The sequence below is a fragment of the Dermacentor silvarum genome, chromosome 9 (assembly GCF_013339745.2).
Source record: "Dermacentor silvarum isolate Dsil-2018 chromosome 9, BIME_Dsil_1.4, whole genome shotgun sequence".
Lineage (NCBI taxonomy): Eukaryota > Metazoa > Arthropoda > Arachnida > Ixodida > Ixodidae > Dermacentor > Dermacentor silvarum.
In genome coordinates, this window is record NC_051162.1 from 153,980,367 (window position 1) to 154,041,392 (window position 61,026).

A 61,026-nucleotide genomic window follows, 5' to 3' on the forward strand; every position below is an offset into this window, starting at 1 on the left:
AGACCTTTTATTCTTTTGTGTCAACTTCGGTTGCAAGCTATCTGTTCACTCAAAACAGTTTACTGCTACTTAGTTACAATGATCGTTTGCATACTGAGTTCTAGTTTGGAGGCTTTGTTGTGTTTTATGAAACCTGCAAAAACGTTAACATTATCTGGTAGCGGCCGATAGGGGATCAATTTTGTGCATTCGCTATATAGGTGCACTAAACTACGTTCATTATAAATGGCGTGTTTCTCCTGACCCAATGATATTGAGACGTTATTTCGAGTCGTATTTAGTATTTCAGTTACTTGATACATTACGGCGAGGTTTCGTGGCTTCTGTCTTTCTGTGAAGATGAGCAGCACCCTTGTGTTTTAATGGGTCAGCACAGGAAGCTAATTCGAACGGAAACCCGGTGGTGACAGCGACTTCCTCGTGGCATGGCAAACGTTGCAAGAGAGGGGAGGAGGAACGAAGTGTGGCACGTCCTAAGTGCAGAGGAAGAACGAAAGAAGGAGAGGATGTTTGAGAGGGTATGTGAATGATGGAGAGGGAGGTGTGGCGTCACACCTTAGGAGCCAATAGGAATACAGGCGCACTTAATTGACGTCGTGCTTCGGCGCTCATAGCGGGAAGAGCACCGGGGGAGAGGAGGGAATCGCGCTGAGCGCGCTTCGGCGGACTTGGCAGATTGCCTATGACATTTGACAGGTACGGACATGGTGTGAGAAGGTACGTGGTTTTAACTACAGCGCGAAGTGACATTCGTTAGGTTAGGTGATCTATGTGGTTAGTTGCTTTAGGTGACATGCGTTAGACCTTTCTGACACATAGCTTGCATTAACTTTTTTACAGTTTAATAACCAATCTAATAAATATCAGTTCAAAATTTCATAACTGGCTTCTCTATTTCAATGATAATACGTAGCATGTTAAAACAAATTTTCTTCCACAGCTTGAGATACTACTTAACACTGTGCATTTATTGTTGCAGACGGAGCTGCTGCAGGACAACTCACAGTCCCCCTTTCAGCAACAAGCTTTGTCTGTTCATCAGCTGAAGTTCTCGTGTCCATTACTCATATTCAAATAAGGCGATAAGTCAGTAATGACATCCGTCGAATTCTGTGAATTATTTCACAAACGCTTCAAAATTGAAACTTACAGAAGACAGTATTCTTTACTAGGGATCCAAATTTACTTATCCTTGAAAGTAAAATTATTGCAGTTAAATTGACATTTCGATACCTGCGGTATGGCTCTGGGAAGGTAATTATGGCTTACAAAATGAGTAAATATAGTGCCAAAGCTTATAGAGCGTAATTCGCAGGAGTGATTTTTGCTGCCGCACTTTGTAATTAATTATGCTACCAGGCAAGATATTCAGACCGACAATTGACATTATATTGACCAGTCGTTAACGTGGCTGCATCCACGTAAAACTGGTGGCGGATTTGAACATGAGAGCAAACTTAACCACTACTCGGACACTCATTGCCAGGTGTTCCCTGCTCGATCCCTCACGCCACCGCTGCCAGAAAGAATCCGCTTCTACAACTGTGCGTCAGCTCGTTCTCTTTATTAATGTTGCAAAGCTTTCAGGATGCAGCGTTCAAGCACTAGGCCTGTTAACTTGATTGTTGTCAGCACAAATACTTCTGTCATATACTTTCGTCGCTTTGCCTCCACATTGCGTTATCATGATGAATTCGCAGTAAGTTGAAGGCACCTCTTCGTCCTGAGACCCACATAAAGCAAGTGCGTAGTATGTTGCCTGCAAAAAAAAGCTAAGGAAAAAAAGCGGTGTTGCGATGAAATTTACACTTACACGTAATTTACAGGGCAGCTCTTCGAAGGAATGCATATAATTGGCAGGAAGTTTGGTGGCTTCTCGGCAGGACAACAACATTAAGGTCAACAACAACATAGATGCAGACTCAGGCATTGAGCTAAAAAAGCCTCTAACATTGCAGCTTTTCCAGATTGCAAATGGTTTTTGCTAATTTGCAGATGGTTTGTATTGAGCACAGTTTATTTTTGAGATGACTTTAGGAGACATATATTGAAAGCTACTGAAAATATAAAATATGAAGATTTCTTATGTGATTTTTCTCGTGAGGGAAGATGTTTCAAAATATATATAGGCCCAGAGCTGCAAACGTTTGTGGTTGTTCTATATGCACTGCGCTTTGCTTTGAAGCAAAATAATAACTGTGGCTATTAGCCTCGTTGAGTGAAAAAAAGGAGACTGAATTGTTATGACTGATTTGAAATTGTTTTTAATAAAAACAGTCTCAGTAGCTTCACATGTTACTTCGTTCATATGTACAGAAGCATTCAAGGACAATTCACAATAAAAGGTACTTCGAAGGTTCAGCGGTTGCAAAGATGTCACTGCATCCGTTGGAAAGTAACTGGAACTATAATGAATTTCTTAGGACACTTTCAAAATTATTATCTAGAATATGGCATAGTCCTGAGAATTCGTTCTAAGTTTATGTGCTTTGCATACTCACTCCCTACTATTCGTAGATTGAAATATGTGCCGCAAAGCAAATATTTAGTATCCTAATTATTGTGCCTATGTTACCTATTAAATTAAGCATTTTGATTTTTCTAAAGTAATGGCGGCCTAGTCAAATATTTTAGATCAAATGATTTGTGCAATCTGCCGCAGGCATTTTTTTTGGCCCAGCTATATAGAACATTCTGTATCAGATGCTCGATTGCGAGCAATAAATAGTTGACAGTTTGCGCAATTCGTATTTGTCCTTGCTCTATTTTGTACGAGAACTCCCGCATTCAAGCAAATAATGTGCAAGAAACTACCCCCTTTTGAATCGATACGCGTATCAATAACCAGTTAGTGAAACAAACACATAATGGGGCATAATCTCTCGCGACATCATGTTCCATGAGCTTTCCACTTACCAGTTGTACTTGGGGGATTCTGTCGGCTGTCTTTTCAAACAGTGCCTAAATATGCGGGTAGATATTTGGACAGTTAGGTATTCTTTTGTCTTCACTTATTGATTTATCCTAATTACATGTGCTTTTTAAATGAGCCTTTTAACGCTATATTAGTTGTCAACATGTTAACATGGTATAAAACGTGTCATACAGTTTGTGCCACAACCGTTGTTTTTAATACTATCCTAGCTAAACCTCTCCATTCCTTTGGAGAGGTTAAGCGAAATACAAATTGTGACGGCTTTGGAAGTTGCCTGGACGAAGCACATGTCCTCATTCACATACGCCACCGGAGATGGTACTGAAAAAAAAACGAGCTTACATGACATTTTCCAGCTTGTGTATCAGTCGCGGTAAAAAGACACACGAATAGAGCACTGCAGGGGCCGATTTTTACGTTGGGCTGCCCACCCGAGTCCGATCAAAACTTTTATGGCGAGACCCGGGCCCGGAAATAATCTGCGTTACCCGCCCGGCCCGGCCCGCCACCCCTTTACCTTAGGCCCTAGCCCGGCCCGAGCCCAACTCGAAACCGGCCCGAACCCGGCCCGAGACCGAAAAATAATGTTTTTCAGAGTTGAGGTGCCCGAAAATAACTCGCTGCACGTTACATGCACACCACCAGAAAGCCCGAGCCCGGCCCGGGCCCACGTCAAAAAACACGAGCCCGGCCCGGAACCGGGTCAAAAAGCACACGCCGTGCCCGAGCCCGGCCCGAGCCCGTGAAAAAACTGTTCTACCCGGCCCGGCCCGGCCCACGGGCTGGGCCGGGCCCGGGCTTTCGGGTAAGCCCGAGCCCGTGCAGTGCTCTACAGCAGAACCCACTTTACAATGACTGTCGGCGGTAATGCAATTAGCATTCAAGCAGTGTAGCGGCAACCTGTATTGCCGTCGCATGACAACGGATGCACGACAACTGCCGTCTGATGACGACGACGGCATAACAACGGAGGCATATTTACGATTGAACGACGCTAGCTTGGTTACGCTAGAATGACGGAGAAAGAATAACGTCAGTGAAACCAAAAAGGCACTGTCACGGCGATGACATGACGACGTCTGGAAATTGCTTCTGAAGCAATCGCGATGTCAGGAGGACAGCGTGACAACAATGGCATGAATACAATGGTCCGACGACGACTGTGCGACGGCGACAGCACGGCTACGACGGTGGCACGAGATTGGGATAACGAAGTTACAACGGCCACGATGGAACGACCACGATAGCATCCGGACGACGGTATGACAACGACGCAATGACGATGGTTACACGACAGCAGTAAGAGAAAAATTGGATGAAGACTGGTGCATGGCAACCATAGCATGACGGCGATGGTGTGTCGATGGCGGCATGCTGACAGTCCAATGTCGAAGCCATAGTGCGGTGATTAAACGACCAACACGGCATCACGACGGTGGTATGGCACGACAGCGACATTCTGACGACGACGCAATGACGACGATGACAGGACAAGGACGGCATATTCACTCTTCAATGACGACATCATAATTACGCTAGAGTAATGGAGAAGAAATAACTACGACCAAACAACGGAGGAATTATGACGACTGCGTCACGACGACTGCGTGGAGACAATGGCGTAACGACGACGGCTTAAGGAGAGTAGGATGACGAAATCCCAATAATGTTGATGGGACGGCCACGACACCATAACGACGACGGTACGTCACGAATGTATAGTGATGATTGTATGACGATCATTCAAGCATAAGTCTGTTCTGCGGAATCCTCCAAGGTGGAGGAAGTATCATGGCCGGGAGAAATGGTCTCCCACCCAAATGTAGCAAGAAGCCACAAAGGAGACCGATACGGGTTTGTCAAAAAGAACGCTTCTTCGCTGAGGAAACCCTCTTCCTAACCAATGTGTTGGGGCGGCGAAAATATAATCACAAGAAACAGATGAGGCATTACCTAGTAATATATTGCTGGGATGAAGCACTTAAATCATTATTCCTGGGTGTTAAGCCCCATAAATTTGGAGGACGCTTAAGCTTCGCCTTTAAGAGTGGAACGCGAAAGCGTTATCGGGCGCCGTTGACGCCGACACCGGATTTTCGGCGACACGGGGCCCGATAGAAAACAATGGAGGGCCGATCCCGGCGGCAGTGAAGCGCAGAACAATGGCTCATACCCCGTAAGCCAAAGGCTACAAGCAGTGACTCATCAATGGTTCATATCCCAGTAAGCAAGAAAAAAGGGGTCTGTGTTTGAGTTTTCACGTAACAGAATTAGGTTTTCTCGTATATTCGTATTATTTGCTCGTACATTCAAAGTACAATCTGACGCTATCGTGCCTGTAGGTTGTGTGTAAGTCGGACATAACGAATTTTCTGACGCATTTTACTTTGGGAACTTCAATTCGTTCACTAACACCTCTGCGGCACGCAGAGGGCTTGAGTGATGTGTTCCCGCCTGCTGCTGCCTTGGTCCTCGCATCGGTTGGTCCTCGCAAACCCCAAACTGCCTGGGTATACAACAGCAGTCTAGCAAATGTGACCAAATTCGTGAGCATATTACAGCGGCGCCAGTTTACCAACCTTACTGACTCGAACTTACCCACAAGACATGGAGACACCACCCCAGACCTCACGCTCAATAACGGAGCAAAGACAATGGCACAACACTCAAGAAACTCTTTTGAGTGGTCATACTCTGCTCCATGTGGAAATTCACGCACGCCGATTCGAATGACGCATGAGAGAACACATTCACACTAACTGGCACGCCTTTAGGAAAGCAGCCCCGATTGACCCTCTAGAATCACCGGACTATTGTAACTGGGCCGAAAGTGTTCGCGGCGGCACATGTCAGCACACGCAGGCACTCACACAGCCTCATCCGTATATGGAATCTGAACAATTAGAACGGCAAACTGACGATATGCATAGCTCGAATAAATGCGGATATCCCTACCTGCTCAAGGTCTCGCACGAGGGATAACTGGCATGCGGTTTGTGATGAGCTCAATAACACACTTGACTTCAGCTCCGCTTGGCGCCTGTGGCAAGCACTCATCAAGTGGGCACAATCAAAGAGCGGAACTTCACTAATTACCTATTTTTGGGCAGATACAGGGCATTACACTTTTCGCGTGACGGAGCTGGGGTACTCATCTGTTAATGAATACACAGTGCAAACTGCAATGCTGTGCATCAGACAGCGCAACCAGTGCGCTACAGTGCAGAAACATGGCAGTAGTAGTAGTAGTAGTAGTAGAAAACTTTATTTTATGTTTTAAAACGAAGTCCCAAAGGGTGGAGCCCTCAGTCCAGGGCCCCATTTGCTGCTGCTATCCGGCTGGCCCGGTCGATCAGGCATCGCTGGTCGTCGAAGGCTGTGCTGGAAAGAGCGGCTTCCCACTGGGATGGGGAGGGGTTGGGTATTCTAGGTAAGCCGGGTGGTTTGCAGCATTCCCACGTAGAATGGCAGAAACATGGCAGACACCTTGAGACAAACAGTATACCACACGTCAACGCATTGCCTTGATAAAGCGTGCCGACCCTGCCCACAGTATTCAGCTGGGGCTGACATGTACAGCTGAGAAAGCGAATGAGATCGCTATGGCGATGCGCTGTACTGTTCCCGACGGGAGCACACCGCACACTCTGACGAACAGACACGAGATGTCACCTTATGACGACCTTATATATGGGTTGAAACCGCGGTCGAACCGGTTACTTCGGAGAGATCCTGTATGAGTGAGGTTGCCAGATGGCAGCAAAAATAACGGTTCAAAGGGCAGTATTATTAAAGTCCCTAGATTTTCAGGAAAGAAATACCTAGGCACTAGAGGCAGTACGTTTTAACTAAGGAGCCTATACATGCACGCTTGCATGCAGGCTTCCTAGTCGGAACTGTTATTGGAGCCAAATGAGTAATTGCAATGCCCGCTAAAACCCATCCTCCTAAACCTCCAAAGCTGCTCTAGTCCTTGCACAGGGTTTCGCAAATGTGTTCCCGTTAACAAAATAGCAGTAAACCAAATCAACGGCCATAGCAACGCACCTCTTTCAGAGCATACAACTTTAAAATAATATATCTAACCTAGACGAATGAAAGATGGAAGTAGACATTTCGTGCTCAGTATGTCAATTTGGCGAACGTTGTAGGAGAGGCTTCCAATTGGCAGAGATGAATGAGACTGCGGATACCTGAGCTGATGCCAACGTATTTTCGCGTTACGTTCGAATGGGACAGTCAAAGTAGTTTATTGATTTGAAAATGTAGAGAGGTCGGCCGGAATAGGGAGCATCTGGCCTGCTACTCTACGTAAGGGAAGAGGAAGAGGAGAAGGAGGAGGGTCACAATGGGGAATGATAATGCGACGAACTAGGTGAAAGGACACATTGCATAATGGGATAGACAAACAAAACGGTCCCTGAGATGCCAAGAAGTGCCCGAGATCTTGAACATAACCTACCGCTTATTACTTATCACTTGAGTCGCAAATGGTGACCAACCGCCAAACGCGGTATATTCTCTCTATTAAAAAAGAGTTACGTATGTTTAAAGTGTACTAACGTAACACATAGCACATGTGTTCTTAAGCACTGGGTACCGGGCATACTCCCCACTATTTTTGCGCAGTTTGTCGTGATAGGCGTTCATGCTGTCACCGTTGGCGACGTTGGGCTGTCTTAGTATGGATACGCATGTGAGGTCCGTGTGTGGGGAATTTGGTCTCCAGAGACGCGCAGTGCGTCTGTCTGCAAAAGCAACGATTCGAAGCAACAATTCCACGCAATCAGTTGTGCCGGAGCCAGGGCCGCGTTCTGGCTTCCGCTGTGGGTATCAGCGTTGTGCGCGCACGCATTAGTTTCACACTGAGCATCTGTGTATGTCACACTGAGCATCTGTACCCGACAACAACTTTCTGTCGCAGCACAGCGAGAGCTACGCGCACGCGCTAGCGGTGCTCCTGCTCTTTTGTTACTACGCCAAGTAGTGCCGACATTTTGCAGGTCGTTTACGAGGATTACACCATGGAGGAAGGGAAAAAATTAAGCCAGTTGCACGCTTGTGAAATCGGATAAAACAGCGGAGCTCTGCAAGCGTGTGTTTATAGCGTACACACTAAACATTTTCACACCCTTAAGGGTGTTAAAATGGGTGTTTTCCGCATTTACACCCTCGTGCACACCCTTTTAGCACCCATTTTGTTAAAAACACCCTACCATTTGGGTGTATACGGCACATAAGGTGTGAAGTTGCTCGAAGAAGGGTGTTAAATTGACGTCTGAAGGGTGTTGAACACAAGGATGCATGCATAAATCTGGCCATAAGAACGCGCATACGTCCGCGCAATGAGCCATGTGTCTATGTATGTCATTTTTTTCTAAGATACTGATGTTACTGGCATGACGGGCACTCCAAAACGTATTATCTTGAAAAGTAGACACATTCACTTGCAATTTCATGAAATATCATTAGATTTAGTTCTCACTGTGATACTACAGTGCAATTAGACACTTTTAATACAAACTGCAGTAATTGAATGAAAACGCGCAAGCAACTCGCAAAATTTTGCAGGAATTTAGCAGTGCCCTTAACAGCCCAACAAAAAGTTGCGAACCCCGGTGAGATGTCTTTTTAAGCGATTCAAGGTAGTAATTAGACACGCAGGCATAAAAATTAGGCTAATTCACTTGTCAACCAACCAAGTCAGACGATCCTGCTTACTTAATTGAAGTCCATCATCGATATAGTTCATAAATGGTTCTTTGAATGCCAAGAACTGATGCCGCTAATTGCTTCAGTGTAATGAATTCCGGACTATGGAAATATGGAAAACCGAAACACGTACTGCGGAAGAGCACAACTGTCACTCCTTTGGCAGACGCCACGAGTGATGTGAATGCTTGCGCCTCACACGTGGCACGACCAATGATGTAGCGCTCTTATCGAGCCACGATCTCGCTGAAACTTTATGCTGTGACCTGGCATGGTCTCCTTGATCGGACGCAGCTGGTATTTTGATCGTACCTGTAGAAGCGCGCTGATCGGCTCACTCACGGTCAAGATTTCTGCGATGCACTCAAAGTTATGCAGCCCAGACATCGTAAAAAAAGAAAAAAAAAACACCTTAACGCTCGACACGAAACGTATTCGCCACTCCCAGCTCACCGGTACAGCTAGAGACCACAACGAAGTGGCAGCAAGCACGCGGCCACGCCAACAAGCAAAGCTGTGAGAATAAAGGGGCAACGGCAGATAATTGTTATAGTTCGACTGAGTTCGGCGCAGCGCGATTTTACGCGGCTGCGCCCTCCCGACTGAAGAGCGACCGGAACTGACGCTACGACGCTTTACCGTTGCCTAGACAACCCGGCGCGCGGCAGGGTGGGACGGCGGAAGCTGCTACGTCACCTCATTGACTCTTGCTTCAAAAGATGCGTTGTCTTTGTCCGCGTCTCGCGCTCTGGGAAATAATTTTAAACGTGTGATTGGTTTTATGTGCGGTCTAATCAGAGACGTGGTCCGTGCGTTGTGTATTAATCGTGCCCCACCTCAACTCAAAGCCTTGGCACGCGTTGGAAGATGGATCCACGGAAGCAGATACGAGCAGTTGCAACGTGCCCGGTGTCGGCGGTCGGTATACTACTGTCAGTATGGAAAGTTTCAGGCAAGTGTCCGTTCATTTGGTGTTTCTTTATTTGATTACGTGTTATTGTTGGCTGTAGAAGGATGTCATTGTGATCCGATAGCATATTTCACTAATGTAAGCGCAAAAGCAGTTGCACGCAGTACAACGGCAAGATGGCTACCTCGATTGCCCCCGTGTGACTAGCAAGATGGCTACCTCAATTGCCCCCGTGTGACTAACGTTTCTGTGGCCACGTCGGGCGTGGTGCGCCTGCATAATCCCGCTTTGTTTCTGAGCGCTTGAACTATCGGAAATGTGGTGTTCTTGCGAGTTCAGCGCGGCTTATAACACGGTCGTTCGTTTTGTGTCGAGTAGAAAAAGAAGTGACGACTGGCTTCACCTTTCGAGAGTACCGGCGCAATATTGGCTCTCCCTCGCGCGCCCGCGTACTGCTGATGCTGCTGCTTGCCGGACGCCTTCTTCAGCGTGTTTTGGGCTCTTTCTCTCTCCGTTTGTGTGTGTGTGTGTGTGGTGTGTGTTAGCGCGCGCGTACGTGTGCGTGCGTGCGTCCGTGCGTTTTTTCTGAGCGCTGCGTACGTGCGTTCGTGCATGTTTTTTGAGTGTTTTGTATGTGTGCGTGCGCGCGCGCGCGTGCTTGTATGCGGGTCTCTATGTGCTTGCGCGTGCGTGCGTCCGTGCGTTTTTTCTGAGCGCTGCGTACGTGCGTTCGTGCATGTTTTTTGAGTGTTTTGTATGTGTGCGTGCGCGCGCGCGCGTGCTTGTATGCGGGTCTCTATGTGCTTGCGCGTGCGTGCGTTCGTGCGTGTTTTGTGAGCGCTTTGTATGTGCGCGCGTGCCTGTTGTGTGATTGCTTTGCATGTTGGAGAGCGCGCGCGCGCGCGTTGCTGCTTTGCGGGCGTTTTGCTTGTGCGTGCGTGCTTGTATGTGGGTCTCTATGTGCTTGCGCGTGCGTGCGTTCGTGCGTGTTTTGTGAGTACTTTGCGTGTGTGCGTGCGCGCGCGCGCGCACGTGTTTTGTGAGCGCTTTGCGAGTGCGCGTGCTTGTATGCGGGTCTCTATGTTCTTGCGCGTGCGTTCGTGCGTGCGTGTTTTGTGAGTGCTATGTATGTGCGCGCGCGCGCGCGCGTACGTGTTTTGTGAATTTTTTGCGGGGGCGCGCGTGCTTGTGTGTGTGTGTGTATTGAATAAAGTCGGTAGTTTTACACGCAATAAACCTCTTCAAAATTGGTGCAGCGGCTGTCCCCGCCCTGAAAACCGAGTTTGGTGTAGAGCCACTCTGGAATATATGGAGGCGCCGGAGGACCAGTGGAAGGTGTAAGTTTCCTCCTTTTCCCCTCCTCTACCCGGATGAATCCACTTCCTTGATTGTTATTGTGAAATAAACGTTTCATCAACAGCATAAATACATGAATCAGAAATCCGGAAAGTGTGTTTCACGATTACACTAATTTCGATCGTGAAACGTCTACCTTGGGTTAGCCCACATTTCCTTGAAGTAGGCAACTGCTTATGAGGCGGCGGCGGGCGAAATGCTGCCGCCCTTTTCGCCCGCACAAAAAATCTTTTGCCTACAAATGCAAAAACGCCCGTGTCTCGTGCATTGGGGGCACGTTGAAAAACCCCTAGGGGTCAGGATCAATCCAGAGTCACCCGCTATCCCGTGCCCCTTAATCAAATTGTCGTTTTGACACGTAACACTCCCGAATTCAAGGAGACAACTGCTTAAATTGTGAATTGGTTATTTGCGATATTCCGCATATAGCAATTGGTTTAAGCAGCTTTTACTGATGATATGAAGTGCTCAGATTTAGGTCTCTCTGGGGTGGTTCTCATGCCCTTCGAATATTGTCCTCTATAGCCCAATTATAATTCGTAAAAATGGAATTTATAAGGCATGCCCTCGGACTCGAGAATGTGTTTGATTGAGCTGTAGGTTTAATTGAGAAGGTTGCAGTGAGTCCAATAAATTTTTAATGCTTTCTGAGTAGAAGTGTCAAAGTGTAAAAAAAAAGCATATGTTTGTGTGTAAATTGTTGAAAGCAAGTCATGTGGTGCAGGTGTGCATGTGTGTGTGTAAGACTTCGCTCCTCGAAAGGGCAGGACTTGTGTAAAGTGACTTGTTGAACAACACTTTGCAAATGTGGTGAACATGGTTTAAATAATGGATTTGAGACCTGCAAGGAGTTGCGACATTCTAACGCATTCCTCTTGCATTTATCACGGATTTGCCACTGAATTGTACAACTCTCTGGTGCTGTTTGGCCAGAAAAGGCAAGGAAACAATAATTAATCAAATTTGTTTCATTCACCCTATTTATAGCCAACATAGTAGCCCAAGTCACTAGTGTGATCGAGTATATATTTGCAATGTGGCCCTAAGATTACTCATTACATTCAACTTAGCCGCTTTCATAGCTGGTAATAAACTTAGTGAGCACTAAAAGAAATATTAAACAATAGAAATACCGCTGGCACAGCACTGGCAACAGTGTATGAGCAGGCAAACGTATATGTGTGTGGAAATTTCAATGCAATGAACTTTCACTGCAACATCTGTGGTATGAGGCTTTTTTTTTCTAAGTAAGCTGTACCGAGTCCATACTTTGATTTTTCTCTTGCCAACCAAAATCACCTTTATTGCCAGTGATCTTGTCTCTCGTTCTGGTAGCATTTGTTTATGTGGAACTAAAAATGTCATTTCTTGCAGGTCATTCAGATGACAGCCTCACAATTCGCAGCCTTTGTGCTCTCCATCAGAAACCCATCAGGGGAAAGCCACTTATGTTTGCCTTCAGACAAGACAACATTGTAAGTAGATATAGGCGTGTAGTCGAGTATTCTGAAACAAGTTTCCATTTAATACTGTGAGGCTCCCTTGATAGCCTTAGGTTCATATTTTGTGCAGTTGTGTGTATGCAGTTTTTAGATATTGCCGATGGCACAGTGCACATTGCAGATATGACGACTATGAAGTATATACTTGCAATTTCATCATTGCTTTCATAATGAAGTTTTTCTTTTGTGCAAGGATATTCAGAGATTGGGGCATTTCAGCATCATATTCTGTATTGTGCATTCAGTGCTCATTTCAAGTTACCCTCCTCCTACCAATTTATTTGTGGGAAAAGAGTATTTGTTTACCCTCTGCAATGCGATTCTTATTTGCTCATTGCGTCAAACTCCTCTAACTTTAATTATCACATAATTATCACAACCTCAAAATTTCGGCTGTTATTGTTTTGAAAACAGTATCAAAATCAAAATGTGCTAGATTGCTATCAAGACTGCAAGGGAATTGAAGAAATTGCAAGAAACCGTGGCTTCTTATGGTAGTTGAAAACCTCTTTTCAGCAAACCATGTGCCTATTTCGTTTACTGAGCTGCTCATGAAATTCGCAAGCATGTTTGATTTAACACAGTCGTTACAGGAGAAGAGAAAAAGGAGATTAACAGGAGCACTTTTCATGAGGATGCAATGCTTTTGGATATTCTCCAGGTGGCAAAGTGTACATTTAGGAGAGAGAGTGACCTGGAATCGGAGAGGGTAGGGCAGGGAGCCAATTTGCAGCCATTGTGACTCATGCATGTAGTGGCAACACAGGATGAAAAATAGTTGTGGCACTGCGGTCTAGTAAATAGGTCAGCACTTACATAAACTCCCCCACAGTGAGGGGGAAACGTAGGATATGTTGTCCAATAAAGATGGTGCTTTTAGGAGACAGCAGGTAATTTTAGGCTCTAGTTGAGCAGCTACAATATGAAGGACCACATAAATTCTAGGAAGCCAACATAAACTGAGAAGGACATACGTCACTGTTCAGAGCACAAAGTAGAAATTCGGAGCATCAGGAAGGATTGTAAGTATAAATAAGGGAATAGTACTTGTCAGCCTATTGCCTAGCTAACAAGGGCAAAAAATAGTTGGCAGGATATCTATATTTTCCAGGGAAATGTGCTGAAACACTGATTCTTACTCAGTCAGTAAAGAAATATACAATAAATAAAAATAACTACGTATACAGAAAAGGCCTTATAGACTGCAGTGGAGAGTTGGACATTGTTGAGCTAGATGCAAGTACTGCTTTGCTACTGTAATGCAGGGCAGGTGAGAATGCAGTTGGGGGTTTCGTCATTTTCGTCTGTTGTGCACTCTCTCTGTACAATAGTGCTCTTCGTCTCGGAGTGTATAAATATTGCGTGAAAAACAATTATTTTCTCATGCCTTGAGCACAGCAGTCTTATTGTGTCTTCTCCCATGAAGTCTCCTGCTGCAGTGCTTCTGAAGTGTAATGCACAACTACATTGCAGATTTTATATTGTGAGTTTTATATTGCGGTCACATCCATGCTCCTGGAGAAATGCCCATTGCTAAGAGATGTCGTTGGTAGAGTCTACATTTTATGCTCTTATTTTCCATAGTGAAAAGGCTACTGTATATTCATTTTTGCTTCTATGCCATTTTGTATTCACGATCACTTAGTGATCGCGGTTTCTAAATTTGAAAACTGGAACTTTTGCCCAATTGAGCTGTGCCTTGTGTTCGGTCACAATAATTAGGGGTGTTGTTTTCAGAAGCTTGTTGCCTTATCAAATTCCCCGCACTGTATAGAATCGTAATGAAATCTAGAGTCAACTCTCATGATTCTGTTAGTTTGCTAATGCAGGAAGCAAGATTCCAGCACAGCCATCTCCTGCACTTATGGTCAAGATGCTCAGACAATGGAGTCCCTGTTCCTTGTGGTTAACCGTGAACAGTATTCTCGCTTTTATGAAAGCTAAAGGTGATTTCCTGCATAAATTAGAATTTTGCAGCTCAAATGTATACACTTTATTCTAATTTGAATCAACTAATATATGCTGTTTAATACTTTTATACTGTTTGGTAGAATCATTTCTTGTTGGAAAATATTAAGCATGATGTTTAACATTTATTTATGCATTACTGGCTGATGCATGATGGCCTGTGTTTAAAAAATGTGAACTCACTCATTTGAAGCTTCATTCAGTAACCAGAGTATGGCTGATTTAATAAACATTATTTGCTCATTTATGTACAAGTCCTAATCTTCCATTATCACACCAAGTACAAATAATTTAGAAATTGGCAATGTATTATCCGCATGTGGCCAGTAGAGTACCTTAATGAACAGTGGTTTGTTTTTATAAGGCCGCCATTGATACGGCACTTCGCACCTAAACAGTAATAAATCTGGCATATTTAGGCTGTCTTGCAGTAGAAAAAAAAACATTTTCAAGCAACATATTTTCTAACAGACCATGCCTTGCCTTCGCATTACAAAATTTAAGGAAACGTGAATTGTAATCGGAAAATCTGCTACACAGCATTTTAACTCAGAGAACTCTATTTACATTTTAAAAAAATGATTTAGGTGGGAAAAAAATTTTCTTGCTCAAGGAATCTTGTTGAGGAGCGAAAATTCATCTTGATGCTCCTAGATCAAACCTTATTTAAAGCAAGTTCATGTGTGAAACGTACGGTGTTTCAGTATATCAAAAATGTGCGCCAGTCAAGCTTTATATCGACTTTCCAAATCAGCTTTTCACAATGATTTGCCATGACATTGGTGTACAAAATAACAGGGTGTGTTTCTTGTGTGCTTGCTCTGCATTTCATGTACTTCCCTAATTGACCTTTGCAATATATATATTTTTTTCAAGGCCACCAAAACTAGAATTTTTGTACATGAAATTTAATATTGAAAATTTATTCCTTTAAGTGGCACCAAACAGGCTGTTTTTGGGTTACCATATATACAGGTTGTTTCAGTTAACTTAAGCTAAACATTAAATAAATGCAAATGCTACGTAGCTGGACAGGACCAAGGTAATGTTGTACACCGTCGCTTGGAGATACTCAGACTATTTTTCGTACTCGGCCTAATTCGATAATTAGACCTACTTATTTATTCAACTTCGCAATTATTATAATTAGATGAAAAGTGTCAATGAGTAAATTGTAGAGCAACATGAGAAACTCCCAATACAGCTTTCTGTTGCTCAATACGTGCAACATAGAATGGTTTTTCCGAGCGTGAAAGAAGCCCGTGAATATACGCAAAATTTTTGTCCGACTGGCCGCTCGAGGCACTTTATGTGTATTCGCGGGCATCTTTCACGCTCGGAAAAACACTTTTGTGTTGCACGTATTGAGCAGCAGAAAGCTGTATCGGGAGTTTCTCATGTTGCTCTATACAGTCTTCTAATTGACACTTGTCATCTAATTATAATAGTTGAGAAGTTGAATAAATAATTAAGTCTAATTAGGCAGAGTAAAAAAATTGTCTGAGTATCCCCAAGCGACGGCAAACCATATTACTTTGGTTCTGTCCACCTACGGAGCATTTGCATATGTTTAAAGTTCGTCCCAAGTTAACTGAAACACCCTGTATATAGGACAGATTTGATCAGTTATATTAAAAAAAACATTTTTGTAGGAAATGTAAATTTTCATGTACTTACATATGTATTTGGTGATTGCACATTTTAGGTTGTTATGTATGTATTATGTAGTTATGTATTCAAGCATGGAATAAATATATTTACTTTCCTTGAAAATGCAGTATCGCATATGTCTTGCTGGTTCGTATTACATTTTATATGGATATGTAAAGCGTAATAACCATTGATGTAGATATACACGCTCAGAAGTTATAGTTTGCTATGTTGCATTTGTGCAGTGAAGGCAGGTTTTGCCCTGAATTACTAATATTTATTGTCATCCACACGTATAAGTGTTGTGTATGCCTATCGAAACTTCAAGCTTGGCTTTCGGACGCCGTGCTTGGTAGCTGAACTTGAACCTTTTGGCACACATGAGTTATGCCTGGATCGCTCTATATAGTCATAATTCAAGGTATGTACAGCTGAGCCTGCCTTCCCTATACTGTAGAAATAAAGGGTGTACACCCTTTCAACACCTATGAAAATGGGTGTTAATGAGGACTAACACCCTAACACCCTTCATAATTTTTGCTGGACACCCTTCCTCTAGGGTGCTATATTAGCACCCCAACGGTAGGGTGTAGGAAACAGCACCCTTAGGGTGTCCGTCTGGCGACAAACTGATTTACACCCTTAAGGGTGTTAAAATGTTTAGTGTGTAGTGGGTATGACGCTCGCCTTCGGACCATGAGTACCCGGGTTAAAAGCCCGCCTCGCAAAGAAAATTTATATATTTTTTCTCTCTTTCTATATCTTTTTTTTCTTCGTCTTTCTGTGGCTCTCTCTTTCTCTCTCTTCCTTTCTCTCTCTCTCACTCTCATTTTTCTCTTTCTCTCTTCAATAGCAAGTTGTGTTACAATCGTCGGTACAGTGCAACATTCCCATACATGCATGGTTATGGCGGACCATTAGACCGATGGACCATTAGAGTTACAGAATGGATACCAAGAGAAGGGAAGCGCAGTCGAGGACGGCAGGAAACGAGGTGGGGTGATCAAGTTAGGAAATTTGTAGGCGCAAGTTGGAATCAGCAAGCGCAAGCAGGTGTAATTGGAGATCACAGGGAGATGGCTTCGTCCTGCAGTGGACATAAATATAGGTTGTTGATTATGATGATGATGATGCTGTTGAAATGCATGTTGTGCAAGCGTGGGTGTAGAGCGCAGTGGTTTGACGCTCGTCTGTTGACCGTGGATACCCGGGCTCGAATCCCGCCTCGCCAAGAAAGTTCATTTTGTTTTAGTTATTTCTTTATTTCTCTCGCTCTCTGTCTGTCTCTCTTTCCTTCTCTGTACCTCCTTTCCTCCTATGATCTGCTTGCACTCTCTCCCAGCTCGGCGATGCTGCGTACGAACGAGGCTTTATCACCTGCGCTGTAAAAAAACTAGGCAGGGCCGTCACGTGATTCTGCTAACCTCGGCAAGCCAACCTCCTCTGAAGCCGCCCCCCCCCCCCCGCTCTCAGGTGCCTTGAGCGCGGTGCCTTTTGGGTAGGAATGGGACCACTCAGCGGCGTTCAATTGGACAATAATTCTTTCGCATTCAAGTCATAAGTGGTTAGGTGTCCACACTTTTCTCGTTTTCGTGCTAAGGCGTCAAATGCCTCATTGAGCGAAAACGCCTGCCTCTGTAGTCTGCAGTAGCAAAACGACACCTAAAGTTCTATTGGCTGTGACGCACGTCACGAGTGCGCCCGACAGAGCACAGCCGGCGAAAGAAAGCATCTGCTGGGCCGTTAGCACGCCATGTGTTCCGTGAGGGGAGAGGGCACCATCGGGACACCTCGTCAACCTCCGTCTTACTCTCGGAAGCCGGCGCACCGTCCGTACCTCTCTCTCTCACCCCCACTGTGATTAGTTGCTGCGCGCGTCTGCTGGCCTTGGGGGCCGCTGCTGCTTCCTTGGTCTCTCGTCGCGCAAGATGTCGGTGGGAAGCGGCGTTGGCACAGCAAGTTGCTGCTGCTTGCTGCTCGGGCAGCACGTATCACCATGGCACATTACTCGTTGTGCGAAACTCGACGGACCGCTCAGCGGCGTTCACTTGGACATTAATGTTTTCGCATTTAAAACTCGTAAAAGTGTTTAGGTGTCCTTCGTTTCTATTTGCGTTTCCCCGCACGGCCGGCACCGCCGTTGCCGCGGATGCACGGAGGCCGGCGTCATATGGTGGGGCTGAAAGGAACCCAGCGCGCGCGGCGCGCATCCTCCACTGTGAGTGGTTGGCCTATTCGGCAAGGGAACAGCCACGCCACAGGCACGCTCACAAAACCCTGCTATGTTCGCAAAGAAAAGGTTTTGTTTTAAAATGTGTGCTTCAGCTCCGTACCTTTTGCTGCACTGCCACAAAATAGTCGTCGCCGGGTACAGTGAAAGAAATGGCTGTTCCGCCCGAGGGGTGAAGCTCTGGCTGGTGGAGCAAGGGTTAAGCGTTGCGCTTGCTCTCCTCGAACGGTGTTCTATCTAAGCGCGGGTACCACTAACGCAGACGGGTAACGGGAAATCAGCTCACGAGAGATCAACGCGGGTCCGAAAACTCATATTTTACATTTCATTGAATATTTTATATTTTGTGCGCATATCACTCCGTAGTACGAAAGTGAACTTGCCTTCTTTGACGAATGGATACTTTAGGAGAAAAAAACTATCGAAATTCTTCAGGTTGCAGGCGCCATTTTCATGCACCGGGCATTCTCGCAAATTCACAGCAATGGGAAATACAAAATATTACGGCTACGAAGAAGGCATTTTCTTGTGTAAAACGTATACGTAAAGAAGAGTCAGCAAGCGTTGTTTGAGGCTTCTGTGCAAAACGGAAGTGTTTTAGAAAAAATTCTTAATTTGCTACACTTTTCCAAATTTGCTATATTTACGAATTTTTTCTCTACTAAACTAATGCATATAGCGTTTTGAAGTTTGGTGGGCTATGAGACTTTAACCTGTTTAACGATTGTGCTGAATATCGTTGCTGTAGCGCAAATTTCCATGTTTAGTTTTCCTCAAATGTGAAGTTTTGACGAAAATGAACACAATTTAAAAATAAAAAAAAACATCGTAAATTTTTCTCAAAATTTCGTAAACAGCTGTCCACAGACATTGGAAAAAGAACATTAAAAAACATCTTGCATTATTTTGTTTTTAATGACAATATGTGTGGTAGAAATGAGAACTTCGCCGGGAGGCAGCAAGGTGCTCAGAAATAGGGACATCGGGTAAAAAGAACGTCCATTAGCATCTGACTTGCCTAAACTTGGCCAATGATTGCGACAAAAGGTCAGTTTTGGTAAACTAGTATTATGATTGCATGTACGCAGTTCTCGAACGTCTTACTTTCTGACGTAAATTTTGCTACTGGGCCATCATTCGCGCCCATATTTTGTTAGCGCTTTCTAAAAATCGTCTCTTTTGAGCGAGTTGGTAGAGTGTAGTAGAATGGGGAGTGGGTCCGTGGGAGGCGGTGGCAAACAGGTGGTAAAGCGAAATACGTTGAAAGTTGCTGGCGGTGTGGCCACTGCCTCAAGAGGAAGCTTTAGCTTGGGTGCTCCTATCTAAATACATGTAAAACGAGAATTCGTTTTTCTCGGCAACCACTGCACCACATTTGATGACGTTTGTTGCAGTTAAAAGAAAAGGAAAGTCTAGTGACTGTTGGTTGCGATTTTTTTATTTAAGTCGTCAACTGTTTAATAAAATTGACAAAATAGCAGAGCTTCAGAAAACGAAACTATCAAATTTACAACTCTAACTCAGCAATGAAACATGATATCACAATCTTGTAAACTGCACCGAATAGTAAATCTAAAGCGGACAAAATTGCTATATTTTACATGGCTTTAAAAAAGACTACTATTTTGTGTGTAGAACTTGTGCAAAATCCTTGTAAACAATGTAACAAATTCATCTAAGAAATAAATTGGCATATCAAATTTGTCTGCTTTGAATGCTCTAATAGATGCCGTTCACAGGTCTGCGATATTATTTGTATAGGTGAAGAGCTACGAATTTGTAAACTTCGTGCTTCTATTTTTTTCATACTTACCAATTCTTGAAAATTCCAGTTAAATAATGCAGGCCAGAAATCGACATTTCGCGTCCGACAGTCAGTAGAATTTACCTTTCTCTCTCAAGTGCAACACATTTAAGTAAAATCGGCCAAGTGGTTATCTCAGAAAATCATTTCTGCATTTTACATCTATTTGAATAGGCGGCATTGGAGTTGGGCCCGAGCTAAAGCTTCCTCTTAAGACCAAGCTTTATTAGATTCGCTTCATTAGATCTGCGTGATCTGGCCCTCTGGATAAGTTGGTCTTATTGAAAATGCAAAAAGAGCCGCCATTACTGCAGCGCTTCGTAAACTGAGGACGCGTTCTCAGCACGCTATCATCCGTTCGGATTTCTCAGCGGTGCTTCAACAATTATCCCGTGCATTGTATGGCAGCAAGTTCGGCCGACAGTCATTCATGTTAGCTAAGGAGCTCAGCAATAGGCATTTCATTCTGAAGTTTCAGTGGATACCGCCACATGTTGGACTTGCAGGAATGATGCAGCAGAATAAATTAAGAGTGCCAATGAATGACCCCTTATATAAAGACTTCTCATCACTTTGAGTATCACCTCATCATCCAGGAGTGGTTTTAGCACTTTGAATATCACCTCACCATCCAGGAGTGGTTTAAGGAATCCGCCACGAAGAAGCTATACGCTGTTTCATAGAGTAAGAACTAGTTCCGCGAACACCCCTCCCCCCCTCCCTGTTAACACGGAACAGTTCATCTGTATCTGCCAATACTTCAATAAAACCAGAAACGCTCTACTTGAGGCTTTGCACAGAAGACAATTTTCTTAAGAGTGTGCGGAACAGGTAATGTTCCCCAAAACACATAAGTTTCTGAGAGAGGAAGTGTCGCGCCTCTTTCTATCTGTTCAACCCCCTCTTTAAAGAGGCGGTAGAAGAGAGCAACCGCTGGCACTATCTGCCAGCTAAATCAGCCCTAACCAACACCATCGCCCCCCCCCCCCCACCACCACCACCGTATCTTAGGTCATACTGTGGTGGTGCCGTACTGCCGTAAATTTTGTTACTTGTGTACACTGCACAGGGAGTTCGCCGTTAAATCTGCAATTATCTGCGCTGCAAGCTACCCACACTTGTTAAATAAATCGACCCATGTAAAGGTTGCTCCGATGCCGTATCTTTACTCACATTCAAGAGAATGAGTATTGTACTAAACGGTATTTTATGCATAAGCATTAACCATAAGGGTAAAATTACCCTTGTGTCGCAATAATGGCCAAGTTTAGGCAAGTCTGAGGCCAATGGACGTTCTTTTTACCCCGATGTCCCTATTTCTGAGCACCTTGCTGCATCCCGGCGAAGCTCTCATTTCTACCACATATATTGTCATTAAAAACAAAATAATGCAAGATGTTTTTAATATTCTTTTTCCAGTGTCTGTGGACAGCTGTTTAAGAAATTTTGAGAAAAATGAACGATGTTTTTTTTATTATGAGTTTGAAATATTGTTCATTTTCGTCAAAACTTCACAGTTGAAAAAAACTGTAAAAATGGGAATTTGCGCTACAGCTACAATATTCAGCACAATCGTTAAACAGGTTAAGGTCTCATAACCCAGCAAATTTCAAAAGGCTACATGCATTAGTTTAGTAGAGAAAAATTCGTAAATATAGTAAATTTCGAAAAGTGTAGCAAATTAAGAATTTTTTCTAAAACACTTCCGTTTTGCACAGAAGCCTCAAACAACGCTTGCTGACTCTTCTTTACGTATACGTTTTACACAAGAAAATACATTCTTCGTAGCCGTAATATTTTGTATTTCACATTGCTGTGAATTTGAGAGAATGCCTGGCGAATGAAAATGGCGCCTGCAACCTGAAGAATTTCGATATTTTTTTCTTCTAAAGTATCCACTTGTCAAATAAGGCAAGTTCACTTTCGTACTACGGAGTGATATGCGCACAAAATATAATATATTGAATGAAATCTAAGATATGAATTTTTGGACCCGCGTTGATCTCTCGTGGAATTACCCAGACGCGACATACTTGGCTGGCGAAACTTTAGGACACCGTTTATAGCTTTACCACACCGTGCCAATGGCCGTGCAGGGCCTGTAATGGTGTCGCACAGGCACCACTAGCTGCCCGTACAGAGCAGCGTCAGTAAACTTTTTTTAAATATTTATTAGTCAAGGAAGACCCAAGATAAAGGTCATGAGCTGTGAATCTTATGTCTCATGACTTTTGTTTGCAGACCAGCATTCTCAAATTTCTGAGCATTAACTTTGTCATAACCGGAATACCTTACTGCGGAATGTTATGTGTATTACGATGAATAACCAACAAGCCCAAACCAATTCACTTATGAAGACGGTAAGATCTGGTGTGATCATCCTGGTGGTTGAATAGTACAGCATTCATGTATGGCATATACGACATGTATAAATGTATTGCATACATTTGCCTAAATATAGGTGGAGCTGCACGGCAATGCCAACTAGGGAGCCTACATGCATGCGCTGTTTTAGGGTGGTGACAAGCTTTGTAAGGGTACTTGCCGCCGCCAGCTGACGCCAAATATAGCTTGTGGGAATCAAAATGGCGAAAAGACCACGTTTCCCGCACCCGTTGGTGCCGTGAAACTAATTCAATATTTAAAATTAACTTTGGCCTCAGCAGCCAGAGACCCATAGCGTGTCTGAGAGCAGTGCATGACACGTCTACATTTTAGTTAAACAGGCTTGTAAGCACAGTTTTTATTACAGCACACTTCACGCTTGCCAGGCAGAGGACGCTGCTCGGCGTTCGCATGCAGCGCACGCTTTGCTCTCGGGCTCTGCATAGGCTTCTATTTATCCTGGTTTATGCGGTGCTGGACCTTCCATTTTTGGCAAGGACATTCCAAACGGTGATCGACACCCGCTGAGCAAGACATCCGACCATTCGCAAGTATTGAAATTGTTTTATTCACCACTTTCTGCGTCGCCAAGCTTAAGCCTCGGCGGCCGCTCCGCCGCGTCGCCGGCAGCGTTCGGCGCCAAGGCGGCGATGGCAGCTGATATTGAAGTTGATGGAGAAGAGCTCACGGCGGAGGAGATGGCGCGCTGGCGGGAACAACATATATTCCGTGCCAGCTAGCCCTCCAACGCAATCGCACTATCATCGCAGCCGAGACGACCTGGGAAGATGGCATGGCCCAGGCAGCCACTGCCACCAGATGACTCCTACACCGCCGTGGTACGGATACGCGGCGGCCTAGATTGCTCAAAATACCATCCGATCTACCTCAAGAGTATGATGCAAGAGGCTGCGCAACTTGCAGAAGACATCGACAGTGCTCGGGTAAATACCCTAAATAGCACTTTATTGATCACCTCTACCAGTATGAACCGTATTGACACCTCCCTTCTGGTCAAAATCCTCACCATCACTGGCAAGACCCACGAGGTGGTGGTGCACCCCACCTCTCCGCAAGACTCGCGTAAAGGAATTTTTGCTTTACCCGTCGACATTAAGGAAGCAGAAATCTTGCCACATCTTTGACAAGCTAACACGGAACCCCCGGTGCGCCGAATGGGCAAGACCGAAACAATATTGGTGACTTGCTTCGGGAAAAAGGTGCCGTTCTACGTCCAATACGCCCACTTCTGGCTCCGCTGCACCCCTTTTCAACAGAAGGTGGAAGCCTGTGTCAAGTGCAAGCAAATCGGACATCGGCCGGATGTGTGCCCGGTCGTGTGCGTTCCAACTTGTGAGAAGTGTGGAGAGGTTATCCCCGACACGAACCATACCTGCAATCATAAATGTGCGGTCTGTGCGGGAGACCACGCCACGGGCTCGGCGCAGTGTACGCAGCGCTACCACCCTTCCTCCTCCAAATAAGAAGAAATCCCATACCAAGAAATCAAGCAAGGAGCCGCCACCACCTCTGAAAGGGAAAGAACACTGGCCGGCACTACCGACACCATCAACCTCGCCATCAGGACCAGCGCACAGCCAGGTGAGCTGGGCTGGGGTAGCTTCTCGCGGCTCCTCACTTCCCAACTTCCCTCCCAACCTGACAAACACCAATCAATTTTTCTCACTAGCTCAAGAAAACGCAATGTTAAGAGCCAAAATAGCTCAGATAGAAGCTCAAATCCAATCGCTTAACTCCCCTATCCCTAGTACGTCCAATGCATCAGAAGACATGGAAGTTTCTAACAATACACAGGCGAGCCCTGTGGTGGCACCTCCCCCTCGAAAGACGGCAGGACCTCCGCCCGCCAAGCGCAGGAGCTCCGACGAGGCCGAAATTCTCTTAGACGCAGACGCCTACATGGATCTGAACGACAGAATCACAGATCTTGAAACCAAAACTGGTCAGAGATTCCTTGCCCTAGAGACGCGCATTACGCCCCTCGAGACTCGCATGACCAATATTGAGAGCAAAATTGAAGAACTCAAAAACATGATTGCTACGATTATCCCCCTCATTCCAACACTGAATAATGTCCAAAACAAAAAAAGCAAAGATTTAATTATCTCTTAATAGAACTGCCGGGGGTACAAAAATAAAAAAGCTAATTTCCAACACTATGTAGCCAATAGCCCAACCCCACTGGCGGTAATAACATTACAAGACGTTGACTGTGCAGTGAAACTACCGGAATATAATACTCACCAGTCGCATCGTTCCGCTATAGGGTCGTACACGGCATTCCTTACACAAGGATACCTCACAGTAACACATGCCTAATTTGACGGGGTCGACATAGAACACGACTTTATTAAAATACTTCCACAATCTCACAAAATTCCTACCATATCAATTCTCAGTGTTTACAGCAAACTGAAGGACAAAAAACACAAATTTGCCACTCTCTTTTTTCTGCCCGCAAGGAAGCTGGCCGGTCACTCGTTCGTAATTGTGGGTGACTTCAATGCACCGCATCAGGCCTGGGACTACAGAACCAGCACTCCCAAGGGTAGGGAATTATGGGACCTCATTCAAGACTCGCACCTTACCGTACATAATAACATAGATACACCGACGAGACTGGGTAATAGTGTCGCCATGGATACGGCACCTGACCTTACGCTCTCCCTTCGTGCCAGAATTGTAGATTGGCTCAGATTAGACGAGAACCTAGGTAGCGACCATTATATTGTTCAAACCTCCCTTAGTTTTCAACAGAAGCCATTTGGTAGCGCACAACTCAGTGTCACAGACGGGGCGAAATTCCGTGAATACAGGGGAGGGCAGATGTCAGGCGACGTTCTTGACATAGAACAATGGGTTGAGCTGTTAAAGGACGATGAGCTCAGATATACCACTACCCTGCCTGAGGAGGCACAGATGCAAGAAATTGACTCGCAACTCCTTCACATGTGGATGGCGAAGAACTCGCTCTTACGAAGGTGCAGAGGACAACGCTATAATAGGAAACTCAGACGCCGGATGGCGAAGCTGGACCTGGAAATACAGGGCTATGCTGAGCAACTGGCTCAACAGCAATGGGGACAAAAGTGTGAAAGTCTTAGTGGGAGACTGATCAATAAGCGGACGTGGCAACTATTGAGGCATCTTCTTGATCGGACTGAATCTAAAACTGTACGTGGTCATCAGATCAATAAAATACTGCATGAGCGAAAAGACGATCGTGCAAGCTTTTTACAAGAGTTACGCGATAAGCACCTTCCCTCACAGACAAAAGCTCCACACGTAAATTACACAGGAACCCGCAATCCACAACTGGCCGCCCCGATTACGGAGGCTGAGGTTGCACACGCTATGGCCAATCTCAAAACAACGTCGGCGTCAGGGCCGGATCAGGTCTCTAGTAAAATGCTTCGTAACCTCGACAGGCAAGCGGTTGCTGCACTCACAAAATACTTTAACGAATGCTTGGAGACGGGAACCCTCATTCAAGCAATGGCGAGACGCCAGGGTAATCTTTATTCCGAAACCAGGTAAGCCCATTAACCCCGATAACTTACGCCCCATCTCCCTTACGTCATGCCTAGGCAAATTGCTAGAACACGTTATTCTCTACCGACTAACGGCGTAAGTGGAGGAGGCAGGGATCTTTCCAACCGAAATGATTGGCTTTCGTAAACACTTATCTACCCAGGATATCATGCTCCAACTTCAGAAGGATATAATTAGGCAGAGTTCAGGTCTCGACACCAAAACTGTGCTCGCACTTGACCTTCGTGGGGCCTTCAATAACGTTAGCCATGCAACCATATTGGGGGAACTTAATGGACTAGACATTGGAGAGCGTACTTATAAGTCCATCTCCAACTTTCTCAAAGATAGAACAGCCACGATTCACATGGGTACAGAACACTCTTCGGAATTCAACCTGGGCAGCTTTGGAACGCCCCAAGGTTCAGTGTTATCCCCCTTCCTCTTTAACGTCGCGATGCTAAACACCGCGCGCGAACTTCAGGCAATCCCAGAGATATCCTTTGCCCTCTATGCGGACGACATCACCATATGGACCAGGGGCGGCAGTTCGGACGCGGAGCTGCAGGAACTATTGCAGAAAGCCACGGACCAGGTCAACGAATGCGCGCGGCAGCTCAACCTGACGTGCGCTCCCACCAAATCAGAGCTCCTGCTTCTGCCCTCACACAAACGAGCCGAAAAACATAAGACTCCAATTCATATCACCCTAGATGGCACTCCCATTCCTATCGTTGATAACATTCGTATCTTAGGTCTCACCATACAGAAAAATAGGCAAAACACAACTATAGTTCACAGGCTTAGGCAATCTGTTGATCAGACAATTAGACTAATTGGCAGAGTATCAAACAAGAGAGGGGGCCTGCGAGAAAGAGAACTACTCCAACTCGTTCAAGCTTTCGTAATCCCTCACATAACATATACTGTGCCCTACCTCACTCTCACTAAACGGGAGGAGGAGGAAATCAATACACGTATCCGCAAGGTTCACAAATTTGCCCTAGGGTTACCCATGAGAACATCTACGGAACGATTTCTTGCCACTGGGGCACATAACACAGTCTCAGAGTTAATTGAAGCCCACCTCAATGCACAGTATTACAGACTGTGCATTGAGTCACTACCGCAAAAGCCACTACCGGAAGATGCATACTTGACAGCCTTGATATTAACCCTCCCTTCCAATCTACACGCAAAATTCCTCTGCGGAGTGAGCTCCGAGCCAAATTGTATGTACCACCGCTTCCTCGGAACATGCACCCACAATATAACCACATGCGGAGAGTGGCTCGTGTGCGAGCGTTTCACCGCCACTACGATAAACTACCCGGCACACTATACGGAGACGCCGCAGAATACCCCTCAAACCCCCATAAATTCGCTATCATGGCAGTCACTCCACAAAGCTAGCTGGTGGCTGCGGCCTCTGTATGCACCCCTTTCTCAGAGGAGGCAGAAAAGGCAGCCATAGCGCTGGCTCTCACTATCCCCTCAGCCGCCACTGTCTTCAGCGATTCTAAATCAGCTATGTACAACTATGGAGGCGGGTGTGTCGGCAGACTGGCTGTAATCATTGCATGCGAATCAGTAGTTCAATCAGAAGTTGCACTCGTTTGGGCTCCTGCACACGAGGGTGTGCCAGGCAATGAATCCGCCCATGCTTGTGCCCGAGGTTTCACGAACCGGCCAGAAAATCTGACAATTATCTACTAAAGCCTAAGCACTAGTAGCCGCGGCGATGTTATCCGGGCCATCACGAACCGTCACGCTAGCGGAGGAGCAGGGATCAGCTGTCCAGAAGTTCGGAAGGCGGAAGGAGAAAGCCGAGACTGCCTGGAAAACGTACGGTGTCGGAGGAGCCGGTGGATTCCATTCTCACCGTAGTCAGCCCTAAGTCGCAAAGTTTCCATCACGTCCCGGTACCAATATTGTACATGTATCCTGCATGTGTTCCACGTGACGAAGTTGCTTAAGTGCGAATCAGCACACATCTAGAAACATAAACCTATTTATATAAAAACATTACGAGGCCAGGAGGTGGCAAAGACTTCCGACGTTGCTCGACTAGTATCCAGGGGCGGTATTCTGTAAGAGTCTACTTAGTGGACTGTCCATTTCGGCTGTCGCTGAATCGCTGCTGCTTCACGTGCAGAAAGGAGACTAGTTGGCAATTTCTGGCACATCAAGCAGCAGCCAATCGGCGACAGCCGAAATAGACAGTCCACTAATGGGACTCTTACAGAATACCGCCCCAGTTCTGATCTGGTCGAAAACCTCCGAGCCGCCGGCAGAGGCACCGGCAACAGTCACGGATGCCGCGCGCGTTGGGTGCAAACGCGGGCAAAACGCCGACGGCGTCGACAACAGTTCTGCATGTTGCTGGTGCTGCTACGCAATCTTTGCTGCCGGAAAAGCCATGGATGTATGTGCATAAGCTAGGAAAGGCAAGTAATCAAAACTAAGCGAAAATGAACTCACAGCCGAGCTAATCCATGCTTCCGCTGTAGTAGACAATCCTCAGAATTTTTGTAGCTTTTTTCGTTGGGAACAACGAGCGTTTATCTTACGTTATTTTACATCTACAGAGCCAAAAAGCTACAGAAATTCTTAGAATAACCTATTAAAGTGTAAGCATTGTTTGGCTCGGCTGTTACTTCGTTTTTGCTTAGTTTGCTTACTTGCCTTTCCTAGCTTATGCACATCTACCCGTGCCCTACCAGTGGCAAAGACTGCTTAGCTTTCGTAGACAATTGACAGATTTTCTCGCAGCATCAGACCACTTTGATGCATTTGTACCAATTGAGCTGTAACGCCGAGCACGAGTCCTCCTCGACGGAGCAGAGCGGTCGAAAGGAAACACCAGCTACCGCAGTAGCATGTGAGGCGTTGCGTTGGGGAGAATGCGTCGCGGCGATGGCATGTCACCCTCGCTGTCACTTTCGCAAGCCTGTGTTGTGCGCACGTACCTTGTCCACACATCCTCTGACCTGCATTCTGACTGCACCTCGGTAAGGCCCAATGAAAATGCACCAAGCGTCTGAACGAGTTCGCTTGCCCGTGAGGTGTTCATAACACGAAGGACGCTCAGCAGCGTTCAATTCTACATTGGGCCACCCCAAAAACTTGAACTATGCTCACAGCCGTATTTCATGTTGGCCCACCCCCAGAATTCAACTTGAACCGTCCCGAATATAACTTCGCCCAACTCAAATTTCAGGTTGGCCCACACGAAATTTAAGTTGGCCCGCCCCCAAAGTTAACTTGGCCTACTCCCAGATTTCAAGTTGGCCCACCGCCAAATTTAGGTTGACCCCACTCCCAAATTTAGGTTTACCCCCTAATAATTTCAAGTTGGCCCAATCCCTAAATTTCAGGTGGCCCACCCCCTAGTTTGAGTTGATGCAACCGCAAATTCTCAGTTGATCTACCCCAAATGTCAGTTGTCCCACCCCTACTATATGCTTCCCCATGCATTTTCTAAGGAGCCCTGTGTACCTCTATGGGTATTCTCATTGTATTTTAGTTTTTTTTTCTTTAAATTGCTGCTATCACGTAAAGAAGCTACCAATCATTTACATTTACACAATCACAATGATGAAATGTCTTTGCCAATTACGCATTTTTGTGCAGATGCAAGGCATTACACATTTGGCGTGACATGGCTCTGGAGCTCGCCAGAGAAAGCTTACAATTTAAATAGCATAATCTATAAGCAGACGTTACCAGACAAGGCTCACTTTCAGAGGTAAAGGAGGGCCAAGCATTGGCTCGCCTCTCCTGGTTAGAAGCTACAGTCGCGCCCACTCCAGCAATTGTTTTGTTGAACCTCTCTAGCAAGTACTAAGAAAATTGGCCTGTCGCGGAGCTCGGCCAGTATAAGATGGCTCGTCAGAGCGCGAGCTGTCACAAGGCAAGAAGACGCGGCAGTGGCACGGGACTATATTTAGATGCATGGAGCATCTAAATATAGTCACAAAAACAATGTTTGCATTATTGCAGGGTGGCAACAAAGCACAAAGTAGAAGTCACTGATGAATGTCTTGATAATGGGGACCCTTTCATCACAGTAAAATTATTGACACGCAGCAGCACACAGCAAAGAAATGTTTGTTTACAAAACAATTCATTTTTTTTCATGACTCAGCTTAACTTTCCCCTGTCATGTTTAGTTACGTATAAGGTATGTCAAAACATCTTGTCTTAAAAAGTAAGTTGGACTAGTAGCAAGCTGTGATTGCTTAATTTTTGTTTTCTCTAAAACTATCGTAAACCGAAAACTTCGTAAGCAGATATTATTTACAACGTCGAGGCAAGGAAACATGGCAAGGAAACAAGTTTCCTTCGACAAGCAGGTATGAAACAAGTTTCCTTGCCATGTAAGCAAGGATACGTCATTGCAATAAGAATCGGTGAAGAGGCAAATAAGTCGTTATTATGCAACTTCAGCCGAAAAGCTGGAGCTCACGCGCAGCACGCACATGATGAACACGATTGTTTTCTAACGTTATATTTCTCATCGGAAGAAAACGCTTATCAAGATTTTCAATTTCGCATCGAAGGAATAAACTTGCGTAACTAAGTGCTGACAACCAGCGTTCAGCAAGCATCAGCACAGATATCACTGTTGTCGGGGACTTCTATTTCATACGCTCGCGCATGCTATGCACACACGAGAAGCTCACACAACACGCGTGTAGTTACCCAGCACGATTACGTACCTTTTGATTGGTACGACGCGGTCGCGAAGCGCTCTCCAAGTTGCCGGTGCTGCGTCGACGATGTTACTCCCCGCATACATGCCGCTGCGTAGTGGACGAGCTGAGGCTCGTCCACACACATTATTTTTTTGCGACGTCCACCCAACTTTCCACAACGAGAACAAAGGAGCCGCAGTCCACGGCATAAAATCGTTGGGCCACATTTGCCTGGCGCGCCACGGACACGGCGAGTTTGCAGCATGACACAAGGTATCTTCCGGCACTTCTGTGCACGCTAACTGCGACGCACTTCATAACACCAAACACAAAATCCCACGATCAAGAAAACGCGACGCTCGTAGCACCCCGCACATACGACCGCCATATTGGTGGCTTATAGTCCTTTGCTCTAGTGCCGTTTCTATGATGTAAACCATACGTGAACTGAAAAAAATGCATTGTTTTTCATATGGACCAGTAGATATGATCTGTGTGTATCCACTGTGCAGTGTGGATGTGTTTGTCATTTTTATGCAGCTGGTATCATGGGGCTTGTGCCTATTCATGATGACCACTGCTTAATGTTTCCACTTTTAGGGGCATGTGGCGTGCAAGCAGTCACAAAGTCTTGTGCATTTGGTGTGAAAGAAGGGAATACTTTTATGCATAACTTTGTCTACTATAGGTGGACCGTTGCAACAATTAGCATTTTTTCCATGTGAATGCTTCTGCCATTTGATATAATTTGTAGCAGATCTTATCTGTGGAGAAGCATAATAAACATAATTTAACATGGTGTTCCTTAGAAGATATTAATTACTGCATAACCACTATACATCTCCATACCTCACTGTATGATAAAGCTAAGTGTTCAGTTGAAAATTAATATATCTTATAGTTGCATGAACGTATACGTGCGAAATGCTACAACAGCCTGGCATCACATTAATGTCAATATTGATGACATCCGGCAACGTTCTGGGAACGTGCTGTTTTGTAACGTTGCTACATTGATACCATTTACACGTTAAATTGATGTTTACATGCAACGTTGACACAACGTGGGTGTCGGGACGTTGCTGTGACATTTATTTGTGACATCACTTGAAGGTACAGCTGGCAACGTACATTCAACGTTGAGGTTGGCTGTTTAACGTTGCCTGACATTTGTTACAATCAGGCAACGTTTACGCTGCGTTCTGTGTTACTTGGGATGTGGGATATGTGGTAATTAGTTGTTAGTTAACAAAAATCAAATATGTTTTACTTTTTGTTTCAGCGGACTCGTTGTAAATGGGAAATTACAGCAAGCTTTCTGCACACGACATGTCAACTTTTGTAAATGACAAAATGCGATTAGCCGCAGAACTGTGGCGTGATGAATTTCAGAACAGCTGTTTTTACATACCAGCATAATTCTTCGTAGAAACACACTTATAGAGTTGTGTGATATTACTGTTGAACAAATCTGATTGTGTACTCAGGTGAAACAAGCACAGATGATGAAGGGCAGATATGTACGTGGTGTTACCTCTGTTAATGTACTATATTTTTTGTGTGAAGGCCACCACACAGTCTTTGTTGCAAATGGCTGCTCTGCTTTTACTACTTGGTATATCTTATTAGTACTACTCAGTATTATTAGTAGTTATTAGTATTAGTATATCTTATACCACAGATATACTCTGATCAGTGTGAATTACTGTGATCAGTTGCAAACTGTACTGTTAACAGCAGTGATACTTTACAAATCGCGTTTGTATTTTATTGCTTCTTGTATAATACAATAAAGTTTATTCACATTTTGCTTTCAAATCGTAACATATAGGTCTCATATATACGCTTTGCAATTTAGTTACACTTTGCATTTTTGTACAAATGCAGCAGCGACTACTATTGCATGCCCATGGAGTGCAGCAGCATACATATTCTACAGCTCTAAGACTTGCTATATCAACTTGATGTTTTGTGTGTGTATAGTGCATGTGTACATAACTTGTGTTTGAGTTGTGTAACTTGAACCAGACTTTAAAAGCGGTGATACACCTCAGATGACTGAGACCATGATGCATATTGTTGAACTCCCGCATGAGACCACATCCACTTTTCAAAGCACGGCTCATGGAATAGTATATTAAATTTCTGCAAGCAAATACATATATATTGTTTAACTATAATTTAGCTTCAAAAAGCACTGAAGTTCAGGCAACTGTAAGCAATATGCCATAGGTCTCATTCATCCATAAAGTCTTGCACTTTAAAGTTCGGTTCAAGCTATTGGACACGTGGGTTTGTATTTTGTAGCGATGCTTTATGCTTTATTCTAGTCTTATCATCCACCGCTCACGGCAGGCTGATCCCATTGATAATGTGAGCGGATCGTCGCTCTGACCACTGACCAAGCGTGAAAAGGCATTAGCATCGGAAAGGCATCGCTACAATATTCCGCTCCCGGTACAGGGGCTGTACACCCATCTGGCACCCTTCACAGTGAGTGTTAAATAAGTAAAAATAAAAGAAGGGTGTAGGTGCCACCCTTTGGTTGGGGTGTTTTCACAACACCCTACAGTTTCTTTACCTAGGCACCTTTGACTTAGGGTGTGCCAAAAATGCACCTTGTAAAATAGGTGCTAACTTACACCCTTAGGGTGTCGCCTCTGCGACAAGCCTATTTACACCCTTTTGGGTGTAAAAACTTTTACTGTGTATAAATGTTGTGTATGCCCATCGCAGCTATAAGTTCGGCTATCAGATGTCATGTTTTGTAGCTGAACTTAAACACACACGAGAGTTATGAATGGATCGCTCTAAATAGTCGTAATTCAAGGCGTCTACAGCCAATCCAGCCTTCCATGCAATGTAGAAATAAAAGGGTGTACACCCTTCCAACACCACTAATATGGGTGTTAATGTGGACTAGCACCCTTACACCCTAAGTTTATTTTTCTCAGGACCCTTCTCTGGGGTGCTACAATAGCACCCCTAATTTAGGGTGTTGTTGAGACTCGGGAAGCGTTTAGGCCAGTGATCCTTCAGCCAGAGGGATGAGTACGTCTGGGAGTAATAGCGAGAGAAAAAGAGGGTTTATTTTACAGTATTTACAGTCGCTCCAAGTATGGAAGCCCACTCCATGGGAGAGCACTTTGAAAGTCTCAGCTCACTACATGTCTGAGCACGTATCAGAACACGCCAATGACACACCACTGCACTCAAGGCGTCTCTTCAGAAAACATCGATCTTCCCTAGTTGACCCGGCTAGGGAATCAGATGACCTTGATGCGACCAATCAGAGAGGTCGTATTGTTCACCGAACTCCGCCTCCAATGTTTCACCTTTGAAGCAAGGACGAGGCAATCCGGAAACAGGGGGTTGACACTCCTTCCACGAAAGTCGGTGACTTAGTTTCTTGCCCTCCACCGGTCATCTTGCCAGGGTCGCGAGAATGGCCTTCACGATAATCGCCGCTTCTAACGAAGGGTGACGGTTGTCGTCGGTTGCTTCTAAGTGAGCTTCTTTGTCCGAACGTCACTGCCGGTGTCTGGCCGCGTCGCCAGGTAGGCGGCCGCTGATGAAGGGGGTTGAATCGGGGGAAGCACCCAAAGAATGCGCACTGCCGAGTTGGGGCGCGTGTTTGCCCGTCTCGTCGGTGTCTGGCACTGTCGCCGTCTGGGCGACGCTCATGAAAGGGCCTGCCTCGTTGCGAACAATCAAAGAATGCGCCCGGCCGGTTCGGGACGCAACAGGCTCCTCCCCCGCCGGAAGATCCGACCTGAGGGTGACCAGCTGTCAGGTTGCCCGAAGCGTCGGTGGTCAGTCGTGAGCTCGGAGTTCCTTCTTGAAATGATGGCCGATGACACACTCGAGCATGAGGTCCCAGCATTAACCTCGTTGTGGCCTTCGCCCTGCGAATACACAAGCACACACACGAACCACAGGGCACAGGAAAGCGCCTTGCTCGCACCGAGAGCCATCGGGTCTAGCGAACAAATCAACGCACCTGCCCTTATCTAATAATACCACCAAATCAGCCATCAAATAACGAAACCTTCACGGAATGGTGCAACCTTCTTGCAATATCCGACATGGCAGAGTGATTCCCAGTGACCAAGTGCCGCACGGCGAGCAAGCGCCCGAAATCCATTCAAATCCACCAGGCCTCGCTTGTCCCAACAATTTGGACCCAAAATTTTGTGCCGCCAAAGCGAACTCTCATGAACCTCTGACTTCACGAAAACCAGATCGTCTTGCTGCAGAGAGCACAGGTTAATACTCGAAAATGCTCTCAATAAATGATAACTGAAATATCATACGCAGCCCCAACGCGATGAACAGTTTTACATCCGCTAGTATCGCACGTACTATAGTGCCACTGAGAGCCACATTTGCATCATGGATGTACTGTCAGAGTGGCTTTAACTTTGCGGACAAAATTCACAAGTAATAAGGGCGACTCACACACTAACAATTTCTTTCTCCGGTCCACAAACGACACACATTAAAGAAACAACAAAAAATATTGTGTAAATTACGCGCTAACACTACCGAAAAGTAAACTGATAATCAAGCGTGCCACTACAGGCTTCGAACAAATAGCCTGGACCTGACACTGCAAGCGTATCTCACATACAAAAATAAAGACCATCTGCTTAAAAAAAAAGAGCGACACGCCAAAAAATGTTTCAAAAATTTAAACGCGCGCAAACCATCTCTTTCGGAATATTGCTGAGTTTGGAAAATGAACAAACTAAACAAAGCTCAAAACTGGCATATCGAAATGATCTCTAGTCTCGGAAATCTTAAAGCAATTAACTAAACACAAAAAATAATCAAAGAAACAAACAAAATGATGTTTCCACAAACCTGCGTCGCTTTTCATTCCGAGTAGCCTATGGTAGCGCCATATCTTTAAGCCGCACTCGAGGCGGGCGCGGTCTGAGGGCCTGTCTTGTCAACGAGGTTGTACAAAGGGCACGTAGGTTAATCTCCTCACTGGCTATCCCCGACACTCTACAAGCAGGCATTATGCCTTCTGGGCGCCGTGCGACGACTTCGCCGCTGCGCGTGACTGATTCGCGTCGCCGTACCGGCTCGCTCTCCTGTGTCACGCCTAACACACCTCGAAAAGAACCGAACGAGGGGGAACATAATTGTCCCCTTCGCGCCACCTTCGCTTTAGTCCACCTTGGCACCGATCGGCCCTTTCTCTTCTTTCTCGTCCGGCGGTTCGGACGCGCCCTGTCTGGAAACATTCCAAGGAAAAAACGCGCCGTTCTAACTCTTTGACTGCGCTCCCCACTGGGTTTAGCGCCTTTATTCGGCCGCGTTGCCCTGTCTGCCGCATTCCTAACTTTGCGACGCCGCTTCATCCGAGCACGTTTTCTAGTGCTCCTTTTCGAGCCTTGCAATCGAATCTCGTGCTGACCGGCATTTGTTTCATCGGTCACTATTTCCGTCTCAAACACAGTCTGAATGATTTGCGGGTAAATCATTCCTCTCAATGCTACCTCGACTGGAGGAGAGCTTCAAACACTAAGGGACAATGCAGCTATTTTCATTTGCGAAAATTAGCTCGTATACATGGGAGCTGTCCACAACTGCACTGCCCTGCCTACATTGTGCTTTAGCGCACTTTCCTGACCGATTGGACTCTGCACTGGTCCTCTTGTCTGAGGACTCGGGGTCACTTCGGGCTTCTGCAAGAGCTACCTTCGCGACGTACTCCCTGGATAACTGCGCGAAATCGTCCACAGCTGGCCTAGCTGCTTCTCTAGTATTCTATTGGCACAGTATCTCGTCGCGCTCAATACGGTCCAAATTAACGGACTCCTCAAGAACTACGTCACGGTCTACGGATCTGGCCTCACCTGTGAACGTACCATTAGGCTCACGGGGATCAGCCTTGCTTTCTACCATCGGTAGAACCGTGCGTGCTACTTGTTTGCACTTTCCGTGCGCTACTTCTACGGGTGCCTGACATTTCTGCTGCTCCACTTTAAAACACTGTTCTAATCTTTCAATCTCTCGATTGAGAGCATCTATCTCTTTCCTTACCTGCCTACTTTGTTCCTCTGCAAATTTCTTTTGTTCCTGGTGAATTCGTTCATACTCCTGCCTTTCTCGCTCTTCATGCTCCTCCTTTTCTTGTTCTTTCAGAATTAGGTTGCCGAAGTATTCAAAGTATGTCTGATCACGGTTGCATTCTAAAATGGCCCTAATTTCGGCTTCTGACCTGTCATCCTCTACCTCTACGTCGACCTCTTCACACAACTGCAACAGGTTAGCTCTCGTCAAACTCATGAGGTCTATGGTCACTACTTTAGGCTTTGACTCAGCTATTCACAATACTTGCTGCGATACCTGCAAAAATTGCAATGAAAGTAAAAAACTACCAGTGGTTCAATTCTGTTTTCCTAAGATAAATTGAAGCCTGGAAATATAGCAGAAACCAAACGCCTATACACAGAAGCAGTGCCAAGTCCCCAAGTTCTCCTCCACCGCATCGAATCAATTGCAAGACGACGGAAGTCATGGGTTGCGTGTAACTGATTACAATTCCGGTAGGCCTCGACGTCCCAATTACTCCCACACAAGTATGAGGTCTGGCTTTAGTAGCTGGTTCAGATCTATGCTGAAAGCTGCTTTCTGCTTGGATGCGCAACAACCACAGTATCAAAATGGTCAGTTGTACACGCTTCATCGGTTTTTAGAAAGTCTAGGCTGAAAGATCATGTGACTCAAGCGCAAAGCCAGGTACTCATCCTGTACCGTGCAGTCATGATGCGCTGCGTTCATCCAGCCGCTCGCGAACCAGTTAGCGATTGGCGTTGGCTGCAGGTTCCATCTTGCCGCTGTCATCCAGTCGCTCGTGAATCAGTTGTTGGTGACTGGCGTTGGCTGCAGGGTCCATCTCACTACGGCGATTCAGTTGATCGCGAACTAGATGCCGGTGACTGGCGTTGGCTGAAGGGTCGATCTCACCTCGGCCATCCAGTTGCTCGAGGCTCGGGGTTAGGATTCATCTCAACGCTGCCATCCAGTTGTTGGGAACGGGTTTAGGATTCATCCCACCGCTTCCACCAGTTTGTTGAGACTGGGGTAGCGTTTAGGCCGGTGATCCTTCAGCCATAGGTATGAGTACGTCCGGGAGTAATAGCGAGAGAAAAACAGGGTTTATTTAACAGTATTTGCAGCGGCTCCAAATATGGAAGCCCACTCCATGGGGGAGCACTTTGAAAGTCTCAGCTCACTACATGTCTGAGCACATATCAGAACACGTCAAGACACACCACTGCAGCCAAGGTGTCTCCTTATAAAACATCAGTCTTCCCTAGTGGTCCCAGCTAGGGAATCAGATGAGTTTGATGCGACCAATCAGAGGGGTCATATTTTTCACCGAACTCCGCCTCTAACGTTTCACCTTCAAAGCAAGGACGAGGCAATCCGGAAACAGGGGGTGGACACTCCTTCCACGAAAGTCGGTGACTTAGTTTCTTGCCCTCCACCGGCCATCTTGCCAGGGTCGGGAGAATGGCCTTCACACTAATCCCCGCTTATAACGAAGGTTGGCGGTTGTCGTCGGTCGCTTCTAAGTGAGCTTCTTTGTACGAACGTCACTGCCGGTGTCTGGCCGCGTGGCCAGGTAGGCGGCCGCTGATGAAGGGGGTAAATCGGGGGAAGCACCCAAAGAATGCGCACTGCCGAGTTGGGGCGCGCGTTTGCCCGTCTCGTCGGTGTCTGGCACTGTCGCCGTCTGGGCGACGCTCATGAAAGGGCCTGCCTCGGTGGGAAACAATCAAAGAATGCGCCCGGCCGGTTCGTGACGCTACAGTGTTGGTAACAGCACCCTTAGGGTGTCCGTCTGGCGACAAACTGATTTACACCCTTAAGGGTGTTAAAATGTTTAGTGTGCACACTAGCTGATATTTCTCTCCGTTCACCATTACATCCCTACGATTCGAAGTCTTTGTGTTCTTCGTAACCCGCTGCGAGTTTTCCGTAGAATAAAGGATCAAGTTTAGAGAAAAGAAATTGTACCTTGGACAGTGGGCACCCTACTGGTGCCGCTGCTCACACAGGAAGCAGAAATCTTTTTTTAGTGCGAAATCCAATGTGGCCGCTTTTTACTGGTCGCGTACGCTGGTACACGCGGCGCCCGCCCTGCTGGCTTTGCGGCATGCCTCAGTGCTTTGGCTGCCACTTAGCTGGTGCGTAATAATTGCCATCAGACTAAAGAGCCTCTACTGACGCCCAGAGAATCAAGCCACAAGTGAGTTAACAGGACGTGCGACTTTATTAGAAGACAAACAGTGCACCTTCTCGTACAAGAGCAGCAATAAAACTTGCATGTTGAGATACGCTGAAACAATAAACGCGAGTTTGTAAACTGCTCACTTTCGTCATCGCACATGGCGGTCCGGTAACGGGCGACAACCATCAGCACAAGCAGATAGTGTCCCACCTGTTTGCACCGACAGTCACCCTTTGAAGATTAGCAACTTGCATACCGAAGAAGTCGGGCGACGCAGGCATCTGCTGCCGCACCCAACACAGCAACATGGACTACCGTGCGTTGTAGAATTACCTGCTTTCCAACCTGCACGTTTATTTTTGTCTAGCGGGGCCGCTAATGTGCCACTCACACTCGGTGCACCACTTTCTCTCAATATGCACAAGTCGGTTTCGTGGGGATCACCTTCGGCAGCCACTTTTGCGGGATTTTCCACCCAGGTGGCAGTCAAATTCATACACTTCCGACCATGTAAGCACGTATGCCAAATCGTGGCCCAGGAAGCCCACAAGCACAATTTGCCCACGGCTGCTGCAGGAAAGGACGGAACGGGGAGCACCAATCACGGTGCGTGTAAATTGTCAGTCTATGTCGCTGCGCGGACTGCAGGAGCAGGTGCTCACCTCGAGAGAATCCTTCCCAATGCAAATGACTAGGCCGCCACACTCAAGAAACGTGACACAGCGTCCATAAACAAGTGAGATAACATCCAAATGAGGTTCTGCATTCAATCACCGCATAAGGTGGAGACAATACACTATACATTGGCTAAGATCCACATGTTAACAGTGAGAATGACGTACACGGGTCGCTTAGGCGCATTCAGCAGTCCAACTACTGGCACAGTGCTTGCCTTCGTTGCACATGGTGGCCTGGTAACAAGCGACAAGAAACGCAAACCGATTGGGCAGCATATCCCACCGGTTTTCACTGACAGTCATCGTTGAAGATAAGCAACTTGCATTGCGAAACATTCGGCTGACGCAGGCATCTGCTGCCGCAGCCAACACAGCGACATCAGCTACCCAGCATTTTAGCGTTACCTCCTCTCCAGCCTGCACGTTTCTTTTCTTTCGGGGGCCGCTAATATGTGGCTCACACTTGGTGCCCCACTTTGTCTCAATATGGAGAAGTCGGTTTCTTGAGCATCACCTTCGGCAGCCATTTTGTGGGCCTTTACACCCACGTGGCTATCAACTTCGTACACTTCGGACTATGTAACCAAGTATGCTGCTCGATGTTGACGCGAAATCGCGGCCAACGAAGGCCAGATAAATATTTGCACACGGCTGCAGAACGAAAGGACAGAATGGGGAGCACCAATCAAGGTGCGTGTAAATTTGGAGTCTATGTCGCTGTACGGCTGCAGGAGCAGGCACTTACCTCGAGAGACTGCTTCCCAATGCAACTTACCAGGGCCCCCAAATCCGAGAAACGTAACACAGCGACCACGACCAAGTCTCTGCAACGAGATTCTGCAGTCAACCATTTCATTGTAGCTTGCTCAAAGACACAGGCTATTGAGCAAGATGAGCAATTCTGAACGAGACCAGGAATTAAATATGGGAATGAGAAAGTCACTCTGCTCTGCAAGTAGTGAAGGCCAATAACCTTAAGAAAACTGAAATGCTACATAGTACACGGTGCAAAGGTTAATGCAAGACACGTGCCGATGCCGTATCTGCTATTTCAGGAGAGGAATTTAACATGGCAACGTACAGTACAGAATCCTGCTACAAAGATGTTATGTTAATAGACAATGACGGGCATTAGGTAGGAATTTGTTCACCTTTACCTTTGGGTAAGGAAGAAGAGTGATATCTAGCAAGAATGGAGAATGAAAAAACTTGCACTCACAGGAAAAATTTATGCTTGGCACAAATTGAATTTGACAAGGCCAGGAAGCTGATTAAGGAAGGGCAAACTGATGGAACTCTTTTGGCCAGCGTCGTCCATGCTTGTTCGGAGGTTGCAGGCGCATCTGAACACGAAGAATTTCTTTTGTTGAGGTACCTGGATGACTGTGCCCATATCCGTGCTGGTGGAATGGTGGCTCAGGCTATTTTCAGTCTTGATACAGTCCTACGTAGACTTCGTATCTCATCCAAATACTTCTGGATCCGCTTCCTTGTTCGTGGTGTTAAAGCCTTGCGAGTTCAGCTCCAGCCCCTTCCGGTTGGTGTAGATATTGATGGCTTCTGTTATGAGGGCCAAAATGTGTTTCGTGCAGACTCTGTTGGGTCAGAACAGTAACACATGAAATACAACAGAGATTAGTCAAACTCGGGTAGTGCTTTCTATGTTTGAACCAATTATGCTGAACCGTAAATATGAACAAACATTCTTATCATCTACTACAAACAAATGACAATGTATCTCAAGACTAGCAAGCCAATACAGCGTCTATCCAGCATACTTATTTCTGAACCCGGCCTTGTTTACCTTCTAGTAGCAGCAAAAGTCCACACGATGGCCTTGAAGCAGGCAATAGCTTCTCTTTAATGTGTGTAGTATGTTGCTTTACACTGGTTCCATCTTCTTTACTGGATATCTGGAACGTAAATTTTGACTGCATCAGAAATTGAAAAACACACTTTGGCAATATGAAATGTAAAAAGCTGTGACGTACATATATATTATAATGATCTGTGACTGCAGAACACATGAAAATGTACACTGTTCTAGGGTGCTTCATCAGCATGGTAATTAAATATTGGTACTATCCATAAAACTTATGTCTGCCTAACTACAATGCATGTGAACACCTTAAGTAATGTTAGTGGCACAAATGAGAACATTTTTGGCCCATTTATACACTAGAAGAGATCACACTGCTGGTTCCACCAGCAAAGGCATGAAAGACATAATGCTATTAGGACTGATGGATTCTTTTTCTGCACGAACGTGATGCACCCTTTGACTACTGCAAAATAAATGCCCTAAGGTAAACCAAACTGAACAGCAAGAACATCGGAATCATCAAGTACGAAATATGGGTGAATTATCATGCGTCAAACTTACATTCAATTCAGTTCTTTCACTTTAGGTTGCCACAGGGTTATTCGGTTTTGTAGTCGAAATAAGTTCTCGGGTGGCTCGAGAAAAATAAAGAAGGAAATATACATTGACCAGGCTAACCGGGCCACTCAGTCGCCTATAGCCATGGCTACAACGAGATCAAAATGTGACGCGTGTTCGGATATCGCTCTCTTTTTCGTGATTGTGTATGGAACGACGGCCTCGCAACTAAAGGTTTATTTCAGAAAGGGCAACGGAGGGTCCTGACTACCCATATGTAATACAGGATCTAGTTCGTTAACTTGTCTCCGCCGGTGAATTGACGAGACGAATAATAAATAATGATTTAGGCAGCAGTGTTAAAGAAATCACCTTTATTGCCATCCTCTACCGCAGTAGAATACGGCTCCCGTTTCGATGCATACTTGTTCCGCATGGCCCACGACCAAACCCTAGCTTTCGGGCTTACATCTCAGCTCACAAACACGTCACTTCACCCCAAGTTAAATAACGCGAGGTGTCGAAGCACAATAAACTGTTTTGAGCGCAAATGAGCAACCAGCATAAGTGTACCAACCAATGAATCCGTGCTTGCCGTGTACCCGAAAATACCGGTAAAAATTTTAAATCCAGGCAAGAAATCAGGTGTGAGGTCGATTATGATTAACGTTGTTTTGCGTTTATAATGGCAAAAGCAATAGTGTTACTACTCAACAGTACAATCAATGTATAACTAGGAATAATAATTTTGTACTCTTTGTCATAAAATAAAAATGCTTCGATGAGAGTGAGAGTAAGCTTGTAGGTTGAAATTGCGCTTACTACGGCGCCTCTAGCGGGAGACTACAACACTCACCGGGGCAACTTTTGGACGACGTATACTACGCTTGGTTTATTAGCCGCGCCCGGCGCGGTGGATTTTTTTCGCCCTCTGTGGCCATTTGTTGAACTTGAGAGTGTGCGGGCCCTGCTAGGAGGTCTAACAGAGAGCACCTCCTTGTAATGGCAAAATATTTGCAGCCAACTCAATAAAAAAACCCGCTCAATTGCATAGGATGCTGGCGTCGCCGCGGAATGGCTCTTTGTTTCCCTAACCGCATTTTGGGAACTTCAACAATCGCAGTGCATCAAAATGAACACATGAACCACTGTTTTGGACGTAAGCCATGCACATAACTGAAACACATTCTCTATACCAAATCTATATCACAAATAGCGTGGTTGTTCCCTAGCAAATCACAACTGGCAGTCTACAAGTTTACAAAAATTTGTCTTTGTGTCCAATCACTCGAACTTAGGCACAGAGTTCACACCAGTGCATAACAGATGTTTCAACGTTCTATCTTTGAAGACGAGGCCATCTTTGGTGATTTCGCATCAAATTGGGTCTTGTGGGTTTTGAGTATCTGGCTGCAGCTATCTGGCAAATTTAGTCTCGCTGAACCTCAGGCATCTGTCATGTGTTGCAACAACTCGATAATAAGTGGCAATCGTATCTTATACGAAATTATTAATCTCTACACCCTGAAACTCTAAAAACACTTTTAAGTACTTTTATTTATTTATTTATTTATTTATTTATTTATTTATTTATTTATTTATTTATTTATTTATTTATTTATTTATTTATTATTAGAATTGCCGCACGACTGGTCGCTCGAAGCACTTTGCGTGCATTCGCGGGCTTCTTTCACGCTCGCGAAACACTTTTATGTAGCACGTACTGAGCAACAGAAAGCTGTATCGGGAGTTTTTCATGACGCTCTACAATTTTGACATTGACGCTTTCACAATTAGGACAGTACTTCTCGAGTTAGATAATTATTTACAATTAGCCAATTAAATATCAGTAAAAAATTACTGGCGGCTACTCCACTGTACTGGAAACAATACGGCACTAGGTTTACTTCGCGCAACGCCCTTCCTCTTTTATTAAATCGTGCTTCGTGATAGGACACCCTGTTATATAGGATGTTACCGTTTGTTAGATATCAATAATATATCTTCTGCGTGCTAAGACAGCCTTATTATAGCACACTTAATTCGTCACTTACTCAATATTTCGCCGTCAACTATTCAAGCGCACGCTGTTATCACTCACTCGATCATTTCCTCCCACTATTCACACGTTTGTAGAAGAAATACTTCAGTTTTATTTACTTAAAGGCCCCCATTTCAGGTGGTGTTACTAAGGGGTGTGATTACATTTGGAATAAGAAAAACAAACAGCGAACATCATTTAACATTGAAGATGATCAGTTACGTGTTCTTGTAAAACAGAGGGTCAAGCAATGGACACGATGTCATGGGTAGGCCTGTCAAGTCGGTAGCTGTTCTAACAAATAGCGAAGCAGAAATCATTGTAGTGTGCGATAGTGGGCGGGCAACTTGATCTGGATGACTAGTGCGGTAGGATATGCGTGCTGCGGCTTTAATATACGGTACTTGATTGAGAGAAGAATAAAAAAATAAAACGTGTCTTAAATGGCGAGGCTAGAAATGCGGCGATGATAGGAGAGGGGTGGTAGTCCAGATTGTGCTGTCATAGTTGAAATACTGATGTTGAATGAATATGAGGAATGAATGAATTGGGTGGAACGATTATGAACGGCTTCCGATGCAGTGATTAGATACGCTTGATGCGGGCTCCAGATGTATGCTTGTTGTTACTAAAGGCTACATCAAACACGCATATCAGGAAGGAAATATTACATTCGGACAAAACCGCTCAAAACTATTGTTTCCGTGGTTCAGCGGATGCACATAAAATCATGGAAACCTAAATTGGAAGATTGCTGTTCTAGAATAATTAAGTAACCTTTACGAAGAGCATACTGGCGCTGTGACACATGAAGTATGTGCGTCTTCTTTCTGTAGTTTTACGTGCCAAAACCAGTTCTGATTATGAGGCACGCCGTAGTGGAGGGCTCCGTAATAATTAAGACCACCTGGGGTTCTTTAGCGTGCACTACGACGCAAGCACACGGGCGTCTTTACGTTTCGCCTCCATCTAAATGCGGCCGCCGCGGCCGGGGTTCGATCCCGCGATGTCGTGCTAAGCAGCGCAACGCCTTAGCTGACTGAGCCAACCCGGCGGGTCGATGAAGCATCTGAATGATGGCATCGCCACCATGCTAAAATTGCAAAGTATCGCTTATGGTATGAGCTGAGTGTATACTAACGTACGTATGTGTGTATGTGCATGAAAGAGCTCCAACAAACATCGAGCAGTGTTTTCTACGATCTATTTATTTTATTATCATAGCACGTTGCTGTATCGTATGCTAAATTCTTTTTTTCGCTACAGTCAGTTAGGTAGATGTACTGGCAATACATTGGTGGTTCTTTCTCCATTCCTCCTTTGGCCCACATATAGCAATTTCTCGTACCTTCGTAATCTAAGCAGAAAAAAAACGCAAGATATTATAAGTGGTCTTATAAACTCACCACCCAACAAGGTATCTACAAAAAATTTTATTTATGCCTTTATACCTCCGGCATACGCAAGTGACGTTCTCATTGAGGGACAAAAACATAAATTTGAAGTGTAGGGCAGTAACTGCAATAATTGTTTTAAAATGGGCTGCACAAACAACTGGCCCGAAATATTACAGAAACTAGATGAACGCTTTGAGTACCTAAATATAATTAACTATGTTTGTAGACAGGACAGAATAACGCAATTCAGCAGCTCAATAATGTAATTTCTCGTTGAAGTTCTAGTGGGTGATTCCACGAGAGATCAACACGGGTCCAAAAATTCATTTTAGATTTCATTCAATATTTTATATCTTGTGCGCATATAACTCGGTAGTACGCAAGTGAACTTGCCTTCTTTGACAAATGGATTCTTTAGGAGAAAAAAATATCAAAATTCTTCAAGTTGCAGGCGCCATTTTTATGCGCCGGGGATTCTCGCAAATTCACAACAATGTGAAATACGAAATATTACGACTACAAAGAACGCATTTTCTTGTGTAAAACGTATACGTAAAGAAGAGTCAGCAAGCGTTGTTTGAGGCTTCTGTGCAAAACGGAAGTGTTTTGGAAAAAATTCTTAATTTGCTACACTTTCCGAAATTTGCTATATTTACGAATGTTACGAATTTACGAATTTACGAATTTAAGAATTTCAGTAGTAGTAGTAGTAGTAGTAGTAGAAGTAGTAGTACTAGTAGTAGTAGTAGTAGTAGTAGTAGTAGTAGTAGTAGTAGTAGTAGTAGTAGTAGTAGTAGTAGAAAAACTTTATTATATACAGAAACCGGACGGGCTCCTACCCCAGCCCTCCAGAGGTGGTAAGGGGCGAAAAAAAAATACGTAGTTTGTTTGGCAGTGTGGAGACACTATTCCAAGGCCCCTATAGCACGGGCTATCGGCGCAGATTGTTGGATCAGTCGTAGCTCCTCTTCCAGGGTCGGGTTAGACATCATCGCCTCCTATTCGTTCCATGTGCCCTTTCTTTCGTGTTCTACGTGTTCTCCACACTCCCACGTGATGTGCAACAGTGTTGGTGTTGCTTCACACCATGGGCACATGTTTCTGTATGCCGTGGGGTAGATCAGGCGGAAAGCGTGCAGATTTTTGTAGGTGCACGTCTGTAATCTTCGCAACAGAGTTCCCTCCGCTGCACTGAGTTTGCCGTGTGGGGGTGGATAGGTTTTTCTATTTTCTCTACAGTATTTCAGAATTGTAGCAACACAAGGGTCTAGGGGTGTAGGGTCTTCTATTGCAGTTATGGGGCGCCACGGTGATTTGTAAAGCCTCGAGCCGCCTTCGTCGGCATGCAGGTTCCGGGTGATGCCCTCGTGCCCCGGTGCCCAGGTTACATTTTGGATGTGTTGAACCGTGGGGTCCCATCCAGGCACGACAAGTATTCGGAGTGCCTGCGCTCCAATTTTGCCCCTTAGTTAGTTTCCTAGAGCCCTTCACGTATTCCTTTGTGACTGATGTTATCGAAGGCTCCTTTTATGTGAACGGCCACGATGACAAGGATATCTCGCGTTGAAAGGTGTGAGCGAAAGCCAAACATTGTGTTGGACAGCAGTCCGTTGTTCTATATAGAGGTGATTTAGGAGCCTGGTGATGACCAGTCTGAAAATATTTTCCTACGCAGGACCTGAGCGAGATCGGTCTGAGGTTCTCTATGATTAGCGTTTTTTTCCTGGTTTAGGGACCATGACCACATTCGCGTGTTTCCATTCTCAGGGCACAGTACTCCCAAGGCAATGTTTGTTTATGTGTTTTGTGAGAGCCACATTGGCTTCGTCATTTAGGTATCTGATCATATTGTTTGTGAGTTGATCTGGCCCAATTGGCCCAATTAATTGAGGCTACTTGAATGGCGTATTCTTCTGCAAGATGGGTGATATCTGATTTTTGCCTTTCATTTGCTGCCACGCTTCCGATCTTTTTGTAAGGCTTCTTCTTGCTTCCCAGAGATGTAATAGGTGGTAGTCGACCTCAGGGGAACGGCTTGTTCTTGGTATTTCTTTGTGTACTTTCTTTTTTATTTCCTATTTCGTCTCCCCATTCATTTAAATTTGTTATGTCTGAGGCGGTCATCCGTTCTTCCAGTGATTTTCTAAACGCATGCCAGTCTGTTATTTTGGCTGCGCCAATCTTTTTATGAATTTGGTTCGTCTGTATTGCGCTGCATATTGACACGTACACATGTTTATCTTTCACTGGTACATTGGCTGACAAATGTTAAACGTTATCGCTCGGCGCAGGACGCGCCTGCATTGGAAGCTTCTCGGACGTTATCGATGCTTCTATCCGTCGTCTGTGGTCACCGACGCCCATGTAATCTGATTGTATGAGCGACGCGAATTGTCTAGAACTTTCTGGAAGACACGCGGGCATCAGGGATTAATCTGGAACCTTCGATGACTCAGGTATAAAAGCCGACGCGTTTCGCCGCTGATCAGATTTTCGACGATCGCCGACTGTGTTCGCCGCTATCGTTGTGCTTTGAGTGTACCTTGCTTTTGTGGGCACAGGTTCGCCCAATAAACAACCAGTTTCGTCGTACACAGTTTTACGACTGTTTTCTTCAGCGTCACTACTACGTGACATCTGGTGGAGGTGCTGGGTAACGATCCCAGTACCTCTCCTAGTGCGTTCATGCAGCGAACGCCCCCGCAAAGCCGCGATCCAAGCCCGAAACCGGAGGACAACGCCAACGTCACCAAGGACCAGCGAGCTAGCCGTAGGCAGCAAGGACTTCTGCCGGAGTACGGACTTCTTCCCGAGAAGACCACAGCGATCAAGGCCAAGTCAACGACCCCAATGGCAGCCCCAGCGTCCCCCATCCTGCTGCAACAACCTCGGGAGCCCCCGACCTTCCGTGGATCATCGGCTGAAGACCCTGAAACCTGGCTGGAGACATACGAGCGGATCGCGACGTTCAACAAATGGAGCGACGACGACAAGCTACGACATGTCTATTTTTCGTTGGATGACGCTGCTCGGACCTGGTTTGAGAACAGAGAGACCACCCTGGTGACGTGGGACATATTTCGTGAGAACTTCGTGAGGACCTTCACGAATGTCGTGCGAAAAGAAAGGGCCGAAGTTTTATTAGAAACCAGAGTGCAATTGCCGAACGAGAACATCGCGATCTTCACGGAGGAGATGACTCGCCTCTTCCGCCACGCCGACCCCGATATGTCTGAGGAAAAGAAAGTTCGGTTCTTCATGCGGGTTGTCAAAGAGCAAATATTCGCCGGATTGATGCGCAACCCGCCCAACAGTGCCGCCGAATTTCTTTCCGAGGCCACAACGATCGAGAAGACGCTTGAAATGCGCGCCAGGCAATACAACCGCCGTGCCCTGACCAACTACGCCGATGCTCAAGCTCTAGGCGCCGACGACCTGCGCGAGACCATCAGAGCAGTCGTTCGCGAGGAGCTGCAGAAGCTCTTACCCAGGTCGCAGCCTCAAGTGGCATCTATCGCCGCCGTCGTCAAAGAAGAGGTTCAGCGCTCACTTGGAGTTCCTGATGTGCAGCCGCAATCGCCGCAACCCCAGCCGGAAGCGCTGACTTACGCCGCCGTTGCCCGTCGTCAAGGCCCTCCTTCACGCTCGCACCAGGGCCAAGTAACGCCGCAGTTCCGTCGCCCACCGCCGCCGCCGCAGCCAGCACGCCCGCCCGTCACCCAGCGCAGCTACCCGAGAAAGACGGACATTTGGCGCGCCCCCGACCACCGCCCGCTCTGCTATCACTGCGGGGAAGCTGGTCATGTCTACCGCCGATGCCCATACCGCGAGATGGGCCTACGAGGGTTCGCCGTCAACGCGCCGCGTCCACAGCTTGGCGAGCGGCCACGTGACATCGCCGACTACCTCGCCGGAGCCCAGTGGCAACCACGACGACCCTCACGCTCGCCGTCACCAGGACGTTACCTGTCGCCGCAGCGCCGACCATACACTGGCCCAGCCCGGGGCCGGTCCGTGAGCCCCTATCCGGGAAACTAAAGGCAGCAACCGATGGAGGTGCGGTTGCTGTACGACGCAATGCCGAAGATCCTCCGACGCCGCCGACGACGACGATTCGCGATTCATCACGACGAGATATCAGCACGCCGCCTAGCAACAGCCTTGACAACACTTCGCCGCCGAAAGAAGACCTTCCGACGCGACGTAGCAGAAGCAGAGCAAGCCGACGCAGCCGTGATCCGACGCCACGAATTAACCGCAACGCCAGACGCCGGTCTACCGATCTAGACGTGCTCATCGATGGCCATAACGTCACCGCTCTCGTCGACACTGGAGCCGACTATTCCGTCTTCAGTGGCCCGTTCGCCGCCAAGTTGAAGAAGGTGAAAACAGCCTGGCAAGGACCCGATATCCGGACAGCGGGAGGCCACCTAATAACGCCGACTGGAATCTGCACAGCGCGAGTCACGGTAAACAACCGCACTTACCCGGCGAGCTTCGTAATCCTGCAGCACTGCTCCAGGGATGTCATCCTAGGCATGGACTTTCTAAATCAACACGGTGCAGTCATCGACTTAAGGTCCAAGTCGATAACGCTTTCAACGCACTCTCGCGAGGATACAAGAAAAATACTACTGGCCTCGCCTCTCTGCCGACGTCGCCCATTACGTAAGGACATGCCGAGACTGTCAGCGACGCAAAACACCGCCGACAAGGCCAGCCGGACTTCTACAGCCAATCGAGCCACCTCGCCGACCGTTCCAGCAGATCGGGATGGACTTACTGGGGCCTTTTCCGACGTCGACGTCCGGAAATAAATGGATCGTCGTCGCTACGGACTACCTCACCCGCTACGCCGAAACAAAAGCCTTGCCCAAAGGCAGTGCCGCCGAGGTAGCCCGATTCTTCGTTGAGAACATCCTCCTGCGTCACGGTGCCCCAGAAGTCCTCATCACCGACAGAGGCACGGCCTTTACGGCAGAACTAACTCAAGCCATCCTGCGGTACAGCCAGACAAGCCATCGCCGCACCACCGCCTACCACCCGCAGACGAATGGCCTCACCGAGCGCCTAAATAAGACCATCGCCGACATGCTGGCAATGTACGTCGACGTCGAACACAAGACGTGGGATGCCATCCTTCCGTACGTGACCTTCGCATACAACACGGCCGTGCAAGAAACGACGCACATGGCGCCGTTCAACCTGGTCTACGGAAGGAACCCGGCAACGACGCTTGACGCCATGCTACCAGACGTCGCTGACGAAGAAAATCTCGACGTTGCCACTTATTTGCAGCGTGCCGAAGAAGGTCGACAGCTCGCCCGACTGCGCATCAAGAACCAGCAGAGGACCGACAGCCGACACTACAACCTTCGACGACGCTACGTCGAGTACCAGCCCGGTGACCGTGTTTGGGTCTGGACTCCGATACGCCGACGAGGACTTAGCGAGAAGCTGTTACGTCGCTATTTCGGACCATATAAGATCACCCGACGTATTGGCGCACTGGACTATGAGGTCGTGCCAGACGGCATTTCGCAATCACAGCGGCGCCGGGCACGACCTGAAGTCATCCACGTGGTGCGTCTTAAGCCTTTCTACGCCCGCTGACAAACTTAGGTACTTTGTTATTTTGTTATTGTTTTTTTGTTATTTTGTTTATTACGCATGGTTTTGTTTTCGCTTTTGTGTTTGTTTGTAGCATCGGGACGATGCTCTTTAAGGGGAGGGTATTGACACGTACACATGTTTATCTTTCACTGGTACATTGGCTGACAAATGTTAAACGTTATCGCTCGGCGCAGGACGCGCCTGCATTGGAAGCTTCTCGGACGTTATCGATGCTTCTATCCGTCGTCTGTGGTCACCGACGCCCATGTAATCTGATTGTATGAGCGACGCGAATTGTCTAGAACTTTCTGGAAGACACGCGGGCATCAGGGATTAATCTGGAACCTTCGATGACTCAGGTATAAAAGCCGACGCGTTTCGCCGCTGATCAGATTTTCGACGATCGCCGACTGTGTTCGCCGCTATCGTTGTGCTTTGAGTGTACCTTGCTTTTGTGGGCACAGGTTCGCCCAATAAACAACCAGTTTCGTCGTACACAGTTTTACGACTGTTTTCTTCAGCGTCACTACCACGTGACAATATAATATAGTGGTCACTGCCTAGATGTTCTAGGCTGTTACACCACTCCACACTTTGACAATTTTAGCACAAGGTTAGATCCGTGATACCGACTTTTCTTGAGTGGTTCTCATGCTAAGCAGTTGTCACGGCCCACTCTATCATTTCAGTCATTGTTTGAGTCTTTATCTGGCAGGTGTTCCTCTCTTTTGTTGAACTCAAAAGTAATTTGCGACACACGTAATCGTCATCGCACATGGAATTGAATTCAGATTAAGGATTATTGTCGGTAAGGGGGTTTCGTATTCCCGTATTCGTAATCCTGTTTCCTGCGACTTTATCATCTATACTTTTTTGGGTAATCATTGTGCCATAATATACATGTTGGGATATCTAGCAAACGCCTAGAGAACCCCGGTGGTCCGTTTGGTGGTGATTCTTTGAACAAGCACTGGTGTGCACATATTGAGAGCTTCATGTGAATTTTCTCAAAAATACTTTTTTTTACAGGCTAGTTGGTTCCTACTGACCCCTCTAGTGCATGGGGCGAAATGTACACCGCAAGGTGCGCGATAAAACAAGAGACAGAAGAGAAAAAGCGCAGAACTCAGCGCTCTTTCCCCGTGTCCCTCTTTCCCGCACCTTGCGGTGCATATTTTCTGCAGTACACTATGACTCGAGTAAAGAGTTCGGGCTGATTGAAATTTAACCACCTTGCGCCGTATGGGCGGTCCAAGTTAGCTGCAAAGCTGGCACTTTATCTGACACTCCCCACCCGCGACAAGGCGCCGCCTAGGTGTTGACAAGGAAAGAGTGCCGATAACTGGTGCTTGACGCGCCTTGGAAAGAGTGCGCTGAGTAATTCCCGCTCAGTATGTTTGGGGGCGCCCTTTTTTGATGCTGGTGGACGGTTAGCCATCTAATATATATATATATATATTTGCATTTCTAGCAGGCTTTCTTTCACAGCCAGAAAAAATTAACGCGCAAGGTGTACTTGGCTGAAAGCAGGCCATTTGAAGATTCTTAAACTTTTCTAAGAATTCTTCATGGATAGCACGCCATTCAGGTTCGTAATTAAAACAAGTTGCTACTTGCAATTAGAAATTGAATGACATCAAAAAGTTTACTAGCGGCTTCTCTTCACACTTTTCCAATGTGCACTTGGTTATCTTCGCATAGAATGGTCAGTAAAAAAAAAACGAGGTGCACGATAGCTGGAACACTCCGTATAGCAGTTTAACGCTTACCTGAAGCATCTTTTACAACGAGGCAACCCGAATCAGCGTATATTACGACTAGATCAAAAAGCGGATCTCTGTTTAATATGATAGCACTCTTTTCTGGAATGAAAAAAAAAAGCATTAGGAGAATCCTATTAGAAAAAGAAATTGCAATCTTTCTCAATGTTGTCGTAATCGAAATGAAGAACCTTCGACCATTGAATGAAGTAATTAATATTCGTAATTTTTCAGCAACATGCAATGTATAGCTTCCTTGAAGTCTGTTACAAAATAAAAATGCTCAGGCGAGCAATTTGTAGCTCATAAAAAATGTTATCGTAATTAGTGCATATTGACAAAAATTGCGAAATAACAATTTCGTCCGACGGCGAAGCATCCTTGCTTTGAAGGCGACTAGAAACATTGGCGTGATGAGGAAGGAGAATGGCAGCGGCGTTGAAGGCATCGCATCTGGTGGTGCAGTAGATGACACAAAAAAATAAAACGTGGGAGTTGGGCAGTGCCAGAATAAAATAATGCATGAATTTAACTTTACATTCCCAGTGGTGTGGCATGCACACAGCTTCTCACCCTGCACGTTAATACGTATGCGCACAAAACCTATGCCAGCTTTGTAAAAAGAACGCTGTCCTGGCGGTGGCAAAGCGAAACGCAATTCGCCTTTCTGAAGGTCTGCTGAATCTGCACCCGCGGGCCGAGCATGATCCTTGCATAGCAGAACAACATGAATATGCTGACAGCAACGGCAACGACGTGTATGCGCCATGAGTGTTGCTATAATTGCTGATGTAATAGTAACAGGATTAATGTGTAAATATTCTTTCGCGAAGAGCCCATCACGCGATACGTTCTATGCCTTGTATCTGCACAAATATGCGTTATTTCAAAGTTAAACACATAATCGTTATAATACTGTAAATGTAGATGTTTGGTAGCTTTATAAGCGAAAGAAACAATTTATGCGAAAAACAAAAAAAAATAACAAGACTACCTATAGGTATACATAGGGCTCCTGATAAAATGCATGGGGAAGATTTATGATAAGGATGAGCCAACTAAAATTGGCGAAGTGGGTAATCTTGAAATTTGGACAACCTGAAATTTGGTGGCGGGCCAACCTAACTTTGCGGGTGGCACAACTGAAATTTGGAGTATGCTTACACACACTTAGATATTTCCAGTGCAGTTTTCGCATTCTTTTGAAACAAAGTAATTGTGGCAGCACGTCACCACATGCACATCACCAGCGTATATTTATATCCACTACCTGCACACATTTTAACATACCTTGAATTGAAGTGCCCAACTTTAATACTGCATCCTCAGCCACATTCCTAACCATTCAATATGTACCCATGACCCATTCCTGTTCATTGCTCCGTATTAGGTATTCATTGATATATTTCAAATACTGTCAATCTATCATAGGATTTTGGCACGAAGGACAAGTACATTGGTAGGAGCTGTGAAGAAAAAAATCACAAAACTGAAAGTTTTTCTGAATAGCCGCAGACTGACCCCTTCCTAAAGGAATAGAAGATGGCTGCCCGCCGATCGCTCAGGCAATCGCTACCCGCACCTGCCGGTGATCATGTATTTATTTGCGCATGATAAACGTTTTGTGTGGCAGTAAAACGTTATTGAGCCCTTTCGGCATGCATACGAAATCGCGCTGCCAACTCTTCATTGCTGAGGATCCGTTTCAGCGGCATACTTATCGTTTCGTTGCATGCCGCCGCAGTTTTCGACCAGCCACCGCAAAATAAGTAAGAGGAAGCGGACCAATCGGAGAATCCGGCACCACCATCTTCATGCGGTTATCTATTTTCACTGTGCTGGCTCGGCCCCATCGAAACTCTCTTCACTAGAGCGTGCTCCTCGCCTCTTGTCAGACGATTAGATAAGAAAAGCACTGAGTGTGGACAATTTGAAAGCCAGTTTTGAAACTTGAGAGACAATTTGAAAACAGTTTTTAAAGCGAACAAAAGTGACCTCCTAAAAACGAGGAGCGTGTTTGATTCGGTTGTTCAGACAACGATGCCGCTCACCGTCCGAAGCTTGCGTCGGTGGTTACGTAAATTGGACGTCAGGAGTTCAGAATCAAAACAGTTTGAAATCATTTTACGTTATAGTGCCCCAAGTCTCTCTACTTTACTGATCACCGCAGTGTCTTCATATGCATAAAAATGATGAATAAACACTGTATTCACTGCAATGTTGCGGAGTTACCACTCCGGAATTGGAGTGGTTACAGAATCATTCCACATTATCGTCACCCCGAAAAGGAATGGCAATGGAATGGCGACAACAATTGGAGGAATGGAATAGGAATAGAATTACGTCTTTTTCAGGAAATAGAGCGCTTTTTCGTCTGCGCGCTATTTTTGTCAAAATATGCCGAACCAACCAGCCCACGTTCAAATATTAGGAAGGCACAGGCTCGAATGTATTGACACGTATACATGTTTATCTTTCACCGGTAGCCGCTTTCCACCGGCTAATAAATGTTAAACGTTATCGCTCGGCGCAGGACGCGCCTGTATCGGAAGTTTCTAGAACGTTATCGATGCTTCTTGCCGTTGCCTGTTTTCACCGACGCTTATGTTATCTGATTGTATGACCGACGCGAATTGTCTAGAACTTTCTGGAAGACCCGCGGGCATCAGGGATTAATCTGGAACCTTCGATGACTCAGGTATAAAAGCCGACGCATTTCGCCGCTGATCAGATTTCGACGATCGCCGACTGTGTTCGCCGCTATCGTTGTGCTTTGAGTGTAGCTTGCTTTTGTGGGCACAGGTTCGCCCAATAAACAACCAGTTTCGTCATACACAGTTTTACTACTGTTTTCTTTACCATCGCAACGACGTGACAGTATCACTAAAGCAGTATTTTGAAAATGGCGTGGCTAATGACAAACCCGGTACATTTACACACAACGCGCCTACTACAAGTCTGTCCTTATATACTGAGGTGTTTAGGAGTTAGTTGCGATTCCTCGCGTAACCGCGGCTCTATGCCGTCGGTATGGGTTTTGCGGCACTACGGCGGCGCCCCCCCCCCCCTCCCTTACGCCTTGTGATTGTTTGTTACCTCTGCGACGGCGTCGCCTCGGCCGTCTGCTGTCTCCCCATGCTTCACTTCTTTCTTTTTGCTGCAGTCGCCGTCGGTGACTCGGACGAATGTTTGAAAAGGCACTTCGCTAAGTTGTGACGCGTATGGACGAGGGCGCGGAGCTTGTGTTCGCTCTAAGCTTTCGCATACCAGCTTGCGCGCTGTCTCACCTCGTACTCCCCCCTCGCCCAACCCTTTTGCACTACTGTCCCCCTCCCTAGACAAACGGACGCCTTCGCCAGAAACTGTGTCGACGAAGGTCTGCAGGTCAGCGCTGCACACAGTCGTACACGATGAACTTGCGCGCTCTCCCTCCATACAGAGAGATAGAGAGAATAAACTTTCGAAAGCATTGGTTCGGGAAGCCAAAATAAAGCTTCTTTTCGCACCTTGCACTGCTCGCAACATTTATTGTAGCATTTAAAAAGCACGAGGACACCTAAGCACTTCTTAAGACGTAGTGATTGCCAAACCACTAGCGGCCAATTGGCGGACGTGTTGTTGTTGTTGTAGAAACATTTATTTAGGCCAATAAAATAAAATAAAGTAAAGGTCGGTGGCCTCTTCTTATTTCAGAAAGCTGCGAGCGACCGCTGCTGCTCTAGCCTGGGAGATCATGCTGAGTTTCGAGCTGAGAGCTGGTCAGCCCGAACTCCCACTGCTCCTGTGTAGGGTCATTTTATTATTATCGTTATCCTTTTTCTTTGCATCTTTTCTTCGCTCCGTTGCTACGACTCGACACATAACCCGTGTTTGCATTGCCAAGCAAAGAGGGCACTTGGGGAGGGCGTACTTTGTGACTCCCTTAATTGCTACTGTGATACCATGCTCAAATTAGTCATGTAGGCCTGAGTACATGTTTTATTTTTTTCCGAAGTCGAAGGCCATAACGCATTGTCTAGGTCCAGCTTTAGTTCGCTAGAGCCAAGGGTCGGCGTGGCGTATAAGTGTGAACGGTCTGCCAATTTGCAAAATAAAAACGTAGACATAAGTTAGTGTATAAACAAATGCGTTATCCCTGCCGATACTGAAGGGAGAAACAAATTGTCCGTGCGCATTGGTTCCTATTGAGAACCCCACACGAAAGACGCCAATAGTCTATGCACAGCCTGAAGTTTCTCTTGCGCGCAGTTCAGTGCCTGACGCACGTAAATAAGCTATGCGACGAGGAAGACATTGCATACCTGCGCACAGGCGAACACAGAAAGTTCCCCTCACCCCATCCATGCTTGCGAGGCGCGCTTGATATGCGTGAGTGCTGACGAGCAGTGCGGCCCAGTGTTCCGTACGTGATGCAAAGGCACGACAAGGTGCTCGAGTGCTGCACTGTTTCAACTAATACCAGCAGTTCTGCAGGGTTCTGTTCCCCATTAACCGAATCTTAGTTTCCTTCATATTCACGACCGCTTCAGACGCGTGACAAAACTGCTTAGAGAATATAAGGGCTTCTTGAACACTACTTTTGACAGCATATAAATACGCTATGTCGTCGTTTTAGCATTAACACATTTAAGCTTAAACAATATTAAAACATCACAAGCCGACCATGCAAATACTATAGGTAGCGGGATAACTGCCATAATGGAAATTAGTAGGCTGGTTATACTGCGCGAGATATGTCACCAAGCTACTATCCCTCGACCTTGGTAACATGATTTGCGTATTTTTGCAGTTCTTAACGCGTCTAATGACATCAGCTTTATCATGAGTTGATCGGCAACTCGATAAAACTATCAAGATGCCTTTCCTACGCTGAGGAATTACTGGAATGGAAGTGAACTGCCTGGCCATTCCTGGAGTGTTCGGAATGGTCTAAGTTTTTTTCATTCCGAGCAATTGAAAAGAATGGAATTGCGGCAAGTTCTAATTCCCCGGAATGGAATTGGAATGTTGGTGTGTGGAGTAGCTGCTCTTACGCCCGAACCACGAGTCGACACTGCTGCAGCTTCCGACCGTCCTACTTCAAGCAACGACAAGTTTACGCCCATGATAGCTACTGACCTACGGCCTGCTTACGCCGACGCCCTTCGCCGTATTCTGATGTCCTATGAAGACATCTTTGATTTTGGAAATCGCCCGCTAGGTCGCACCCGTGTCGTCACCCATCCCATCCTCACTGGTGACGCTCCTCCTATACACCGGAGGCCCTACCGTGTGTCAGCAGCTGAACGCCAGGTGATCCAAACGGAGGTGGACAAAATGCTCTCCAAAGATATTATCGAGCCTTCCTGCAGTCCGTGGGCGTCACCTGTCGTTTTGGTTAAAAAGAAGGACAATACCTGGAGGTTTTGTATCGATTACCGTCACCTGAATAAGATTACGAAAAAGGACGTGTATTCGCTTCCGCGTATTGATGACGCGCTGGACTGCTTACACGGTGCCAGTTATTTTTCATCGATTGATTTGCGCTCCGGCTACTGGCAAATCGCAGTGGATGAACGAGATCGCGAAAAGACCGCCTTCGTCACCCCAGATGGTCTCTACCAATTTAAAGTGATGCCTTTTGGACTGTGTAATGCCCCTGCTACCTTCGAGCGCATGATGGACTCTCTTCTGCGCGGATTCAATTAAACCACATGCCTCTGCTACCTTGATGACGTCATAGTTTTTTCACCGACGTTTGAGAGCCACCTTCACCGACTCTCAGCTATCCTTGATGTTTTTAGACGTGCCGGCCTACAACTCAATTCTGCAAATGCCATTTCGGCCGCCGCCAAATACGAGTACTTGGTCACTTGGTTGACGCTTCTGGCGTCCAGCCTGATCCTGACAAAGTTCGTGCCGTTGGGGAGTTTCCCCTTCCGCGTTCTCCTACCGATGTCCGCAGTTTTCTAGGGCTGTGTTCCTATTTTCGGCGATTTATCCAGAACTTTGCCGAAATCGCTCGTCCTCTCACAGACCTTCTGAAAAAGGACACCACTTTTCGTTGGGGACCCGACCAGGCTGAAGCATTTTCAATGCTTATCAGTCGCCTTACCAATCCACCCGTGTTGGGTCATATTGATCCGCATGCCTACACCGAAGTTCGCACTGATGCAAGCGGCCATGGCATTGGCGCTATCTTGTCCCAACGACAGCGGGACACCAATCGCGTGATCGCGTATGCTAGCCGTCTTCTTTCTTCACCAGAGCGAAACTACTCGATAACAGAACGTGAATGCTTGGCCCTTGTTTGGTCCATTGCTAAGTTCCGCCCTTACCTGTTCGGTCGACATTTCACCGTCGTGACAGATCATCATGCCTTATGTTGGCTATCCTCACTCAGAGACCCGACAGGCCGTCTTGGCCGCTGGGCTTTACGCCTGCAAGAGTACACGTTTTCCGTGTCCTACAAATCTGGGCGGTTACACAAGGACGCCGACTGCCTCTCCCGCTACCCTGTCGACCCACCGGGTGGCACCGAAACCGATACAGATACCTGCGTTTTGTCGATCTCCGGCTTCTCACGCATCGCCGACGAGCAGCGTCGTGACCCATATTCGCGATCCATCATCGAACGCATTACCTCGGAGCAACAAGACGCTTCTCTCCGTATGTTTGTTCTCCAGGACGGGACCTTATATCGACGCAATATGAATCCTCATGGTGCTGAACTGCTCCTCGTCGTTCCCCAGCATCTGCGCTCGACAATTCTCTCGCAGTTACACGATGCGCCTACCGCTGGTCATTTGGGTGTCTCCCGTACATATGACCGTGTGCGCAGACGATTTTTCTGGCCTGGGCTATATCGCTCTGTTCGAAGCTACGTCGCTGCCTGCGAACTTTGCCAACGCCGCAAGAAGCCTCCATTGTCTCCCGCTGGCCACCTTCAGCCTATAGATATCCCCAGTGAGCCATTTTTCCGCGTCGGCCTGGACCTCCTTGGCCCATTTCCTACCTCATCCTCGGGCAACAAGTGAGTGGCTGTTGCGACGGACTATACCACGCGTTATGCCATAACGCGGGCCCTCCCTACAAGCTGCGCAACTGATGTGGCTGATTTTCTCCTCCATGAAGTCATCCTACATCATGGTGCCCCACGTCAGCTAGGGAATCACTGGGGGCGCTCATTCCTCATGACTGATTCATTGCAAACATGTCTGTATATCATATCGAAACCACACCTCGGTCACAGATCAATAATGGGCCTAAAGCCAGGACAGTGAAGCTTTCGCTATCAACTGAGATTAACCAAAGCTAAACCACACCATGTTTTTCCCTGCAAGATCTGCGTAATTCTACGCTGGGTAGGGGGGGGAGTTCATGAAGCACTATATGAAATATGCTAGAGGGTTAAATCAACTATGGTTAACCAAAGCTAAACCACACCATTTTTTCCCTGCAAGATCTCCGTAATTCTGCGATGGGTAGGGGGGGGGGGGGGAGTTCATGAAGCACTGTATAAAATATGCTACAGGACTTATATTACGTGATGCGTTGTATTTTTTGTTTTGATGATGAGTTTCATATTTGTTCCGCGCGCTACTACCATACATTGTGATGTATATTTACGCTGCTATTTTATATGTTTCGCTTGCTGCTTGCAGTCGCAGAGAAAGCTCTACTCGCTATTACATGTTTACGTAGGTTTTTGACACGAAGCAAATATGAGCAACATTACACTGACAGTAGGGACACACTCAGCAACATAACCGACGCACTCAGGAACATAACCAATAAGTGGGCCAGTGCAGTGTGCACGAGGTATAATTATAACATTTTTATCACCTGTGCAGCCACTTACAGGCCGTTTATTGTTTTATCTGTCGCAGTAAATAGCGACCATACAATAACTTGCATATCCATGTACCAAATCACTGAAGGTGGCATCAAGGTCGGTTCGCTTAGGAACGACTGAACTTGATTCTTGTGAACATGATTCTTGAGCATCGTACTACTACTGCAGGCCAAGCTAGACCACTCAACGGGCCGATTTTGTCCGGCCCGGCCCCTTTTTCACGTTGGGCTGCCCGCCCGAGCCCGACCAAAAGTTTTATGGCGAGACCCGGGCCGGCTCAGGCCCGGAAATAAGCTACGTTACCCGCCCGGCCCGGCCCCGCCATCCCTTTACCTTAGGCCCGAGCCCGGCCCGAGCCCGGCTCGAAATTGG

General features: G+C 46.3%; 1 long non-coding RNA gene across 1 annotated transcript; it reads left to right on the top strand.

The window, feature by feature from the left end:
* The first annotated feature begins 10,511 nt into the window (after positions 1-10,511).
* Positions 10,512-14,886, top strand: LOC125940346 (uncharacterized). Its single transcript, XR_007463566.1, has 3 exons — positions 10,512-10,894; positions 12,288-12,388; positions 14,245-14,886. It is a non-coding gene; the product is annotated as an uncharacterized LOC125940346 (long non-coding RNA).
* The last annotated feature ends 46,140 nt before the right edge of the window (positions 14,887-61,026 follow it).